The sequence below is a fragment of the Onychomys torridus genome, chromosome 16 (assembly GCF_903995425.1).
Source record: "Onychomys torridus chromosome 16, mOncTor1.1, whole genome shotgun sequence".
Lineage (NCBI taxonomy): Eukaryota > Metazoa > Chordata > Mammalia > Rodentia > Cricetidae > Onychomys > Onychomys torridus.
The window spans coordinates 16,664,502-16,736,590 of record NC_050458.1 but is presented as its reverse complement, the minus strand read 5'-3'; positions in this window follow the sequence as shown (position 1 = coordinate 16,736,590).

Genomic DNA, 72,089 nt, shown 5'->3' with positions numbered 1-72,089 from the left:
TTCTTTACTTCTTAATCTGTGGCTGTCTGTGTAGCTGGGTCGCTGGCCCCTTGTGTCCTCCACTACTACTTTTCTTGTTCCTTGATCTTTTCCTCCCAGATTTCTCATCCAATTTATTCTCTCTGCCTGCCATCCCTGCCTATCCTTTCTTCTGCCTTGCTATTGGCCATTCAGCTCTTCCTTAGACCAATCGGATGTTTTAGACAGGCAAAGTAATATAGCTTCACACAGTTAAACAAATGCATCATAAAATAATGCAACATATCTTTCCACCAATAAACAAATATTCCACAAAATAAACAAATGAAAAAAGATTTTAAAATAATATTCTACAATACAGCTCCAAAGGATCAGCTGAGTCTTCTTTTGGAACAGGGAGATGTAAGATCATAGAATGGCTAACGGCCTCTCCTACAAAGCAGGTACCATTCGCTTCCCCTTCAGCTCACAAGTACTACTGTTAAAGAGAATAAAAACCCAAGATCTCAGCTATACAAAGAAATCATAGCTCTCTCTCTCCCTACAATTGCAAGTTTATGGTTTCATCTAGTACCTGCTTTCATGCAAGCAATGCTTCATGGAGGATACACTAAAATAAGTAATGCTAAGAATCCCCTACTTCCCCTACTGACTTCCTAAAATATGGAATTCAAATTGTTCCCCTATTTCTGGGGGCATTATCCTGAAGTCTGTTATCTCTAGGGTCTCTATCATTCTACATGATGTCCCTGTAATGTTTCTCTAATGTTTTGCCACTTTAGATCCTGATCATGGTCCCTATGATTGCAAGTTTCTCTTTCCTAAAAGAGCTCATTCTATAGGTTAGTATTGTCTTAGCTCTTTCCCAAAACAACTCACAGCATCCCACTTGCTGCTTTTTATTATAACAAGAGGTTGAGTAATTTACCCTAAATCAAATACTGGTATAATATTCTAGGCTTATTGTTCTACTTGAGAGAACTTTATCAGTCATGCTATATTCTCATGTGTCATATAGTACCTACTCTTTTTTATTTCCTCCATTTGTAATTACTATGCCCACAAAATAAAGCCAATTAGATACTAGGTCAGTGGTTCTCAAACTTCCTTATGCTGTGAACCTTTAATACTTTTTCTCCCACTGTGGTGACCCCAACCATAAAATTATTTCTGTTGCTACTTCATACCTGTACTTTTGCTACCGTTATTGACTGTAATATAAATACCTGATATGCAGATGATCTAAGGTGACCCCTGCAAAAGGTTTGTTCAATTCCCAAAGGTTGAGAGCAACTGTATTGGAGGAGTGAAATCATTCAGGAGTAGACCCTACAGCAGTTTATAAAATCAAGGACTGAAATTGGAGGAATTTAATTTGTGCTCAGAAGCATTGTATCTGAATCATATCTCTGGCCCTGGGTAAACACAGAATATTCTAAACTACTCCAAAGTGCATGTGATGATTACTCTCTACCTAGAAGTTTTGTAATAAAGAAAACAGATATACCATTGTCCCTCCATGAAGAAATTATCCAAATGGAATATCAATCAACTGTACAAGAAACCATCTCTCAAGACACTATTTGTTTCACAAACATTAAGAAACAGAATAAATACTACCTAAAAAGGTTAATTGTTAAAATGGTCTCTCTATATATTCTGGATATCAGCCCTCTGTCAGATGTGGGGTTGGTGAAGACCTTTTCTCATTCTGTAGGCTGTCACTTTGTCTTGTTGACTGTGTCCTTTGCTCTACAAAAGTTTCTCAGTTTCAAGAGGTCCTATTGATTGATTGTTTCTCTCAGTGTCTGTGCTATTGGTGTTATGTTTAGAAAGTGATCTCTGGTGCCAATGCAATTCAAGAATACTTCCTACTTTCTCTTCTATCAGGTTCAGAGTCACTGGATTTATGTTGAGGTCTATGATCCACTTGAACTTAAATTTTGTGCATGGTGACAGATATGGATCTATTTGCAGCCTTCTACACATTGACATCCAGTTATGCCAGCACCATTTGTTGAAGATGCTTTCTTTTTTCCATTGTACATTTTTGGCTTCTTTGTCAAAAATTATATGTTCATAGGTGTGCGGGTTAATGTCAGGGTTTTCAATTCGATTCCATTGGCCCACATGTTGGTTTTTATGCCAGTACCAAGCTGTTTTTATTATGGTAGCTCTATAGTAGAGCTTGAAGTCAGGGATTGTGATGCCTCCAGAGGTTGTTTTATTGTACAGAATTCTTATGGCTATCCTGGGTTTTTTGAACTCAAGAAATTAGACATCAAAATGCTCAACAGTCCAATTAAGAAGTGGGCTATAGAACTAAACACAGCATTCTCAACAGAGGAAGTTCAAATGGCTGAAAGACATTTAAGGAATTCCTCAACATCCCTAATTATCTGGGAAATGCAAATCAAAATGACTCTGAGATACCACCTTACACCTGTCAGAGTGGCTAATATCAAAAACACAGAAGACAGCTTATGCTGGAGAGGATGTAGAGCAAGGGGAACTCTCCTCCACTGCTGGTGGGAATGCAAGCTTGTGCAGCCACTTTGGAAATCAATATGGTGCTTCCTTAGAAAATTGGGAATCAATATGCCCCAAGACCAAGCTGTACACTCTTGGGCATATACCCAAGGAATGCTCAATCATACCACAAGGGCATTTGCTCAGCTATGTTCATATAAGCATTGTAATAGCCAGAACCTGGAAACAACCTAAATGTCCTTCAACTGAAAAATGAATAAAGAAAATATGGTACATATACACAATGGAGTACTACTCAGCAGAGAAAAACAATGACATCATGAGGTTTGCAGGCAAATGGATGGATCTAGAAAAATCATCCTGAGTGAGGTAACCCAGACTCAGAAGGACAAACATGGTATGTACTCACTCATAGGAGGATACTAGATGTAAAACAAAGATGACTAGACTGCTACACAACTCCAGGGAGGCTACCTAGAAAATGGGACCCTAGGAAAGACCCAGGAATAAACAATGACAGAGAAATGGATGAGATCTACATGAACAACCTGGATGACAGTGGGAGTAATGAAGGGCAAGATTTGAGGCAAAGAAAGCTTAGGGGAGCAGGAGATCCCAGCTTGATCAAGAACAGAAAGGGAGAATGAGGAATAACAGACCATGATAAATGAAGACCACATGAGAACAGGAATAGGCAGAGTGCTCGAGAGGTCCCCAGAAATCCACAATGATATATCCTCTGTAGACTGCTGGCAATGGTCAAGAGAAAGCCTGATCTGACCTAGTCTGGTGATCAGATGACTAAACACCCTTACAGTCGTCTCGGAACTGATGGAGTGGATGCAGAGATCCTCAGCCAGGCCCCAGGTGGAGCTCCAGGTGTCCAACTGTCAAGAAAGAGGAGGGAGTGTAAGAGCATGAATTGTTGAATCCAAGATTGCAAAAAGCACAGGGACAAATAGCCAACTGAATGGAAGCACATGAATCATGAACCAAAGGCTGTGGAGCCCCCAGCTAGATCAGGCCCTCTGGATAAGTGAGACAATTGAATAGCTTGATCTGTTTGGGAGGCACCCAGGCTGTGGGACCAGGACCTGTCCTTGGTGCATGAGCTGACTGTTTGGAACCTTGGGCTTACACAGGGACACATACTCAGCCTGGAAGGAGGGGACAGGACCTGCCTGTACTGAATCCACCAAGTTTAAATGAATCCCCAGGGGCGTCTTGGTCCTGGAGGAATGGGAATGGAGGGGAGGGGCTAGGAGAAAGGTGGGGGTGGGAGCGGGAGGGGGGAGGACAGGGGAACCCATGGCTGATGTATAAAATTAAAACACATAATAATAATAATAATAATAATAATAATAATAATAATAATAAAAAAATGGTCTCTCTGGCCATCTTCTCCTCTTGTTCCAGTAGAATATTTTCCTCAGCAATGGTCTCTGACCTCTCACCATTCCCTTTCTTGAGGCTCCTCATACTATTCTGTGATAAAACACAAATCTTCCACGCTACTTTGCCTGTCTTATCGGAGCATTTTGATGAGGATCACAGGGCCATGAAAGCTGCAGGAAGTCACAGTGAGATCTTAGTAACTATCATTTTTGTCTACCTGATTAAGATCTGGAGACTTCCCATTGTTGAATATTTCAGTCAGTATTTCATACATAGGCTGGATATAGCAAAACACAACCAAAAAGACTGAAGATGCTACTGGAGACAGGGTTACACTGAAAGTTATAAACATTTATGAGATCCTTTATGTGCTGGAGATGAGAAAAAAGAGATAATGCTTTTCAAAGCCATTGTCTGAAATATCATTGTCTGCATTAAATGCAAGTTTCCTTCGTTGTTCTCTGTCTGGCATATGAGAACTACTACTAGCTTATCAGCTCTTTTTCATTTTGATTTTCTGAAAGTAAATATTGAGGAAGGAAAGCCTGTAAGGTACAATGTTCAGGCTTGCAATAAAAGCATGGGCAGATAGCTATTCTGATTTATGTTATTCGCAATTTTAAGAAAACTAATATTGATAAAGACTAAGATATCTGTGTAACAGATGCCTATCTTCTAGCAGCTCCATGTTACAGCAGTTTAAACTAAGTTTCCATGAAACAGAAATTCTGAGTACTGTTATTCTGTGTGTACATACTCTCATTTATCTACAGAAGTAAAAATGGGCTTCAGTACAAAAAAAGGGAGTGCCAAATGATTGCAATAATTGCATTGATTTAATGCTTTTTCTACATTCACAAATGTGCAGAGTTGCTCAGGCAGAACTTATAAGCAAAAAAGAGAATTGAATTGATACCAAATATTTTCCTTTCATGTAAGAAATATGCATGACCACTTCCCTTGCTTGACTCTAATTCAATTTTATAGGGTTAGCAAATATTTTTCTCTCCAAACTTTAATATCAAGAGGACTTTTCAATTTAGAAATGAATATATTGCATCTACCAAGGGCTTTACCTTGATTAACCTTTCTAACTAGCAAGGGAGATTGCTTGCTATGAATATGTTTACATGTGAACTTCAGGCTGGTATTATTGACATAAGAGGTCCCTCTGATGAGGTGCTAGCATCAAGGGAGATGAGCGGTGAAGATATACTAATTGTGGCCATGAAGAGCATGTAAGTGTTTTCATTAAAAGTCAATACTAATGCAGATTGAAAATTCACCATCTGCCCCTCTTTTCACTGATATTTGAAATGCAGAAAGCTGATTTAGTTACCAGATCTCTTCATCAATTTGCCATATATTTATAGACTACCATTTTGCCATTCCCAGGAAATGTATGTTAAAGCCAAGTAATATGGCCCTCATGGTTAATTCTATATTTATTTACATATTTTGAATCAAAATGATAGCATATTGCCAAACATAGTTTAATTTACTGTTTAGTAGGAATAGACTTGACTGTTCTTTCAAATATATATCTGAATACTAGACTTTGAAGAACATTTGGGATTTTATGTTAATACTGGGCTAAATTTATCTATAATAGTCCTGATATATGGATGGAGTATGTGAATTCCTGGGCTTGTTCTCACACATCTCTTTAGAAATCACAATGAATTTAGTAGGCAATCACCATCTAAACTCCTACATCATATCTAATTTTGCTATGCATTTCTAATTATTTTGTGAAATGTGGTGTAGTTTGCATTTGGAGATGGTGCTATTAACTCATATTACTTCCTTTTTCATTTTATTTTATTTTTTTTGAATAGAATTGATTGTTTGAGTCCTTTCTGCTTTTCTACTGGTTTAGAAAATAGCATCCTTAGTGAATATTGAATTGCAAAACCTGTGGAGATTGGAGAAACAATTCTTCATTCAATGACTAAAACCTTGTTGGGGCTTGGTATACAATAAATACTGTTCAAGAAATCCCTAAGTGGGATGTACTAAGAAGGGCTAGTTAAAGATGAATACATACAATTTCCATGGGTTTTTAAAATAATAATCAGATTACCTCATGAGTCTACTCTCCTCACTTTGATAATAAGATAATTGAGGTTTAAAAAAGGCAGATAGTAGTCTATTTTTACAGCCAAGAAGCAGTGGATGTGTGATCTAAAAGTCATATTTGGGGGCTGAAAAGCAAAAGCTCTATGGTGGAGTTCTTGTCTGGCATGTACAAGTCCCTGAATTCAATCCTAGCATGGAAAAACTTAAAAAGAACAGTTAATGTTTAATGTTGAAATATTAAAATATATCATTATTATGTGGCTTCACTAACAGAATTTTCCTATACTGACTCATGGAAAATGTTAATATATTTTGCATTTAATATTCTTCTTTTTAGTAAAATTTAGCCAAAGACTGTACTATATTTATTATTAAATCCCAACAGTATCAGGATCTGTTCCACTTTTGCATCTAATTACTCTATATAATGTATGTCTATGTGTTCCCATGAATGTACAGTCACACACACTTTGTTTTGTTGACACATAAACAATTGATCCTTGGACAAATCTCACATTCTGTATTCCTTTCTAGATCCAAGCTTTTCATCCCTTAAATTGTCTCTATTTTCTAGAAATATCTTTTTTGCTTTTTTTTTGTTTTGAGGTTCTTCAGCATCTGTTACAAGACCAAATTTGCTGTCAAATTATAAGTTGTGTTTTATTCCTATCACTTGCTGCAACCTCAATTTAACAATATAAAATTAAATAATTAAATAATTATTTATTTTGTTATTTCTACAAAACCATCACAAAAATCCTTGTATGGTTAATAAATGTTAGAAATTAAAAATAACAAATGAAGAATTATTGAGTAGATTTTACATTAAAATAATAAATCAATTATTAATACAGACCATAAATAATGTGGTAGGACTGCTACATTCCTTTCTGCTTGTCAGTGAGGAACAGAAACATCACATTGCAGGAGAGACCAAGCTTCACAAGGAGCAATACTGACAGCCATCAGGAAAGTGATAGTACCTCCCCATCTGGAAATCATGCTGTGTTCTCAGCTATCTGAACCATGACCTGTGTCACCCATGTCCCAGCTAAAATTATAAACACTTTATTGATAAGATCTTTTATAGATACCATAAGAGATTCAACATTCTTAAATTTTATTTATTTGATGTAATTTCAAAATGTGGCAATGGCAGCACATACTGGAAGTATTTCTAGGACTAAGTTTGTTGCTTAAATGACTTGGGCACATGTTGGTGCTTATCATAAACTGTAGAGAAATGAACACTAGTAAGATTCTATCAGTCTTCAACCATTCTGGCTTTAATGATGGTATGCCCTGAACATGGACACAAATGCACTGGCCTATAATGGAAAATGACTCACTAGGTTGCCATGGCATAATAAAAATATTATGTAACTCAGACTTTACTGAGCATAAAGTGATTAAACAGGAATGCTCTCAGCTACTGTTGCTTTGGGCAATTTTGATGATGTTACAGAGAAAGTGCCATGCTTGTTGCCCAAATGGAGGATCTGGGTCTAGTTATGTCTCCAGCAGAAACAAATTTACCTGGCAGAGATCCTTTAAAACTCCTTCCCTATTTAGAGTGGGGGAGCACATCATCAGAGCAGAAAATATCAGTTTTCCCCTTTAGAAAAACCCAAGGAGAGGTGAAAGACACAGAAGACTCAATTTAGAGCAACGTACTAATATGTTCTGCAGTTATTAGTGGGGTTAGTAAAAGTGTTAGTTATCAGCATAGGCACTGTGTGTTTAAGGAAGTAAAGAGTGTATTACTAAAGAACCAGAACTAAGAGGAGAAAATTATGCCAACACAAAAAATTGTCCAGATTTTAGCATTACATGGAATACTCTAGGCCATAATTTATTATTTTGTAATTATGGTTATTGCTGCTGTTATATAGTTTTGTGGTATAGCAAATTGAACCAATGATCTTGCACATGCTAGAAAAGCACTCTACCAGCCCTGCTAATCATATTCAATTAGAAAAATAATGTGTCAGACACATGCAAATTACAATAAAAGAAAATCTAGCAGGTATAGTTACTGATTATACATTTTATATTTAACACAAGAACCACATTGTAAAACAAGACTCACACAAACAAGCAGATTGACCGGAACAGTTTAAGTGCTAAGAAAATTCTATGACAGTGGGGCAAACACTATATAACACAGCACTTAAAGCCTTGGATGTTTAAGAAAGTGACTTAAAGCTGGGGAGATGGACCTTTGCCTGCAAATTGGAATTTTTCCCTATCATAGCATCATTTAAGATGAGTTTTGATGAACATATAGCAGGCATAGTGTCACTGGCAGGCAAGTGTGAAGTAAGCAATCAAGAGAGACCAAAGGTTATAGTGTGCCAAATTGTGCTGTTCTGTGAAGCTGGCCAGTGTAAGCAAAGGGGAGGAAAAATCTGGAGGCAAGAGTTTATATATGCCCTGTTGATCATTGAAGGTTTTAAATTACAGGTTAGCAAAAACAAAAGATATCTGTTCATAAATGGAAAATGCATTAATGGCAGATAAGTTTAATAGAATTAATTACAGAAAATGACACAAACCAACAAATACCCCAGAACCAGCTTCAACATGGGTCCTAATATAGAACCTCTCATAAAAGACTCTGTATCCATTGCTAGAATTCTTGAATGTTGGTCTACTGGTTTCCTTAAGATACTAAAGGATGCTATGATGCTGTGATATCACAAGGTAGACTTGCCTTTCTTACTAGTGCCTGCCAGCTTAAACAGGAACTTATCATAACTCTGGGTGATCAAAGCCAAATTATTTCTTAACTTTTTAAAGTAGATTGCAAGCAAAGCCCAAAACTTGGAATGATATCTGTTAATTAGTTAGAGAGCTATTAGGTAAAAGATAAAGTAATTATAAACTGCTAAGTTTACCATGAGAACAAATGACTGAGATATCTGAAATAGTTTCTTCATTCCCCACTTACTAGCACCATTGACTTCTATGATTAGTGACAAACTGACTTTTTCGGTTTTCTTCTCTTGCTTCTGTTTTCTTTCAGCATTATTTCTTTATTCTGCTTGGGGAGCAATCTTATTTCAGAAATGACCTTATGATGAGATATTGATTATTTTTACTTGAAATGAGGTTTTAATATGTTGCTCAGGCTAGCTTTGTTATGATTCTCTTGTTTCTGACTTGCAAGTAGTAGGAATCCCATACCTGCACTTACACAGAGTTTGGGTTGTTAAATTTTATTGAATGATTTTTTTTCTCTCGAAGTTAGGAGGACTCATTTCTTTTATCATGATTCTTCTGACACACTGCAGTACACTTAACAGTATGTATATGTTGTAGACTCTTAATCTAAGGTGTGTTACTTTTGTTTATGTTGAACTTGTTTAGCTCTGTGAAGCTGTGTTACTTCACCCGTCTAAAACACCTGATGGTCTAATAAAGAACTGAACGGCCAATGGCAAGGCAGGAGAAAGGATGGATGGGGCTGACAGGTAGAGAGGACATGTAGAAGAAGAGATCTGGGAGGAAAAAAGAAGGAGCAAGAGAAGGAGGAGGATGCAAGGGGCCAGCTACCCAGCTACACAACCAGCAATGGAGTAAGAAAGAAAGATGTGCAAAAATAGACAATGTAAAAGCCCAAAGGCAAAAGATAGACAGGAAATTCAAATTAAGGAAAGCAGGCAAGAAACAAGCCAAGCTAAGGCCAGGCATTTATAAGTAAGAATAAACTTACATGTGTGATTGATTTGGGAGCTGGGTGGAGGACCTCAGAAGAGTAAAATGAACAAAAATACCAACAACAACATGTGTATTATACAATGTCTGCATCCCTTGAATAAATTCCAGTTGATCATGGTAAAGAATCTTATTTGTAAGCTGTTGGATTTGATTTGCCAATATTTTTAATTCTTGAAAACTTATATTTATTTTTATCAAGGATATTGATCTATAATAATGAAAATCAATAGTCATTATAGAAAACCATAGTTTCTTTTAAAAACTAGAAATAGACTACCATATACTCCAGCTATTCCATCACTAAGTATAATCCAAGACAACTGGCAACCATATTTGAAGTGAGATGTGGACTATCATATTCTCTTCAGCCTTATACACAACAGGCATGATCTGGAATAATCTAGTTTACATTTTATAAAAGAATGGTGCCTTAGTTAGGGTTTCTAATGCTGTGAAAAGACATCATAACCACAGCAACTCTTATAAAGGAAAACATTCAATTGGGGTTGGCTTGCAGTTTCAGAAGTTTATTCCATTATCATCATGGTGGGAAGAATGACAGCATAGGCAGACATGGTGCTGGAGAAATAGCTGAGAGTTCTACATCTGGTTGGACAGGCAGCAGGAAGAGACTACTACACTGGGTGTGGCTTGAGCATCTGAGACCTCAAAACCCACCCCTGGTGACACACTCCAACAAGTCCACACCTCCTCTCACAAGCCCACACCTCCTCTCACAAGGCCACACCTCCTCCCACAAGGCCACACCCACTCCCACAAGGCCACACCCACTCCCACAAGGCCACACCTCCTCCCACAAGGCCACACCCACTCCCACAAGGCCACACCTCCTCCCACAAGGCCACACCTCCTAATAGTGCCACTCCTTATGGATTCGGCCATGGAGGAGGGCATTTTATTCAAACTTCTTCAAATAGGTAAAGAAAACATGGTTTATCTTTTCCTTCTCCCCACTTTTTAAATTAAAAATAGATTCTTTTCTCATACAATATGTCTGGATTAAAGTTTTCCCTTCCTCTACTCCTCCCAGTCCCTTCCTTTCTCTCCCCTTCCATCTGGATCTACCCTCTTTTTGTCTCTCAAAAAACAAACAAACCAACACTCCAGGCTTCTAACAATAATAACAAACCATAACAAAATAAAATAATCAAGTATGGAGAGGGATGACTGAAACAGGTGGACATTTAGGGGGTGATTTGAAAGCCTGGTACAGCAGAAACTTCCTGGAACCTGGGAAAGTGATCCTAGAGATGACTCCTAGTTATGGAGGCTATGGAGCCCGAACTGGCTATCTTCTGTAACCAGGCTAGGTACTTGGGACACACTCGGCCAAAAAACCTTCCACTTATAATCCGTTCTTCCTGCAAAATGTGCTGGGACCATGGCAGCTCAGAGCTTTGTGGAGTGTTCAACCAATGACCTGTCTAACGCGAGAGCCAAACCACTAGAGGGAGCCCATGCCCAACACTGCCTGGAAGGCCAGGAATTGGAAGTTGGATGGCTCAGAAAAGTAGGGTAGAAGAAAAGAGGACTGACTAATAATAATAATAATAATAATAATAATAATAATAATAATAATAATAAAGGCAATGAAATGATTCCAACAATAGTCTGCTGTACTTGTAGAATGGTGCAAAGCCCAGTCATAGTTAGAGAGGCTTCTGGAGCAGCTGATGGGAGCAGATACAGAGACCCACAGCCATAGGCATTGCTTTGGGCATCTGGCAGAAGAGGTAGGGGAAGGATTGTAGAAATCAGAGGGGTTAAGGACACCAAGAGGACACGGTCCACAGAACCAAATGATCAAGGCTCATAGGGACTCATAGAGAGTGAAGTAGAAATCACAGAACCTGCATGGGTCTCTGTCTGCTAGGCCCTGTGCATACATGCTGTGGTTGTTCAGCTTCTGTTTTTTGGGGGGTCTTCTAACAGTGGGAGTGGGGGTATCTATGACTCTTTTGCCTTCTCATGGGAACCTTTTCCTCCTACTAGGTTGCCTTGTCTAGCCTTGATATGAGGGTTTGTGCCTAGTCTTACTGCATCTTGTTACATTGTGTTCAATAGATATCACTGGGAGGCCTTGTCTTCTCAAAAGGGAAATGGAGGAGCAGTGGATCTGTGGGAGTAGGGAAGGGGTTGGAGGAGGGATGGAAGGGGAGGAAGAATAAATAAAAAGAGAAAAAAATAAGATAAAACAAAAACCTTCATAGCAAAGTTGGATAATGCAAACCAACAAGAGGAAAAGTGACCCTATTAGAAGGCACTAGAATCTGAGACCCATTCACTCACACACTCAGGAGTGTCATAAAAATACTAAATTGAAAGCTATAATATATATGCAGAGGACCTGGTACAAACCAACGTCAGCCAGGTGCTTGCTGCTTTTGTCTCTGTAAGTTCATATGAGCTTTGCTCAATTGATTTACAGGGTCTTGTTCTCCTGATACTCTCCAAAGTCTTTGGCTCTTAACACCCTTTCTGCCTCTGCTACTGCAACATCCCCTGAGCTTTGAGAGGAGGAATTTGATAGAGGCATCCTATTTAGAGCAATGAGCTCTGCAGTCTCTCTCTCTTTTTCTTTATTATTTAATGTCTCACTCTGGGTCTCTGATTCATAATATGCACTTTCCAGTCCTAAAACAAAACAGAATTCTCCCATTTGTGGTAGCCTAAGAGAAGTGGGGGGACTTTATGATAAGCAAAATTAACCATGCTCAGATTGTCAAAACACACACACACACACACACACACACACACACACACACACACACACATATATATATATATATATATATATATATATATATACTGAATTTGCTTCCTAATGTATAGAAACTAGACCAGTGGTGAAGACTGGGAAGCATATGGAGGAGGGGGAGATGGAGATAGAATGGTTAATAGGAGTGAAATTGAAAAAGAAAAATAACCCCAATTCTTCTACGGAAGGGAGTCTTTAACTTTTCCACATAGCCTTTTCTGCAGATAAATTTCAATGTAATGCTAGGATTATAAGATCAGTGTACAATCCAAACTTCTACAGATAGTAAAACCATTGTGGCTTTTAAAGTAATTGTGGTTTTAACCCGCATTGCACCTCATATTAATGAGTATGCTTATTTTTGTTCATATAGAATATTATTTATTGTTTAGGAAATTCATACATTTATAAAATGGATTTTGAACAAACTTACCCTCTCGTCCCTCCTTTGCACCTGTTCCCATTCCCTTCCCCCACCACTTTTCCCCCCAAATTTGTGTGCTGTTTGTGTTAATCATCTGTTGAAGTGATTTAGTGCGGTCAGCTTGTGTATTGCCCTAGTGACAGCTGCTGAAGAAAGAATTTTATCTTAGCTGAGTCCATGGAACTGCAGGAGCATGAGTACCTCCTATTATTTCCAATGTTCATTGTTACCTTGATTGTGAAATTTTTAATGCTCAGAACCCCAGTTTGTGTCTATGTGGTAAAAATGGCAAAAAGATATTTAAGTCTATTATTAGAAATAATTTCCCTATCTTAAACCAAAATTAATTTATGTCAACATTTTAATATTAATTTTAAAAATTGAATATTCCATGCAATCCTGTCAAAGATAGACTAGTTTAACATTTACATGCTGTAGAATAACAACAGGAAACCATAAAAAGCCTTTGTTTGCCGCAGTAAAATCCTTACACGTATATGAACACAGAAGCTGTTATATGTGTATGAAACACTGCAGCCCCTCATGAATATGAGCCAAGGTGTCTTGGGGGTGACTCCTGGCAGGGCAGCAAACACAGTGCAAAGTTTGTGTGCTCAGAACCAAGGCTGCAGTGTAGTCCTGTTATGTCATGGAGACAAGCGCTGATAGATACCTCGGATTCATTATGCATCTGATTTCAAATTAAATTTTGATTGTCATATGTTAAGAAACCTTTACCATTGCCAGTTTTGAGGTCCCCAAAATGCCACCTCACATAGAGTTAAACCAGGGTTGTATACAGCACAGGAGGATGATACAATTGGCAGAAAATTGAATTTGAAGTAACTTCAGAGAGACACTTAAATGTTTCAAACACATGATAAATATTTGAAGGGACAATATGCCAGTTACCCTGATATGATCATTATATATTGTACACATATTAAAATATTAATAACACACTTACTTTTATAAATATGTAAGTCATTCTTGGTTCATTAAAAATCGGCTTCCATTTAACTGAAAACAACTGCTGCAATTTTCAGGCTGTTTTTGCTGTGAATGTATTAGTACTATTGTACTTCTGTATATATGCCCTAGAAATGGTACTTGCTTGAAGACAAATTATGTACTTACTATTGGGATATTCTTTATCATAACATGCTTATTAGTTTATGTCTTAGTTTATGTATAGGTGGTTAATTTAAGACATTAGTGGACTAGTGTGCATGTGTAATATATTAATATTTTCTCACTAGAAATGAAACTAGGTTTGGTTTCTGTCTGTATCTATAGCCTCAGCACTTAGAAGAATGTGACAAGAGGATTACAAAAGTTAAACTTGATTACATAAAGAAGTTGAGTCCAGCCTGACCTACAGTGTCCCCTGGCTTCTTAACCCTAAGATCTGGGAATGTAAGGAATTAATGGAGTGTTTTGCTAGTTTGATCCTTAGCATGGGGCCTCCTAGTCTGGTCCTCGCTAATGATAAAGCAAAGGAAAGAAAATCCAATAGTAAAAAGAAGAGATTTGTAGAATGAATTACTGATAATTAGAGTGAGATCTCTTTACAAAATTTACATCTCCTACATGAGGGAATAGAGACAGAGAGATGGTTGTTCCTTTTTGTTGCCACAGAATCCTGGCTGGGAGTAATAGCTGCAAAAGCTTGCATTCATTTTGGTGATATTAATTGCCTGGTGCTTTTCACACTTAGAAGCTGAGCCATATAGGCCATTACTTAGTAAGAAAAAGGAAGAAAGGCACTCGGAAATGATCTTTTTTTATATAAAAAAAAAGCCCTAAAATTTCTTTAGAGTGAATTAGCTTTATTTGGATCAACAGATAAAATCTTGAGTGTTAAATATGAATGTACACTGGTCTACAAGGGCTATCCCAAAAATGGATGAGCCCATTCACTTCATGGGGATCTAACCTAATATTCAGTCCTTTGAAGCCAGTAATTGAATACAGATTGCTTCTGGTCATTGCAGTGATTTACAGAATCTTTCATTTTAACTTATATAATATGAACTACTCTGAGTGAGTTATATTTCATGTGGCCAGAGCAATCCACCCCAGCTCCTAAAGCACTTAAATGTCACTGTGTATATGAGAGAAATATAGCCACACAATTCTTTGAGGATTCCATATATGTACAAGTGAAATGCAAAGAGCATATGTTGAGCCATAAATATGTGCATGTGAAGCAGCCTAGTCCTCCTGTGAGTGATCACATGCCAAGATATTTGAAGAAATGCAAATAAAGTGCTTAAAAGTGTTCTTGGCACCTTGTAAGTGCTCAATAAATGTTAACTATAACAATAATATTATTGTTATTCTTTTCCTTCTGTTTCACCTTCTCTTCCTCCACCTTTGACTCTCTTTCTCCTCCTGTCTTTTGATTTTCTGGTAGTCACACCAAAACAACAGTGCATGTTTTCAGACATCCATTTTTAAAACCAGATTTGGTTACAGCGTCACTCTACTTTTCTCACCAATCCCTTCTTTAACCCACGTTTACTCCCATTATTTTTTGTTCTGTCTTCCACCCAAGCTCACATGTGCTGCTATCTTTATTGCTGTTTACCAATGAAGAAAACATAAAAATGGGCAAAGATTTTTCCAACTGTATATTCAATAGAGGGCTGTTATCTAAAAATGTATGAAGAGCTAAACAATCTGGACATCAAGAAAACAAACAACCCAATTTAAAAAATGGGGTACTGCTGATATAAGCAGAGAATGATCAAAAGAGGAAAGACAAATGGCTGAGAAATGCTTAAGGAAAATTTAAACATTCTTAGTCATCAGGGAAAAGCAAATTAAAGCAATTTTGAGATTTCATTTTATACCTGCCAAAAAGACCATAATCAATAAAAACAAGTGATGGCACATGTTGCCAAGGATGCAAAATAAGGGGAACACTTATCTATTGTGTGGGGTGGGGCAAGCTTGCACAGCTACTACGGAAATCATTGTGGTGGTTCCTCAGGAAGCTGGGAGTAGATTTATCTCAGTATGCTGCTATATCTCTCTTAGGCATATACCCAAGGGGCTTTATATCCTATATCATACATACTTGCTTATTATATTCGGTATTGTTCTATTCATAATAGCCAGAAATTAGAAGCTTACTAGATGCCTGTCAGCAGATAAATGGATAAAGAATGTGTTGCATAGTTACACAATGGAATAATATAAAGCCATTAAAAACATGAAATCATGAATTTTTCAGGTAAATTGATGGAGCAGAAAAAAAGAATCATTGCAGGTGAAGTAACCTAGACCCAGAAAGAAAAATATTGTATGCCTTCTCTGATATGTAGATGTTAGCTTTTAAGTCTTCCAAAAGCAGCTACAATTCATATATCCACAAGGCTAGGTATAGAGTATGGGGATGGAGTGAGGAATGGGTATTCCAAAGGAGGAAAAATAGAATAGAAAGCTATATGTGGAGGAGAACAGACACAGCAGGATTATATTGGAAGAGAGAGTGAAGATGGGTTCATGGGTGGGAATATGGGTGGGATGGCTAAACTAAGGGACATTTGAAGGACTATATGGAAATCTCATACTGGAGATGCTTCCTAAAATATGCTTTTGATCTAAATGGAATTGCCAAATAATGGGGTAGACAGAGCCCCAACTGGACAACTCTCATCACTAAATGAAGCTTCCAGTGCTGGGAACAGGTTATATCTATTAAGTTGTTGGTCAAAGGGGCCCCATAGGAGGCACCAAACAATCCAGCTTATTAACATGTCTATTGATTCATCGCCACAAACTCACAACAAGGCCCTGTTGCTGAAAATGACACCCATACAACTCACTGAACATGGAGAGGTTGAGCTTTCACCCCTATGGTCCAGTGTCCATGGTACTGGAAGGTATTTGTATACTTCCAAAGTAGAAAGGTAAACACAAACCCAGCTATACTCTTCAGTCTACAAAAATTACTGCATGCAATACACAGTGTTGCAATAGTGGCACAATATAGTCAGACTTTCTTTGGACTGCCAGTTCCCAAATAATGGCATGGAGACTTCTCATTGATTATGAATGCTTGGCCTTAGCTTAGACTTGTTTCCAGCTAGCTCTTAAAACTTAAATTAACCCATTTATACAAGCCTGCATTCTGCTGCATGGCTCATTACCTCTTCTCCATACTGTGTATTTGAATTGATCCATATCTCTCGGGTGAATCTTGTGTGCCTCAGCTTCTTCCTGGAGCTTTTCTTTATTCGCAGAAGTCCTGCCTATCCTCTCCTGCCTAGCTATTGGCCATTCTGCTCTTTATTAAACCATTCAAAAGGTACCTTGGCAGAGATACATCTTCACAGTGTACAGAAAGATTATCACACCCAGCATAAAACTCGGGAGAGTAACCTACCAATATCTGATTGGATATGAGACACACTCTGTGAGATGGAAACCATCCTCAATACTGCTTTGGTGGTCTAGAGCTTGAGCCAAGATAAGCCAAGGAATTAGGAGAAAACCAAATACTACTATTCTGCTAAAGGAACATAGACCTAAGATGACTCTTAAACAACATTTTGCTGTACTCATAGATGGGTGCCATGTTCAGCCATCATTAGAGAAGCTTCCTCCTGCAGCAGTTGTGAACAAATGCAAGGGTCCACACTTGGACAATACCCAGAGTGAAAGTTCTTGGATCTCTCAGTACTAAGTGAAATGTCTCCATCAAATCCCTCCCTACAGGGCTCAAGGAACCTGATGTAAAAGGACTCAGAAAGATTTTAAGAGCCAGGAGAATGGAAGACACCAATAAAAGAATGCCTTCAAAACACATCATGAATTCAAAAAGACTATAATAACATGCAGAGAGCCCATATAGGTCTGTGCCTGATGGGGTTCCAGCACTGAGAAAGGAAATAGACACAAGCTCCTATCCTTAAATTAGAAGCTATCTCTAATTGATAACTCCTTGCAAATGAAAAATTATTTCTCTCCAAAGAAGTCTCACTAGATATACAAACCACTCTTAAGGTCAGGCCCAAAGTGCAGCAGTAGAAGGCTACCATAAGAGGAACTCAATGGCATCTCTGCAGGTTCTTTGTCTCTTAATGTTTTATTGTCAAGTTTTTTGTTTTATTTTGTTTTGCTATGTTTTGATTTTCCTTGCAGGCCCTTTGTTTGCTTATATATTATGGCTTTGAGTTTTGTATTTTTATTAGATTCCTGTTTGTACCAGTGTATGTGTCTCATTGTCTACATGTGTTTCTCCTGCCTTTTCTTTGGCTTCCTTGACTTGTTTCTCTTCCATTTTTTCTTTATTTTATTGTTCTTTACATGCTTGTTTCTTTTCTGAGAAGAGTCAAAAAGGATGTAGAGTCTGTTGTGGAATATTAGTTTAAGATCAACATGTTGTAGAATACTTGTTTAATGATGCAAAGATCTGTTGTATTCTTTTATGTTGCATTTGTTTAGCTCTGTAAATCTGTGTTGCTTTGCCTGCCTAAAATACCTGATTGGTCTAATAAAGAGCTTAATGACCAATAGCTAGGCAGAAGAGAGATAGGCAGGCCTGCCAGGCAGAAAGAATAAACAGGAGAAGAAATCTAGCTTGAGAAAAGAGTACAAAGCAAGAAAAGGAGGAGAAGAGGACAAAAGGGGCCAGCCAATCAGCAACACAGCCAGCTATGGAATAAGAAGAAAAAAAGATATATATAATAAAGAAAGTAAAAATCCCAGAGGCAAAATATAGTTATAGAGACTTGGGATAATTTAAGTTAGAAAAGCTGGCTAGAAACAAGCCAAGCTAAGGTCAAGCATTAATAAGTAGAAATAAGTCTTTGTGTATATATTTTGTAACTGGGTGATAGGCCCCAAAAGAGTAAAAATAAAATAAAATAAAACCAACTACAAGAGTCTGATAGGAAGGGGAATGGGAAAGATCTCAGAGGATTTGGTGGAGAAAAACACATAATCAGAATATAGTTTATGAAAAGAGTCAGCAGACCTTCCCCTGTCTTTCTATTCTCTCAGATCCAATCACACAGGGTCCTCCATAGTACTGCAACGAAACACCAGATGTAGGTTTCCCTCTTCCCTGCCCACATCTCATATAGACCTCACAGACCATCTCTTCCTAACTTCCCTCCTCCCACTCATTGGTGTATCCCATATCCCAACTCCAGCAGGCACCACTGCTAACCAAAGGACCACCCCTCCCAGAGATACAAGTAAGTTGAAGACAGACACATATCTCTTCTACTGCTCCTGACATCAGATTCCCCCCAATTTTACCTCCTGCTCTGTAGCTGGAAACATGTTATGGTCTCCCTTTTCTCTATGTCCCCATCCCCAACACATCATAAAGACTTTCTCCTTGAACATTCATTCCCCTAACTCACCCCAATTACCTAGCTTCCAACACCAGGAGACATTCCTGTGAATACACCATCAGAACAGGTCAGGAAAACATGCAACACACAACCATCACACTCTCTGAAATTCCAGAGAGGAAGCAGAAACCAAGGAACAAAACACCCAACAAAGACAAATCCAGAAATCAGCACTTAGAACTATAATCATCCCAAATCCAGATGCTAAAATGCCACCATAAAAAAAAAACCCACAATCAGCAATAGCCAGTGCATTTTGTAGTATAACCCAGAAATCCTACCACAGCAGGCCCTGAATATTCCAACATAGCAAAAATGAGAAAAGGGCTTTAAAATAGCACTTATGCTTTGCATCTAGTATTCACTTATGAGTGGGTACATACCATGTTTGTCCTTCTGAGTTTGGGTTACCTCACTCAGGATGATATTTTTTAGTTTCACCCACTTGCCTGCAAATTTGCTGAGCAGTACTCCATATCTCTAAATATCAATGGTCTAAATTCCCCAATACAAATACACACAATAACAGAAAAGATGGTAAAAAGAATCCATCCTTTTGGATCATCCAAGTAACATACCTCAACTTCAAGGATAGGAATTACCTCAGGATAAAGGGTTGGAAAAAAATATTTCAAGCAAATGAACCTAAGAAGCAAGCTGGCATTGCCATTTAAATATCTAACAAAATAGACATCCAACCAAAACTAATCAAAGAGATAGTGAAGTGCACTATAACCTCATCAAAGGGAAAAATCCACAAAGATGACATTTTAGTTCTTAGCATCTATATCCTAAGCACAAGGGCATCCTGGTTTGTAAAAGTAACACTACTATAATTAAATCACATATTGTCCCTCATACATTGATATTGGGAGACTTCAATAGCCCTTGCTCGCTAACCAACAGATCATTCAAACAAAATCTAAATGAAGGAATACTAGAGATAAAGACATTATAAACCAAATAGATCTAATAGATATTACATGACATTTCACCCAAACACAAAAGAATATACCTTCCATACTATACCTCATGGAACTTTCTCCAAATTGATGACATACTTGGCCACAAAGCAAGTCTCCACAGATACAAGAACATTGAAATAACTCCCTGCTTCCTATCAGACTACCATGGATTAAAGCTGGATATCAACAATAGAAAGAATGAAAGTTTATACACTGATGGAAACTGAACAGCTCTCTACTGAATGACTACCAAGTCAAGACAGAATAAAGAAATTATGACTGTTAGCTTGGTATTTTTGTGAAACTCCTAAGGGTAGGAGCAGATGTTTCTACCACTCATTTGCCTGCTCTTGAGACTCTTTTCCTTTTATTGGTTTGCATTGTTCAGCCTCGATACGAGGGCTTTCACCTTGTTTTATTGTCTCTTATTTTGCCTGGTTTGGCTGTTATATCATGGGGGTCTGCTATTTGCTGAAGAGGAAATGGAGCAGGGGTAGATCTGAGAAAGGAGGACTGCAGGGAGATGGGAAGAGTGCTGGGAGGGAAAACTGGTTGAGATGTATTATATGAAACAAGAAACTACTCTCAATAAAAGTAAAAATAAATAAATAAAAGAAAAAACTTTAATATTTTCTATAATTCAATGAAAATGAAGACACAGCATAGCTAAACTTATGGGACACTATGAAAATGATGCTAAGAGGAAAATCCATAGCATTAATTGCCTCCATTTAAAAAAAAAAAAAAAGGAAAGATCTCATACTAGCAGCTTAACATCTAAAAGCTCTAGAACAAAAGGAAATAATTACACCAAAGAGTAGTAGAAAACAAGAAATAATCAAACTGAGAACTGAAATAAATAAAATATAAATAGAGAACAATGCAAAGAATCAGTGAAACAATGAGTTGGTTCTTCGATAAAATCAACAAGATAGAGAAACAGTTACTCAAACTAAATAACTGAATTAACAAAACCACAATGAAAAGGGGTACATAGGGATGCCAAGGAAATCCAAATAACCATTAGGTCATACTTTAGAGGCCTATACTCCACAAAATTGGAAAATCTAAAAGAAATGGACAGATTCTTTGATAGGTTCCAGCAATGAAAGTAAAATCAATTCAGATTAAACACTTAATTAGACCTATAACCCATAGTGGAATAGAAGCAGTCATTAAGTCTCCAAAGCAAAGAAAGTCCAGGGCCAGATGGATTTAGCATGGAATTCTAACAGATTTTTAAAGGTAATTTAAGAAATCGGGTGTTATTCTGATGGGTCTGCCTTTATAAGTCACTTGGCCTTTTCCCTTTGCTACCCTTAATATTCTTTCTTTATTCTGTACATTTAGTTGTTTAATTATTATGTGGCAAGGAGACTTTTTTGGGGGGGGTCTAGTCTGTTTGGTGTTCTATAGGCTTCTTGTATCTTCATAGGCATTTCATTCTTTAAGGTGGGAAAATTTTCTTCTATGATCTTGTTAAATATATTTTCTGTGCCTTTGAGTTGGTATTCTATGCCAATACTTCTCAAATTATTCACAAAATAAAAACAGAAGGAACACTGCCAAATTATTTCCATGAGGTCATAATCACACTGATATCCAAACCACACAAAGACTCACCAAAGAAAGGGACCTACCTAAATATAATAAAAGCAATATACAGCTAGCTGATTGCCAACATCAAATTAAATGTAAAGCAACTCAAAGCAATGGAATTGAATTGAAGACCCAGACAAATCAACAAACCTATGGACACCTGATTTTTGAAAGCCAGAATTACACAATGGATAAAAGACAGCATCATCAACTAATTGTGTTCTTCATCAAACTGGATATCTGCATGTAGGAGAATGAAAATACATCCACATTCATCACCTGGAACAAAACTCAAGTCCAAGTGAATCAAAGACCTCAACATAAAATCAGACACACTGAATCTGATAGAAGAGAAAATGGGAAATAGCCTTGAATGTATTTACACAGGAAATGACTTTCTGAGTCATCTGGTAGCACAGGCACTATAAACAACAATTAATAAATGGGACCTGATGAAACTGAACAGCTTCTGTAAGGCAAAGGATACTGAAACTAAATAGCTTCTGTAAGGCAAAGGATTCAAATAATTGGCCTACAGAATGGGAAAATATTTTTACCAACTCCACATCTCGCAGAGGTCTAATATCATCTGTCTAATATATATATAAATTTGATCCATAAAAACAAATAATACAATTAAAAAAGGGATACAAATCTATACAGAGAATTCTCAATAGAGAAATCTTAAATGGATGGGAAACACTTAAAGAAAAATTCACTATCCTTAGCTATCAGGGAAATGCAAATAAAAACTACTTGGAGATTCCATCTTAAACCTTTCAGAATGAGTAGGCTCTAAAACAAGTGACAGTTCATGCTGGTGAAGATGGGGAGCTAGGGGAACACTCCTCTATTCCTAATGGGAGTGCATGTTTGCATAGCCAGCATGGAAATCAATATTGCAGTTTCTCAGATAATTGGGGATCAGTCTCCCTTAAAACTCAGCTATACCACTCCCTGGCTCAACTATTGTCATCCCAGATTTATTCATAATGGTCAGAAACTGGAAACAATCTAAATGTCTTACCCCAAAAATAATGAGTAAAGAAAATATGCTACATTTAAACAATGGAGACTTTTTTTTTAAGTGATTTCCTATTTTCAGGCAAATGGATGCAAGTAGAAAAAAATTGTTCTGAGTGAGAAAATCCAGAAAAAGACAGACAAATATGGCGTGTACTCATTTTAAGTGGATATTAGCTGTTAAATAAGTGATAATTGAGCTACAATCCATAGAACTAGGGAGGCAAGGTAAAGAGGAGGGCTCTAGGGGTGTCACATTGATCTCCCTTGGAAGGGGAAATAGACTGACTGAGGACAGGAACAGGGTGGGGGTATCAGGTGGGGAAAGTTGGGGTTGAGGGAAAGATAGCTGTACTTGGGGGAACATTTAGGGAGTGTTATGGAAACCCAGGGCAATGGGAACTTCCTGGAATCTAAGAAGGTGATCCTAATGAGGACTCCTAGAAATGGGGGTTACAGATTCTCAGCTGTTCAGCTCTTGTATTCAGGCAAGAAGACTTCCAGTGGTAGAACTAGTTTACCTTAAATTGAGTAGTTGGCCAAGGGTAGCTCTGTGGAAATCCCCAAAAAGCTTAGGATATAGCTAACACAAAAGGCTGCTCTCTGCAAATTGTCAGTGGGCTCCCATTTCTGAGGACAACACCCACACAACCCGTTGAATATTCAGAAGTTGAGCTGGTGCCTACTTGGAGCCTTCACCCCTACATTCTATTCTCTTTGATGTGAGAAGGTACTTTGCAGGCTACTGAAAGAGAAAAGTGAACATCAGTCCAGCCATAAAATCTTTGCCCTACTATAAATGAGTTTCTAAATGGTCTGATTAAATAAAAAACATGGAGCCAGAAATTTGGGTTAAACCCTTAGAGCAATCAGGGAAATATGGAAAACCACCAGATAACCTCACCTCACCCACTGTAGCTTCCAAAGAGAGCAACTTCCTGTCTACCCATGCTTATATGCCTTGCTTTTCTGCCCTCTCATTGGCTTTTAGCCAAGTTACCTCACTTCCTCTTCCTACATAGCTCTGTCACTGTCTGTCTGTCTGTACAGACCTCTAGGTCTCTGTGGTTGATACTGGGATTAAAAGTATGTGCCATCACACTTGGCTCTATTCGCTAGTGTGGCCTTGAACACAGAGATCCTGCCTGCTAAGGGATTAAGGGCATGTGCTGCCTGACTTCTTTGTTTACTTAAAATGGCTGGCCTTTCTTCCTTGATCTCCTGGCAAGCTTTATTTATTGACACACAAATAAAACAACATCACATTTCAGCACAAATAAAATATCACCACACCCTACAATCTGTTTTGCCTAAAAAATATGCTAGGACAATGGTGGCACAGAACTTGTGGGAGTAGCTAACCAATATCTGATTTGACTAAAGGCCCACTCCTTGAGAAGGAACTCATATCTGATGCGGCTTGGCTCACCAAGTACCAGAGACTACATAGCCCAGATAGATATCTGGGGTAAAACCAAACACTACTGGTCTAAATAAATAAATAAAAAGATTCCTAATGATATTCTGCTGTACTCATAGAGCAGTACCTTATCAGTCATTATCAGAGAGGCTTCTTCCTGCAGCAGGTAGGTATAGATGAAGAGACAGCTAGACATTATGTGGAAAGAGTCTATACTGGATGGATGTCTCAAACAAATCCCTCCCCTCTGAACTCAGGGAATTCTGAGGAAGAGAAGGTAGAAAGATTTTAAGAGCCCAATTTAAGTTCATTTTTCAAGCCCTGAGCTCAATATTTAGAGCCAAAACTGTGGGAGCCCATAGTGACTCCATCTTGTGTCTTGATTCCATCTTGACTCAAGAACAGAAGGGTCAAGCTTGTCTTTGCTCTTTAAGGCTGGATAACAGGATGTTTTGCCAAAGGTGTAGTTACCAGTTGACTTGAGAATTAAAGGGGTGTTTACACTTCTTTGTACCTTGAACCATGGTGTCCTTGAGAGGGGGAGGTCTTTCCCCACTTGCTTTGGCTACAAAAGGGCTGTGAAAAATAAACTCAGAGTTGTTGTAGTATTATTGACTCAGTGCCCTCCAAAAGCTACCCTTTGTCTCTGTCTTTTCTTCCTTGCCACTCAATCCCTTATTCATGACTGTTCGGCTGGTTTGGTGGAACCTAAAACAAAACTAATCAGCCAAGCACACAAAACACCTATGATAAAACTACAGGGATCAAAAATCAGCAACTACACGAAATTGGCTTAAGGAGAATTCCAAGAAACACTGGGTTATGGGCACTGATAATAGGTATCAATGGGGAGGCTGATAGCAAAGCTCAGTAGGAGAGAGTGGTGGTCTCCCAGGGTATCATTATGCCCCTTCTCCCCCCTCCCCCCGAGATTCTCTGAGGATAGGAAACTCCCAAATACTTTGTTTGTAGTCTAGAAAGGGACACTGCCTCTCATCAATGCTATCTATGATATGCATTGGGACAGTATTTTCAGGTGAGACAATGGTCAAAGTTTAATGAGTGGACATGCCAGTTGTTCCTATAACTGTCAGAAAACGCCAGCTGCGTGGAGAAATGAGTACATTCCAATTGATAAACTGTGGTCAGGTGCAGCCCCCTGCCCCGACCCAGTACAGGGCAAATGCTTGGTCTTTGTTAATTCATTCCAAGGCACTCTAAGCAGCAAGAGTGACTCCATAGACAATTCAGCAAGTCTTTCTCCTCCAAAGTTTAACTTAGATGTGTCTTTTACTATTTCCTGTGATTTCTAGATCCATGTTTCAAAGGGTTACTTGAATATTTCATTAGTTACGTATCTTTACAAATCTTCCCATGCCTGCCAACTGTAGGAGCTACTCACATTCACATTCCTGATTATCTCCTATATGACTTAGAAGCACATCAAAGGTGTTTCTTTGCTGGAGCCTTCCTTTCTCCCATCTCCTAAGCAGTACCAAAAAAGACCAAAGTTCAGTGTTCCTTCTGTTCACATTGGTCCTCATATGTGAGCACATGGAATGAGTGTTTTGCAGAAGTGTGCACTTCTGACAGCTCAGGAAGCATCCTTCCTTTTGCAATGTGATATCTCACTGCAACCAGACTCTCCAAACTATGGTATATTAAGAAAAGGAAAACACTAATCTTTATTAATATTAATACAAAAGAGGATTTAGAAAATGTGCTGAAATCAGTCTTCTTGTGCTGTCTTTAATAACTTCTTAAAGATGGTTATTACTGCATGACTTTTGTTTTTAAGTTAAACTCTGATGTTATAACTGAACGGCACCTGATATCCATTCAAAGTGTTTCCTGTGTGGGGATTACATAAAGAACATGAATGTTTTCTCATTGTTTCTTTGTATTAGACATTTATATAGACTCACTAAGAGATTTTACAACTGCCAACTTGTCAGGCAATAATTAGAACTGAAAAAATAAATTTGAGTTGTGTAGACTTACTTACATTCATTTTATTTCTTCTTATATTTTATTACTTACAACATTTTTAAAATTTAAATATATTTTGATCATATTCTTCCCCTCCTACCAGATCTTTCAGATCCTTTCCCCGTTCTTACCTTCCCAACTTTAAGTTATTTCTCAAAAGCAAACAAAAACCTAATACAACAAAACCTCTCAAAGTAAAGAAAGCAAAATCAAACACCACCCCAAAACCCCACAAACATAAACAAACAAACAAAACAAAAAAACCCAAGCTGTAACCAAATAAAAGCACACAAAATAACTTTGCAGTTCATTATGTGTTGGTTGATTTATGTTCCGGACTACACCTGAGTAATCCTGGGGTGGCTAATATACTCAGTGTCAGACCATTGGAAAAAGTAGCTTTTCCCTCTCCCAGCAAATATAGATAACAATTAAGTTGTTATCCTCTATGATAGTGACTAGATTTACATTCATTCATTCTACAAAATTTAACAAAATAAAGTATAATAAGATAAAACAAAAATGATCAAATTGGTTGGACAAGACAAATCAACAGAAGAAAAAGAGCCCACAGAAAGGCACAAGAGTAAATGTACACTCTTTCACAAACTTAGGAATCCCATAAAAACACTAAACTGTAAACTGTATATATGCAGAGGACCTGGACAGACCAGCACTGTGCCTGTGCATACTGCTTCAGTCTCTGTGAGTTTATCTGAGCTTGCTTGTGTTGATACACAGGTCTTGTTTTCTTGCTTCCTCTATCTGGCTCTTATATATATTTTTTGCCTCATCTTTTGTGGGCTCTCTCAGTTCTTAGAGGAGAGATTTGATGAATATATCTCATTTAGGGATGAATGTTCCAAGGTCTCTCAATCTCTGCATAATGTCTGCTATAGGTCACTGTATTTTTCCTATCTACTGCAAAAGGAAGCTTCTCTGGTGAAGGCTGATCAAGGCAGTCATCTAGGAGTATGGTTGAATATCATTAGGAATCATTTATCACTACTTTTCCACCCTTATTTTGAAGTAGTATTATTTGGTTTTTAACCTAGGTCTCTGTGCCATCTAGTTTCAGGTTCTTGTTCACCCAATCAGTGTCAGGTATGGGGTCCAACTTGGGGAGTTGGCTGTAAGTCCAATCAAATGTTAGTTGCTTATTCCCACAAGCTTTGTGTGACCATAGCCCTAACACATTTTCCAGTTAGGACACCATTGTGGATCAAAGGGTTTGTAGTTGACTTGGTGTTTATATTTCTCTTTTGATAATGTGCAGAGTGCCTTCTTGTACCAAGACAATAGCTTTTAGGAAGGAATGTTCTATGTAGGCACCAGCTTGACCTCTCTGTATTCAATGAGTTGTATAGCTGTGATCTTCAGCAATGGGGCCTCTCTGTCAGTCTATGGAGAGCAATGTATAATCTTGGCAACAATATGGGTTGTTGGGGGATTCTCATAGGATACTATTGGCCAACAACTCAATTATATGTAACCCAATCCCAATACTGGAAGCTTTGTTTGGTGACAATAGATGGCCAGCTGGGACTCTATCTCTCCCATTATTTGACCATTTCATTTACATCACTTTCATATATGTACACATTTTCAGGAATTTCTATTGTATTAAACTTCTATATTTCCCCTCAAATGCTTCTTCTTTTCTTTTCTTTTTTGTTTATTTGAGACAGGGTTTCTCTGTGTAGTTTTGATGCCTGTCCTGGGTCTCGATCTGTAGATCAGATTGGCCTTGAACTCACAGAGAACCGCCTGGCTCTGCCTCCCAAGTGCTGGGATTAAAGGCATGCACCACTGCTGCTGGACCTCAAATGATTCATAATTTTAACTGTCTCTCCCTGTATTTCCTCCCACAATCTCCTCTCTCTCCCCCTTTCCATTTGATTCTCCCATTCTGGGACACCTCCCCTTCCATTCATACTTATCTAGCTTCTTAGAAAAGAAAGATAAAATTTAAATTCATTTTCATATAGTTATTCAATTATATATATATATATACATATATATATATGTATATATATATGTGTGTGTGTGTGTGTGTGTGTGTGTGTGTGTGTGTATGTGTGTGTTCAACCTGATTTAGACAGCCTTTTAAACTCATATGAATACTTAGCAATTCTGATTTTTAACCTATATATTGCTATGTGAAAGAGTGGAAATAATTTACCAGGTAAAAATAATACTGACCTTCACAATCATATTACAATAGTTTGTTCTTATTTTACTCCTTTTCCAGGCTAAAAAAGTTTTATAATATTTCTAGTCTACAGTTAAACCCAGTCAGTAATTACAAAAGTTATTCCTTGTGATGGATAATATTTTCAACTTGACAGGTTCTGAAGGCAGGAAAAGGGATAAGCCTCAGGGCCAACCTATGTGTGCTTGTCTTCCTTAGCTTAATTGGGCTGACAAGATCGACCCTAAGTGTGGGAGACATCATCTTTTGAGTTGAGATCCTGGACTTCACTATCAGGAGGAAGGTAGCGGAGAACCTTTGTGCATTATTCTCTTCTTCATGACTGAAGATGCATTATGACCAGTACCCTCAAGCTCCACCCTGCAAACCTTCCCTGCCATCCCTTCAAACTTTCATTCAAAATAAGCCCTCCCTTAAGTTGTTCTGGTTGCAGATTTTGTTTCAGTACCTAGAAAAAGAAAACTAAGTTATTCACCTTACATTTCCTGGTATGAGAGAAGAAAATGCTTGTGCTTTCCTAAATAAAAGGTAAAGTGCTCCCAGATCCCAATTGATGGAAAATCCAGCCCTGTTTGATGCTTTCTTACACCCGTTATCTCTAAGAGTTTCTTCTTCTTCAGTCCAGGAGAATAAGGATGGGCCAAAGGAAACTCCACACCACAAATCCTGGGGCCCATTCTTCCCTACCAAAGGGGCTGGTTTTCCATCATCATTGTTAGAAGGGACAAATGGCTATCTCTGGTGACTATTAGCACACTGAAGCACTTGCTGGCTTCCAGGCTCACTCAGTACTGTGGCTCTTCTCAGTTTACCATACCCTGTTCACCTACCCTAAACTTGTTAAGCTAGTGGGCTTCCTCAGTCCCTTATAACTCTGGTATTTCTGCTATGTTCTTTCTTTTTGTCTTCTCTTGGTTCTCTCTCTCTCCCTCTCTGTCTCTCTCTCTGTCTCTCTCTCTCTCTCTCTGTCTCTCTCTCTCTCTCTCTCTCTCTCTCTCTCTCTCTCTCTCTCTCTCTCTCTCTCTCTGTCATTTGTCATTGTTTTCCTCTCTTACTCCCCACTTCTCTCTCTCCTCTCATGACCTGGTCCAGTCTGCCAGTCATGTTCAATTGATTACCTTCTCTCCTTGCTCTGGACTCTTCCAGATACCACTGACTATCCTCTTCCCCATATCTATAATAAAAACCTTTTCCTCAATCATACCTTGGAGGTTAAGTCCTCAGTTTACTCATCTGATGCTGAAAGTATTCATTTATACATCTGCTGCCTAAACCCTCAGTTTGAACATATAGATCTTCTTTAAATTAGGAACTTTGCAAAGTGTCCCTGTGTAAGCCCAAGGTTTCAAACAGCCAGCTCATGCACTAAGGACAGATCCTGATCCCACAGACTGGGTGTCTCCCAAACAGATCAAGCTATTCAATTGTCTCACTTATCCCGGGGGCCTGATCCAGCTGGGGGCTCCACAGCCTTTGATTCATAGTTCATGTGCTTCCATTCGTTTGGCTATTTGTCCCTGTGCTTTTTGCAATCTTGGATTCAACAATTCACGCTCTTACAGTCCTTCCTCTTTCTCAATAGTTGGACACCTGGAGCTCCACCTGGGGCCTGGCTGAGGATCTCTGCATCCACTTCCATCAGTTATTGGATGAGAGTTCCAAGACGACTGTTAGAGTGTTTGGCCATCTGATCACCAGACTAGGTCAGATCAGGCTTTCTCTTGACCATTGCCAGCAGACTATAGATGATATATCATTGTGGATTTCTGGGGACCTCTGAAGCACTCTGCCTATTCCTGTTCTCATGTGGTCTTCATTTATCATGGTCTGTTATTCCTCATTCTCCCTTTCTGTTCTTGATCCAACTGGGATCTCCTGCTCCCCTAAGCTTTCTTTGCCTCAAATCTTGCCCTTCATTACTCCCACTGTCATCCAGGTTGTTCATGTAGATCTCATCCATTTCTCTGTCATTGGGTAATCCCTGAGTCTTTCCTAGGGTCCCATTTTCTAGGTAGCCTCCCTGGAGTTGTGTAGCAGTCTAGTCTTCTTTGTTTTACATCTAGTATCCTCCTATGAGTGAGTACATACCATGTTTGTCCTTCTGAGTCTGGGTTACCTCACTCAGGATGATTTTTTCTAGATCCATCCATTTGCCTACAAACCTCATGATGTCATTGTTTTTCTCTGCTGAGTAGTACTCCATTGTGTATATGTCCCATATTTTCTTTATCCATTCTTCAGTTGAAGGGCATCTAGGTTGTTTCCAGGTTCTGGCTATTACAAACAAATCTGATATGAACATAGCTGAGCAAATGCCCTTGTGGTATGATTGAGCATTCCTTGGGTATATGCCCAAGAGTGCTATAGCTGGGTCTTGGGGGAGATGGATTCCCAATTTTCTAAAGGGAGGGAGGAGGACAGGGGAACCCATGGCTTATGTATAAAATTTAAAACACATAATAATAAAGAAAAAAATTAGGAATTTTGATGCAGATCTTAGAGGCATGGAGTTTTTGTGTCTTTGCTTCCTGTTAAGTTTTTATTAATTAGACTCTAATCCATGATAACTATTCAATTAATATTTTATTGTATAAATAATTGAGTTGTTTAGGAAATAGGAATAACTGAACATATTCCTGAACACAGATTACAATATAATATCTGTGTAATTCTATTGCCATATACTACTTGTTTTAAAATAATAAACTCTAATGTATTTTTATTTTAAAAATCTGCTGTTTATTTAATTATAAACATAAGTACAAGTTTCAGAGAACTTGAATTCCAGTACGGATAAGGCAGAATAATTACAATATCCTTATAGTATCTGATCTTAGCATTGTAGCAATATTTATTTTTATTTTATTTTTTTGTTTTTGTTTTTTTGAGACAGAGTTTCTCTGTAGCTTTAGAGTCTGTCTTGGACTAGCTCTGTAGACCAGGCTGTTCTCAAACTCACAGAGATCCACCTGCCGCTACCTCCCAAGTGCTGGGATGACAGACGTTGGCCACCACCCCCGGCCGCAATACTTATTTTCAATGCTTCTGATTGAACAAAGGGCCTCGTGCTTGCTTGGCAAGTACCATATCATTTATGCTAGCTATCTAACCCTGAGTAGCAGTTCTTTAATAATGTGAATATTCTCAAAGCTACACATCCACATATTTGTATATCCACTTGTTTTCTTAGCTTTCTGGATTTTGGTATAATGGAATATTTGAAGTGTTCACTAGGGCTGCTGATTTCTAACCTGGTATATTGATACTCTATGCTACAAGCTTAAAAACTGTCATTCTGTCCTAACAAAGGCTGAACATACTAGAAAGAAAAAAAATAAAGCTTAGACATTTAAACATGTGTGTGACAGCAAAAGAAAATGTTTCCACTCAGATTAAACAGACAAACACAACCATAATTTACCAAAATAGGAAGCCAACAGTGACCAGCAGATCTTTGGTAGGACATCTGTAATGTCACTGTTGAGTTGCCAGAGGGTTAATTGGATAACTCTGTGTGTGAGGTTTTTGTTTGCTTGTTCCTCTCTCTCTCTCTCTCTCTCTCTCTCTCTCTCTCTCTCTCTCTCTCTTCTCTCTCTGTGTGTGTGTGTGTGTGTGTGTGTGTGTGCGCGTGTATTTGTGTGTGTCTGTGTCTGTGTAGCATGTGTGTGTTTCACCTTTATGTGTTTTACATACAGAAGCTCCATTGCATACTCCCAAGTGAACCTGAAAACATATTTCTGGGAGAAGAATTAAAACAGCCAGTTATAAATGTTCACATGACTTTTCTTAATAAGGCATACCCACAGGAGAAAATAATCAGAATCTAAATCACTGGGATTTTGGCTTGGAAAAGGAAAATCCCTAACTATGTACCACCTACAGGACCGGCAGAACAGAGCTGTGGGTGACAAAAATCACAGTCTCTCCATACAGCCTCACTCGAATGCATATGGAGCCCCAAGAAGCTGAACGCAGTGTATTTCTTTTCCACCATCATTTTCACACTTTTCCAGGGTCCAAATGAAGCCGTTCAACATTCATGTAACATATTATTAACTCCAAGGGAGAAAAACAAACAAACAAAACCAAAACACCACATTCTAAAATGAAAAAAAAAAAGTTTGTAAACACCAGGCAAGCATCAAAATTGGACTCATATATTGAAGGCATGTTTGAATTACCAGCCTGGGTGTTTAAAACGACTGTGATTAATGTACTGTAGACACTAATGGATAAGGCACACAGCGTGCATGAAGGAATGAGCAACATAAGAAAGGTGTTAAAAATAAAATCTAAGGGAGAAACAAAAGGAAATGCTCAGTGGAAAGTAAAATCACAAAAATAAAGAGAGCAGTTGCTGTGTTTATGAGTGACGTTGGTGGGAGGGAAGGAAAAATATGTTTGCTTATGAACCTTTCACCACATACCTACAAATTGCTAATATCAGAAACGAAAGAGTGGAAGACATTAAATATCTTATATTATAAAAATAACAAATGATTATTCAAAAACTTCATTGCCAATTGTTTAAAAGACAGACATTGCAAAACACTCAAATAAAAAGAAAAAGACAATTTGAACGGGCTTATTTTCTTTATAGAATTTGAGCTGATAGCTAATCGCCTTACAAAATTGAAGGCAAGAGGCCCTAATGTATTCACTGCTAAATTCCCTCAAATGTTTAAGGATAGCTTTGCATTACAGCAATATTCTGTAGTCTGTTTCATCACAAACAGGCTCAGGAATACTTCCTAATTCTAATTGCAAACTCAAGTGTAAGCATAATAAGAAATTTTTAAAGTAGTATTTCTCATGCGCATGAATGAAAAGAAAAAAATCCATAACAAGATAATAGTAAAGCAACAGAACGTAAAACCAATACATGAAACCTAAGTGGTATCTGTGCCATATATAAGAGATTGGTTTAGAGACTGGAAATCAATTTTAAAATCATGCTAATATCTTACATTAATAGACAAAATAAATTACATTCCTAAATACAGACAGTGCATTTGACAAAAATCCCAAAGGTATACATGGTAGGATTCATAGCACACTAGCAATAGGAATGTTTACTGATTTTCAACTTTTTCATTTAATCAAAAAGCAAATCAGCAACTAAAAAAATAAAGGATATACTGTTAGTAACAAAATAAGTAAAATATCTCTGTTTCAAAGGACATGATTCTCTATGTAAAAAGTCTTAAATAATTAACACTGAAATAATAGAAGCCCTCCTACAACAGATAAGCATTTATGATAACTTTGTAGGTTATAAGGCAATATTGTTATATATCAATAATGAACAAGTACAATTTGAATTAAAAACAGAATATCATTAATACTGGCAACTGTAACATGGAATATAGAATATATATATATATATATATATATATATATATATATATATATCATCTCTCAGCAAAACGGAAAAACTGGTAACATACAATAAATTCCTACTTTTAAAATAGAAAGTAGTAAAATGGCCCATGTTCATTGATACACATCCTAAGATTCTCAAGATTTCAGTTTTCCATCTCTTTCCATAGATTTAATGCTAGTGCACCTATATTCCTGAAAGTTTCTTTGAAATACTGACAAACTTGCAGAATAATATAAAAGTGCCTGCATTTAAGACAGTTAAGATATTATAAAACCTAATTAAATAAGCCACTGTGAGGATGTTGAAGAATAATCAATAAATCAATGAAATGGATTAAGGATGCCATAATAATCCTCATAAACATAGCTAACTAATCTTTGTTAAGACAATGAAAACAGAATGATATCTCAACAAATAGTTGCTAGAACAACTCTCATGTTGTAAGCCAAAATACAAAATGGGGACTCCAACACTTTCCCACACTAAAAACACTTAAAAATAATGAACCATAGACATAAATGTTAAGTATAAAACCAAAAATATTAGATGATAACAGAAGAAATGATCCTAAGGATGATGGTGGCTTTTCAAATTGAACACAGCAGAGACAAGCCATGAAATAAATTATAATGCATTCTTCATTAAAACGCCTATGCTATGGACAACAGTGTTAAGAGACTAAGAAGCCAAGCCACATATCAGGATATTAACTGCATAAAGACTACCTGTTAAAAGATCACTACCCAAAACATACATACAGCTCTTAAAGCTCAACAACAAGATTTTAAAATAGAACAAATACAATAACAGACATCTCACCACAGAAGGAATAAGAATGGTGAATAATCATGGGGGGAAAAATCTACAATCCATGACACAAATATCAGCAAAATATGAATTAATGCAACAAGGTAATCAGATACACCTTTCAGAGTGGCTGAAATTCGGAACACTGAGTGCTGTGGATATCACTATGTGTAAATAAAGTTCTGATTGGCCAGTGGCCAGGCAGGAAGTATAGGCGGGACAAGAGAGAAGAGAATTCTGGGAGGTGGAAGGCTGGGTGGAGGAGACACCACCAGCAGCCACCATGAAAAGCAACATGTAAAGATACTGGTAAGCCACAAGCCATGTGGCAAAGTATAGACTAACAGAAATGGGTTAATTTAAGATAGAAGAAGTAGATAACAAGCAGCCTGCCACGGCCATACAGTTTGTAAGCAATACAAGTTTCTGTGTGCTTTCTTGGTTGGGTCTGAGCGACTGTGGGACTGGCGGGTGAGAGAGATTTGTCCTGACTATGGGCCAGGCAGGAAAAATCTAACTACAAATGGCACCCAACGTGTTGGCAAGAATTTCCACCTAAAACCTGAGAAAAAAGATTCTAAAACGGAGCTAAAAACAGCTTCCTAGTTGTCTTTCTCAAGGTAGCGGCAGCCTGCCGGTTTGAGCTACTATGGCGGGTTTCTGGCGTGTGTGTTTGACCTGCAGTGTGGCGGGGATGAGGAGTATCTGGTTTATGTTGTCTTTGGGATTTTTAACTATAGAAAAAGATTTGATCATAAAAGCTGTTGAGTTAAACAAATATGTAAATTTTAAAGGTACCTTGACTTCAAAATTTGGATATAAGGATATGTTGCTTTGGAAAGGAGTCTCTGCTTTTGTTTCCACAGAAAGCCAGAGGCTGTGGATTTGTTCCAGGTTAAGATATATCAGGTTTGATCAGCCAAGACCACCTAAAAGGTCTCCAATGACACCATGGCCCAGATGATCCAACATCCAAAATGGTTTCAAGGCAACTGGCTCAAAGGTTCACCCTAATGGACTACTCTATAATCCTAAAATTTTCTTTGTATCCCCATAAGATACAGCGCCCCCCTCCAGCAGGAAGTAGTAAGAAAAACTACACCCACATTCCCAAAATTATCAGGCTGGCTTTAGAGATGGAATTGGCTCACTCCTTCTCTAAACCCAGACATATTACTAAAAGAAAAGGTTAAAAGATTCTTGTGTCCCAAATCAGAAGAGCCCTCTGGTGTGGAACAGAGAAAAACCACTATTTTACTTAAAACAGGTTGATTATAAATGCAATCTCTTTCTAAAGATAAAAAGGGGATATGATATATATATAATAGGATAAAAGGGTAGATTAATGAACTTACTTCTAAAGAACAACAACTCATTTAAAATGTTTTACATTGGTATAGATTTTAGTCTTGATACAAACTTAAAGTTAATTTTGTTATACTATATGTATATTTCTACTCTTGTTTAAGGTATTATGTTTGTACAGCTCACTTTAAATTGAAATGGATAATTAAAAATAGATTAATAATTAGTCATCTATGATAATCATACTTGTAGCCATGTTAGTTAAGTCTTCTAGATATACAGAAAGATATTTCAGATAGACAGGTAATCCTCAAACACTTCAAAGGTCTACAGAATATGGCATTTAAAATATTTTTAAAATTTAGACTTTCTGGAAAGTGAGACATGTCTGCTCCTGGCAACACCGACTTACTTCAGAGAGGAGGATGGGCATTAAAGACACTTCATATGGAGTTTATCTTCACCTTGGCAAAAATAGCCATTTGGGCAAGAAACTGTTCTTGCCTGGACTGCTCGATCAACTGGACATGCAGGACCCATAGAAAGGTGACCACTGAACTTTGCTTGACAAAATGGTCCTTCAGGTTCCTGCTTCGCAGAGGAAACTGCCAGACATTCTACAGGACACTGAAAGAAGTGACCAAGAGACTCTAGCCCTGTGGGCTGAAGACAGTTGCCCCAACTTTACAAAGGAACATTAGGTGATTGTCCAGGCTGCCAGCTGTCTCTGTCTACCCTGCAAGACTCCTAAAAAATGCTTGCATCCTTCTCCCAGTTCTCAGGTAATATTATATCCTTCTGAGGTCTTTGATGTGGTTGAAGACTAGATAGTTATAATTTCCTCAGTTATGATACAAGATAAGTTAGATATAAAACTTTAGACTCACAAATATAAGATAGATAGGATATCTTCTTTAATATTGTAACTATAATTCTTGCTTGATAATTGTTTTGTTATATGTAATTGTACTATGTAAAAGTTAAAACCTTCCTTTAAAAAAAAAAGAAAAGGAGAAGTGCTGTGGATATCGCTCTGTGTAAATAAAGTTCTGATTGGCCAGTGGCCAGGCAGGAAGTATAGGCGGGACAAGAGAGAAGAGAATTCTGGGAGGTGGAAGGCTGGGGAGACACTGCCAGCCGCCGCCATGAGAAACAACATGTAAAGACACTGGTAAGCCACAAGCCATGTGGCAAAGTATAGACTAACAGAAATGGGTTAATTTAAGATAGAAGAAGTAGATAACAAGCAGCCTACCACGGCCATACAGTTTGTAAGCAATACAAGTTTCTGTGTGCTTTCTTGGTTGGGTCTGAGCGACTGTGGGACTGGCGGGTGAGAGAGATTTGTCCTGACTATGGGCCAGGCAGGAAAACTATAACTACACACTGACAACACCAAATAATGGTGGAGTTATAGAAAATCTACTTTATAGCTAATGAGAATTCAAAAATTACAAAACCAGTCCCGAATACTGTTGGCTATTTTCTCAAAGAACTAAACAGTGTCTTAGGATTCTATCTTGCAACTGTGCTCTTTGGTATTTAGGCAAATGAGATGAAACCTAAGTTGATCAAACTTGCATATTATTTTATTCATAATTTTTAAAGATCGGAAGAAGAAGAGATGTCTGTCCATGGGTGAATGAGAAAATAAATTGGTGTTTTTGGGGAACGGAACATTCACTACAGTAGAGAAATGAACTACTAAGCCATGAGATCAACCTAACTTCTTTTTACTAGGAAATGCCTATTACTAATGAAGGACACCAGTCTAAGGATACCTATCACATAATTCCAATGCAAATGTTGTCAGCATTTGAAAAGGCAAAGTTTTAGAGACACTAAAATGCTTGGTGGTTTTCAGGAAATGGGGAGATAATAAAGCAGCTGGAATAGAGGACTTTTAGCCACTTCTGTGGCTGTCATGTTTGATTCTATATTTGTTTAAGCCCATAGAATACACAACATTAAATTGAGCTGTCACATGAACAGTTCTGATATGTCAATTTAGGTTCAGTAATTTCAGGAGAAGTGCTAGATTGAACTCTGTTTAAAAGGCAGAGATCATCTATTTGTGGAACAGGTAGTAGATGGAAAGCCTAGGTGTATCCATTGAATTTCTCTGTGAAACTGAAACAATTCTAAAATCATTCCATTGAAAACTAAAGCCAAGGAGTTGGAAGTGGCTCTGTGTCACTCTTTCAGAGTATTCTGGTTTGGTTCCAAACAGTCATATGCTACGTAAAAAGTTTTCAACTCCCTTTCCCGGGGATTTGACACCCTTTTCTGTCTTTTAAAAGCACTACACACATGTATGCACAGATATATATGCAAGCAAAAAGACATATACATGACATCAAAATAAAGAAATCACATGCTTTTGTTCAAAAATCCTATTGAATTAACTATAAAAATGCAAGCGATCAAAATCAACTCAGAAATGTTACGGTATTTGGAAGGAACTTGGTTATTGAGTCATAGAAAAGTAGTCCATGATAATCAGCATTAAAATTTCTGAAATTGGTGTTGGGTGATTTCTCAGTGGTTCAGACAACTGGCTGCTCTTGCCAAACATCTGGGTTTGGTTACCAGCACGCACATGGTGTTTCACAAGTGTCTGTAGCTCCAGTTCCAGGCAATCTGGTACCAAACACTCATTTGTTGGACATATATACATGCAGTCAAAATGCTCATTCATGTAAAAGATTTTTAAAAAAAATCTTTAAAATAAAAATATTTGGTAAAATTTATTACAAATTAGGAAACCACAATTCTTCATTGATCAGATGACAAGATGTGATCTTTTAAAAGAAGCCTGTAAACTTACATTACTCATAAGTTTGAACATTCCAGATGCTCAAATGAAATGCTGTTTGATATAAAATACAAATGTAAAAAAAACAGACATGAAAAGAATTTTGAGTAGTTAACATTTCTTTTTTTTTTTACCATCATACACCATTTCTTTTTATTATTATTATTATTATTATTATTATTATATTTGCATGTTAATTTTACACATCAGCCATGTGTTCCCCTGTCCTCCCCCTCCCCACCCCTGCCCCCGTATAAAACACATTTTTAACTAATTGTATCCTGAAGAGGAAAGCGGCAGGCAGGGTCATGGTATATAAGTGACATTTCATGGGGATTTATTTGTTATCACAGAGGATAGAAGACAGAGAAAATAGGAATTATTTGTAATTCACATAAATAAATGAATGTTGAGGGTGGGAAAGTTAAATACTTTAGATTAAATGATTGCTTAGAGAGATTAAGTAGATGAATCAGCCAGAAAAAGCCTCAACTACATTCCTTGGCTGATAGGCCCTTTCTGTATCTTTGAAGTTGGCAGTACAGCATCTCTAATCTCTGTCTGTCTCTTTGTCTTGAATTTAACCTCTGCTTTCATCCTTATAACCTCTTCTGATCGTGACTGAGACTCTTTGAAGAGGACCATGGCATCATTCCCTCCTTCCCTTTCCTTTCGCCAAACTCTCGAATACACACCTCCTAGATTTCTTCCAAATCCAAGGCCTCTTTTCTCATTGTTATTACATGCTTGTGTATATGCATATATATTCCTAAATATAACACACTCAGTCTGCATGATGTTACTTGGGTATACATATTATTGCCTGATCGTTTAGTGATAGATTATCGATTGGTGTGCTCTTCCTTGGAAAAGAATGTTTCTCCCACTCTCGGCGTTCTTTAGTTAGCCACGGTTTTTGTTTTTCCTTTTTTTATTTTTTGTCTAGGCAGTCATGTTGGTGAAGCTTACTGGTGTCACTTCTAACATTACCAGGGGGCACAATCTCACAGAAAACTCCCTGGTCCTCTGGCTCTTATATTTTGTCCACCTCTCTGCAGCGTTCCTTCAGCCTCAAGCACAACAGTGTTTTGTAGATGTATGGTGGGACTGGGCTCTAAAAGTCTACTTTTGTTTTTCTGTAATGGCTTCTGCCTGCTGCAAATAAAAGTTTACTTAATTCCCAAACTAAAAGACAAATGTAGTTTTGTGTGTGTGTGTGTGTGTGTGTGTATACACAAATGTATATATATATAAAGTGTTTACAGTACTTAGAAATTAGTGAAATGCAGAATGAAACCATCATGAAATTCCACTTTGCTCTCATCGGAATGGCTAAGATCAAGAAAACAACTGACAAGGAATACTTACTTAGGTTAGGATGTGCAAAGGTGAACCCACATTCACTGTTGCTGTGACTGAAACCTGATACCTCAACTCTGCAAACCAATGTGAAGGATTCTCAAGAAGCTCAAAATAAACGTCCATTATGAGCCAGCCACACCACTTCTCTCCATTTGTCCTCACAGATACTTGCTCTGCTGTGCTCACTGCTGCTCTCTACTCAACAGCTAGGAAATGGAAATGATCTCAATGTCCCTCAACTGATGAATGGATAGGAAAAATACACACACTCATGCAAACATGCACACACACACACACACACACACACACACACACACACACATACAGGGCAATAGAATTCAGATATAAACATTTAAACCATGGAAATTATAGGAAAGTACATGGAGATGGAATACATGATAATGAGTGACACAACATGAACTTCAAAAGACAAACACCATGTTCTCTCCAATCTGTGATTCCTAGCTCAAAATCTTCAAATATAAGTGAGTTCTTGCCACTCATCAAAGACGCTTCTATTTTTCCGTAGACAGGGGCTATTACAGAATGCCGCAAGGTTCAAAATGCAGAGAATTACAGAGAGGAAGGCCTGAATAATGACATCAAGTGACATGTCAATGTACATGGGGGATCTCTCATGAGTACCCAACTCTATATTAAGAGATGTGGGCAATTAGTGTCTGCTGAGAGTGGGAAAAATAGCCTTGACAAGTGATGAGCCCTTAATTAATTATATAACCACAAATCATCAGTTCTAAATGCATATACATACTAGCAACACTCAAAGGATTCAACCTGTTGTGTTATATATTTATTTATATATAGTATTCTGGATGTTCCCATGATGATACATTTTTATGAAGTGACCCCCTTTTTTATTTTCTTGATAGACAGCATGAAGCAGATAGTCTCCATAAGTTGGGCAAGGCTTATTCAATTCATTGAAGGTCTGAATAGAAAAGTGGTTGGACCTTTCTTTAGATAGAGAAATTTTGTTTCTGGTAATCCAGAGGAACTAAGAGGTCAGGTCTTCCTGGCTCTCGCATTCTACCTGATTTGGATCCACAATAGGACACCCACTTTTCAGAGTTTATATTAACCAGCTCCTATAACCACTTAAGCCCTGTCCTTAAAATAAGCATATTCTATTTGTTTTCTTCCTCTAGAGAATGTTGACTAACACAGGATTTCCCTCAGCAGATTAGAAAATTAAACTCACCTAAATGCTTTCCTACTGTTTAGTGTTCTTTTTTGCTCATTCATAATGAAAAGTAGACTTTTGAATCCAGAAGCCTAAATATATATTTACACAAAAGCAAGTTTTGTGTCTAGGATGCATTATTTCACTAACTTGCTGTTTTAGATCACACACACACACACACACACACACACACGCACACACTAAGCAACCCAAAATGTGAGACTTTTATTCCCTTTCTTGCCTTTGTAGATTTTCACTAGCCTTAAAAATTTTAATTATAACTCATTAATAGTTTATACAATTATGATATATGTATATATATATATATATTAGTTATACAATTTATAACTAACATTGATTTTACATTGTTAGTCTCAGGTCACAAGTATAAGAAAAAGTCGAGTCTTAGATTACTTTATTGTTTATCATAAAATATTGTGTAATATTTAGTGCTACACACTGTTACAGTAACTGCATTATTAAGACTATCAAATCAAGGTCAGGTCTCAGAATACTGGCTTTACCAGCTGGCCCATAAATATGGTTTAGAAACAGACTAATTAACTTATGCCATTCAAATAATAATAGCAATGAAATCGATGTTAACACTGAGCTTTCAAACAGTCTGCTGTGGTCAGTTTCCAGAGAGAAGAAAGATTTAATTACATGTGTGTATTTTTCAAAGTTCACATGTTAATTTGAGAGCTGAGTAAGTTGCAGACGTGTCTCAGGATCAATGACTCAAAATGTGAGGACAGAAAGCATGGTCCTTGGCAAAATCAAGTCTGGAATCATTAATCATTTTAAAGTAAATGTTTCTCTATCTGAATGTCTGCCAAGAGCCTGGACAGAGAGCAGACTCCCAGAAGATCCACTCCTGCTGATGACAACAGTGTTTGTTATACGGGGCTCAGCATTACAAAAGATCCTTTCAGTGCCTGAGATCTTGAAATGATGCCTGTTTCTGGGCTTTCCGATAAAGCTCACCACTGCTCTGCATTGCTATGAGTGATATTCAGATTTTAATAGATGGCTCTTCATGCTATATTACATGCATCACTTTCATCCTTCATGCTGCATTGGAAACTCAGCCAACCCAACTGCAGCCAGTGCTGGAAGCTTCCATGCCAATGATGACATTGCTTCCCTTTCGGAGCCTCTGGAGGATTCACACATACCCTGACTTGTAAGAGAGCTATTGGCAATTCACTTAACGTGGGAGCCACACCTTAGCTTTTTTTCTCTGATTATCATTAGAACTGGATAGAAGCGAATGGATGCTGGGAGCTACTTGGTGCTTATATTGCTTCATTCATAATGTGGTTGTCGCATAAAATTATCCGCCTACACTTTACCAGGAGGCATCCGACTCTGCCCCTTCCTTCATCTATCAGGAGAAAGCTACTCTCAGGATAAATTTGGCTGTAGTTCAGGTCACTGCCTAGTTTGATCAAGAAAGTAAGATGACAAAGGCATTCATGTAATGAAGGTTCCCATAAAAAGCCATTTTACCTTGAAATGTTATGATTAAGCATTTTAATATGGAGTCTTTTAGAGGTCAACATTTAAATAACAGTTTTTTCTTTTTTTCATTACAGAGTGAGCAGCAAGCCATGTGTATGTTACATAATTACAGAGTTTCCAAAGTACCAGTTTTTTCATGCTGAAGAATCAATTTTCAACTCTCTTGGTCTAAACCAAAGACAAAATAAAAACAAAGACACAAATAAACATGTTTTATAAATATATTTCTTTATTTAAGTTTTGTTTTGGAGGGAAGTAATTCTAGCTCAGTAGCACTTAGAAAAATGGAAGTGTTTTTAGTTGCCATGGGTATCTAGATTGTATTCAGATACATTGTTTCACTCTGGAAGCTATTATAGAATCTAAAAGCAGAGGTTTAAAAAAAAAAAAACAGAGAAGAAGAAGAAGCAAAGAAAGTAAGGGCAATGAAAAAAAAAATCTATGCCAAAACACAGAAAGAGTTCCACCAGCATTGAGCTATGACTGGTATAGAGTAAAGCCCCAATGTTCACTGTCAGGTCTTTGATGAGAAGATTGTTAAGACTTGCGGTGGGAGAGTCAAGCTTGGGGTAGGCCTGGTTCCTGTTCTCCACTGTCTCTGTTATTAGCAGTGCTTCTTCTTCTTCTTCTTCTTACTTCGCTCTGTTCTAACAGCATTTCAAATCTAGGCTATTACTGCTTCAAAGAACATTTTTGATATCATTTGGTATCATTTGTTATTTTCCTGGTACTGATGAAGTCACTCTTCTATGGTCTTTTAAATTCAACTGCACTTTGTTTCTCTAAAAGGAACACACAAAGATCTTGCAAATATATCCTTGCTATGAAATACGGATGTCACTGTTCCTGAAATCTTGGGCTGGGTACCTGCATTTTCTTTCTGGCCACATTTATTTTCTTAAATGTTTCGAGTTTAATTAGATTTAAATTAAAGTTCAGTTAACCAAATTTCTTAGAAAATGATTCATGTTTCATTCTGACTCAGGAGTTTTAACCCTTTACATTATTCACAACAGTTCTCCCACTAATGCTAACATCAAATATTGATAATTAAAAAATATATACTTAAAAACAAAACTTTGAAATTTAAGGGAAACCTGGAGCTCAAAGGATTCAGAGAACAAGTGTTTCACCTCAAAAGACACTTAGACTTTATGACAAGATCTCCAAGGAGCTGGAAGTGAAACCCATTCATAACAACCATGTATGCAGTGTGATGAATCTTCCTACACTAAATCAGGCCATCTCAGAGAAACTTCACTGAGATACTCACTTCTCTATCCTTTGACATAAATGCCATGGGGTCAGTCAGACCAGAGGAAAAACACAAACAGATTTTTAATCAGAACTAGGTTTGATAGCCAATCAATAGCTAAATTATCATTATATGTTAGATGTGAAAAGACAAGATCAAAGGGAAACAAACAAACAAACTCAAGCAACTCATCAACCAAGCAGAAACTCTGAGCTGTAAATAAATTTCAAAGCAATTATATAGAGAGCCTGAGGTTCTTTCAAGAAGTCTATGCAAATGCTAAAAAAATCTTTTATGCTAAACTTCAAAATATTCAGATAGATTATTCTTAAAATTGTGAGCAGCTGAAAATTAAAAAATAATTAAGCATATGAAGTTTCAGGGCACAGTAAGCTAAAATCAGCAGAAACACTAGATAACAAACATGCTCAAGAGAGTTATTGATATTGAAATATTCAGATAGGCAAAAAGAAAAAAAATACTTAATCAAGTCAAAGAAATACATAGCTTTAAAACCTTCATCTGAAGAAAAATGCAAAATTTGGCAAAATTAACAGAACAATGGAGTGAGTTCTGAGGAAATAATTTCTTTTTTAAGCTGAGGATCGAACCCAGGGCCTTGCACTTGCAAGCGCTCTACCACGGAGCTAAATCCCCAACCCAGGAAATAAAATTTTAACAAATAAAAATTTAATTTCAGTGGAACATTTTCAAAGAAAAAGTTGACAGGAAGGAAGAGGAAGTGGATCTAGTCAGAAGGAGTTTTCTAGATGTTGGCATATAGAAACTGAAACAGGAGAAAAAAATATGTGGTGCAGGTTCAGAGACAAAGAAAATAAAGCTATAAATTCTGAACATGTTTAATTCATGTTCCAGAAAAAGTTGTAGTGAAAAGGGAAGAGATGATCCGTGGGTATTTTATTAGTTGCTTTTCACATCAAGTCTGAATTGATGAAAGAAACAGACTCAAGAATCCCAATGGAACTCAAGGAAGATTAGAATAAAAATGACTCCAACTTTAAGTGTATTGAGAGGAATTTTCAGGCTATCAAAGACAAAGCGAATATTCTTATACACCAACTAGCGCAGGAAATGAAATAGCTTTGAATCATTCTATGTAGCTGTCTGTGGAAACTAGGAAGCATTGTTTCATTTGCTTTAACATTGAGTATTATTCCTATTGTTGTTATGTTCCTCAAACTCAACACTATCAACTTCAACTCCTTAATTATAATCATATGTTTGAAAAATATCTAGCACAATAACAATTGAAAAGATAAGCAATGCACTTAATTTGTTTAACAAAGAAGAATTATCTTTAAATACATTTAGACATTTATATTTACTGTGCAATTCCATTTACTGGAGGAGTGAATTCTAAACATTACTTTGCTTGCCCTTTTTATTTAGTTCATGCATTAATTATATATATATATATATTATTCTGTAATATATTTGTGAACATTAAAAATGATATTTGTATAGTACTTTATATTACATAAAGTAGATACATATTCATTGATTTCATGAGTAAATAGACATATAGAGCAGCTATGTGGCTGGCCACAGCCATATGATCACAGTGCCATGTGCCAAGTACGATATAACTAACAGGGAACGGCCTAAAAAACACTGAGAAAAGGACCGTTGGGTTAACATATATTTTTTATCATGAAGGACTTCTAGACACCCAGTTTGTAGTCATTAGAAATACAAAAAAGAACAATCATGGACATGTTCACTGAAATATTTGTACTGCAACAGGGTCTTTAGTTACAAAGAAGAGGGCACACTGAAGCTCTGAGAAGCATCAGAAAGAGAAGTGAAAATAAAGTCATGTGCACTTACTAAAAACCAAGACATTGATAATATCAATGCTGACAGGGACATAGACCTCAAGAAACTCACATTCACTGCTGCTAGAATGAAAATTTGAATGTTTCTAATGAAGCTAAATGCTGTCTTCACACAATTCAGTAATCATTCTTTTAGATATTTATCCAAATAAATAAAAATCTGTTTCCAAACAAAAGCATGCCATGTATTTCTATTTCATTTTTACTTGCTCCCTATCTGGAAGCAACTCAGAGACCTCCTATTCCCATAGGCAGGTTATAAAAAAGGAATAAAACCTCCATACAGTATAATATTTACTCAAGGAGTTTTTAAATGAGCTATTAAGTTAGAAAAATAAAATAGAAACTTATATGCATACTATCCTATGGAAAATCATTCTGAAAAGTTCCATAGTATATGCTTCAAATTATCTCGTATTCTGGAAGGCTAAAAATGAGAAAATGATAATCTCTGTGATCACTGTTTAGGGCATGGTGGTAGGGCTGTATGGTGCTATGGTAGAGAATGAAAAGACAGCACAGAAGGGACTCTTGGGACACTGCAACTTTTCTGTATGACAGAGTTGTGATAGTGATATGGTGATATGTTTTTGTCAAAGTCTACAAAAATGTGAAAAACACGAGTGTTCTTTAGTGAACCATGGAATAGTTAATAGTGAGGCAACACCAATGCATTACCTGTAACCAATATCTACAAGAAGTACTTGTGCTTTTCATTTCTAGTCATGTTCTAAAAACCTAAGGCTAACAATGGAATCTACTAAAACTAGAAATAAAAATTTCACAGGCAAATTCAAGAGGAAATTTGGAAAAAAGGGGTGAAGGTCAGAATGGACAAGCTGGGTCTGAAGTTTGTAACAATACAGATGTAGGCTTCCCTTGGAGGCTGCTAAGTATTGGTTTGAGGATTTGCTATCCATCTCCCCACAGGGACACAAATTTTCAAATGTGCAGATCCTTCACAGAGGGTTGTTTGCAAAGAACCTATGTACATCAAATCATCTTTGAACTAAATATCAAATAAACACTGTAGATGTTTAACCAGTTGTTATGCTGCATTGTTTTAGTTCAAGTTCCTTAATCTAGAGATTATGACATTGTATGGGTCATGTAATTTAAGACGTGGATAGTGAAAATATTGCAATGGTAACTATTTTTATGAATGTACAATTAGCAAAAATTAACTGAAAGCCAAGGCTTACTGTATTAGTAATATTTCTGGCAGCACTCAACCATATTGCATTGGGTAACTCTGCTGCAGGTTTAGTTTTAAACAAAAAATATGCATGCACTGCACTGGACATGTCATCGAACCTGCAATACTAATGATCTGTGCTTTAAACACCCCAGTTAGGATAGGAAATTATTGTATAAGGTTAATGGAGGTGCTTCTACCATACATACAATAATTGTTGCTTTCAATAAAACATAATAGTTACTTACAGAACATAAAGACTTTTAATAGTTTCCTATTTTAATTCCTCAATATCTATCATAATATTGCATCTTTGGATTTCATTGTGTTAGAATGCTTGATTTTAAAATTTGATGATTAGGTTGTGAACTATAATATCTTAAAAATATTTGTAATGAATTTTGGCTTGGGATAGGACAGCTTCCCCAAGTTTCTGAAATTCCCTAAATATAATTCTGTTATTTGGTAATATGTATTTATATGGAGCAGAGCTACTGACATTGTTTATCTAATCAAATATTAATCCACTCACCATCAAAAAACATCGAAGTTGTCCTGGCAACTCAACTTGGTTGCTTTACAAAAGTCTGTTGCAGTCCTGGTTCTGAACACACAGTTAGCACATGTTGCTCTGGGCATGCCATTACACAGGCAATGCTGATGAGCTACACCTGAAATAAAATATTTAGCCAAGATTTCACAAACAAGCACATCCATCAGAATATATGCAAATTTTCTTTGTTCCTTAATAAATGGCAATCTCATATGAATACAAAAGAATTATTTTAAAGTAAATTTCTTTATGATCCTTTCCAGTAATCATTTAGTTTGTGTTTCTATTTTACACACCTATGTACCTGAAGTGATGTTGACATTTCCTGGAGAAAAAAAAAAAGGAATTGTGAATTAAGAAGTCCTGTTTATGGAATAATGAACAGAAAAAAAATTGTACCTATCCAATAGTACAAGCATAATTTTCTGTTCAAAAAGTTTCGGAATATACTTGGATCTATGATTTTCATGAGTAACATAAGGAAATAAATGCCCAGTCAGCAAGCAGGATTCAAGATATGTGGTATTTGGAGGAAAGTTTGTAAAAAGTTGAATTTTTTGTTTGTTTGTTTGTTTTATTTTTCGAGACAGGGTTTCTCCATGTAGCTTTGCTCCATTCCTGGAACTCGCTTTATAGACCAGGCTGGCCTGGAACTCACAGAGATCCACCTGCCTCTGCCTCCCAAGTGCTGGGATTAAAGGTTTGAGCCACCACCACCTGGCTTTTGAATTTTTTTAAATATGAAAGAATTAAGCACTTAATCTGTATACGTCAAAATACTGGGAAAATTTCTATGAAAGCAGCCATCCTTTTTCCCATTGCCAATTACCTCAGTCTTTTGTTATGATAAAGTTTTAAAGAAAATCCCTTAGGGTCTTCTCCAGTCATTTTGTTTCTTTACTTGCCTTTAGTTTTCTGAGATAGGGTCATTTTGTGCAGCCCTGGGTGTCTTGGCACACTCTCTGTAGACCAGGCTGGCCAGGATCTGGTGGCACCCCTCATATTCTTTGTTTGTTTGTTTGTTTTGTTTTCAATACACTGTTTCTCTGTGTAGCTTTAGAACCTGTCCTGGATCTCACTTTGTAGACCAGGCTTGACTCGAACTCATAGAGATCCGCCTAGCTCTGCCTCCCGGGTGCTGGGATTAAAAGTGTTCGCCACCACAACTGGTATTCTTTAGTGATGGGATTACATACAAGTGCCAGCGTGCTTGGCTTCAGCAAGAAGGCATTTTGAGAATACTGCCAAATCTCTCATATTAACAAATACAACTTACGGTTGACTTCTAATCTAGTATCTTCAAACCAAATACAAGTGACTGAGAATAATCATCGACATTACAAGGCCAAGGCAGAAAAAGAGTAACACTTTGGGGGAAAAAAAAGCAGTTAAAACATAAATTTTGAGGATGAGAATTTAAAAGTGCATGCAGTGTTCACAATGGAATTTGATTTGTATTTATCTCCATTTATCTATGTTTTCATAAAAATATTTTGGAAAAAAATTTGAATTGCCCAACTCTCAGACAAAAGCAGACCTAAAAAGGTGTGTGTCTGTGTGTGTGTGTGTGTGGGGGGGTGTTCTCTACCTGGAATATAATTTCCCAAGCTGTTTAAAGTCAGTCAGTGTTTTGAGTCAAGCCCAGTAGATGGCGCCAGAGAGAAGGGAGCTGCATCCTTTGAATGCGGCAGTTTGAAATAGCAGCAGTTGGATTTTCAACAGCTCCCAGCCTGGGATTCCTGGAGAGACACTGAGCAGAGAGAACAGACAGTTTTATAGCCTCTGTCACTATTCTTGGCGGAGCCAGAGACCCTCTGGTCTATTGAACTGGAGGATTCCTTTCCTGCAGAAACATTTGACAGCAGCCAAGTGACTTCATGTCCCAAGACCCTTGAAAAGGACGCCCGCGTCACTCAGATGGTCTTCTGAGCTGGAAGGCCTTTGCAGATTTGTGACTGACGGCAGGCAGGCAGCTAGATAAAAATCAGTACAGCTACTCTGCATTTGCCAGAGAACGCTGCTACAGCATTTCTTAAAGACCACCCAAACAAACAAACACACAAAAACTATGGTTCATATCTAGACCTTGCAACACTATTTTTATTCATAAATATTAGCACAGCCTGTAGGAACAACACAGTTTAGAGGTTTTCACCCTTTTCGAGTTTAACCACTTTCTGGAATTAGAAAGAGGTGATGAGGAATTGTGTAACAGGAGTGGCGAAAATGACCAAGTAAATAAATTGTAAGTTTATGTCAGCTGTCTGTACAGTGGTGGATTAAAAATGCCAGAAAGCTGTTTCTTCTGCTGGTATCACTTCTCACAGCTTCTTGAATGTTCTAACTTCTGACCACTGTCAATGAGAGTCAAGAACTGCAGAATTATATATAAAAAAGTAAAAGTTTGCCTACACACACACACTCAGAGACAGACATGTATATTTTATAATACATATTTATATCTAATATATATTTCACAATATCAGGTTTATAAAAGCAAATCATTTAAAATGCCTAGAACACGAGTCAAATATGACAGAATGACCTTAGATTAAAAATCATAAAATTATTACAATTAGTAAAGTCTTTAATAAAATACTTGAGAATCTGTACTAATTCATCATTGTCCAATGGGACATCCTGCAATGCTGGACTACTCTATAATCTAGAGCCGTATATAGTAACTGAGCATTTGAAATGCAGATAGTAGGACTGGGGCAGTTAATATTTGCCTTGCTCAATTTAAGCTTAGATTTAAATATGTGCTGAGTCATTGCTCTATTGGCAAGTGCTGTTTGAATGATGGAAAATACTGAAATAGAACCAGCAAAGGAAGCAAATGATTAGATTTAAAATAAGTGGAACCAACAAGAACTGAAATGGTAAAAAAAAAAAAAAAAAAACAAGAAAAGAAAAGAAAAGAAAAACTTATTAAACAGGGATCTAGAATCGATCTACTTAAAACTGAAGATCTTTCAATATCATCATATATTTACTTGGAGTCATGTTTAGGTGTATGACTAAACTGATTGCCTTTGGCCAAATGAAAGTGTAAGAACACATTTCTAGTCTATTTTAGCACGAGAGATAAATTACCAGATGCATGTAACTTAACTCTGCCATTTGCTCAAGATTAGTCATTCGTATTTGGAACTGAAAGACAATATTGAGAAGCAAGGCTTCCCATTCAAGCAAAGGAATTCCTGGAAATAAGAAATGTTTTCCAGTAAGAACACTTATTCGCCCACATTCTTTCAAGACCATTGCCTTATTGAATTCTGAAATTTGTCTCATGGCAGTGAAAGAGTTGAAGTCTGGTTAGGACGTGGGCTCAAGTGTCAGAGAAGTAAGCCTGTGGTAATGCTCAGATCTGGCTTGCACCTCCCTTCCCCTAGTGGATTTCACTTCAGCAGAGACTCCCTATTTCTTTTGTGAAGGAGCTGCCCTCCTATTTATATGGCAGGTATGCTTAACAGCACAGTTCTTTTGGAGAAAGACAGAAAGGGTTTAACAATAGGGTGGTAGTCTGGGAGTCAAAGGAGAAACCTCTGAACAGATTCAGTTATCTTAGAATGAAGCACCAGTGAACACATCTTGAATTACTTACTTTCCCTTTGCAAGGTGTACATTAATTTCCCTTGCAACATTGCAAATCATAACACATTTAGATACTTCATGAAGTTTTTTTTTTAATAATTCATGTACAGTGGCAGCTCAGAAATACTGTAGCTAAATTTTATGTTCTGTGTCAAAGAGTCTGTGTCAATGTTGAAGTGTGAGCGGAGTTTCTTTCCAATTTGCTGCTTGTGTTCTCTGAGTTCATTTACATTTTTTGGCAGACTTCAGTTCTCTATGGTTGTGGAACCAAAGTCTTCAGCTTCCAAATACTGATACTCTGATGGACTCTGAATCCCCTGCTCTCTTTTTGGATCAACACTGACTCAATTGGTTTGGAAATTTAATTAATCTGCAGAACTCCATCAACTTTGTAATGAAACGTTATCACTAAAGTCACATCTCATCTTATTTACAATTATGCTAAGACTTAAGAGGAAGGCTAGCACTGGGTATATGCAGCAGAAGATGGGAAATGTGGATGTAGTTATAAAGCTTTGCCTACTGTATTCAGCCCCAACTCTATATTTGTATATCTGATCTAATATTCAATTTTCCTCATTTAACTACATATGTTTATACATTTATCTATCTCAACAATGACAATCTGAGTGTTGAAGTATGGTTACTTTTCATGAAGATACTGTATGGTTTCACAGATGCAAGTTCACTTACTTTTCTATAATAAAGTCGTTATAGTATCATGTCTTTAATTTTATATGGGTGTAAAATTATTATTATAGTATGTATATGAGCTTGGATCACACACACACACACAGAGAGAGAGACAGAGACAGAGACAGAGAGAGACAGAGAGAGACCTAATTAATAATATAGTAAGATGAAGTTGTGAAAACAAAACACCAAAAAGTACATGTTGAAATCATTTGTCAGATCCTTATAAATCAAAGACCAAAGTATTGTGAAAAGGGTGATGGTTTTAGAGAGAGAAGGGAAAATGAACCCCTGACATGGATACAGAAATAGCAACTAAAATTTAAGGAGGAAAAATGAACAACATGACATACTATTGTGTAGCTGAAGTTTCTGTGGTCCTACCTGGATCCCATGGTGCTGCAGTCCCCCAGATGCTCAGACCCAAATGAACACACAGAGGCTTAATATTAGTGAAAACTGGCCATTAACTCAGGCTTTCCACTGACTAGTTCTTACATTTAAACTCAGACCATTTCTGTCAATCTATATGTTGCCATGTGTTTCATGGCTTTACCTGGGTGGCATTATATTACCTGGGCTGCTCCCTGGACAATGGGCTGACGCCTTCCCATGCCTTCTTCCTGTCTCTCCCTTTTAATTTCCTGCCTGCCTCTAGCTGCATTGCCATAGGCCAAATGGCTTTATTTATCAACCAATCTGAGAAACACATATTTGCAGCATACAGAAATACATTTCCCCATCACTACTGCATATGCTCTGCTTGGTGTAGACTCCTATGTAAAGTAAGTTTCTTAATCTCCATCTGATCCTCTTATTTTTCTTTCTCCTTTATTGACTTTTAGTAATACATGACAATTTGCTTTGTGAAAAACTTACAGAAATTGCTTAACAATTGCCCATGAAAATATCCCACTATCCACTTCATTTTGGAGTATGTCATGGTGTAGTTGGAAGTTTTCCTGTATCCCACCCAGTCCTGCAACTGCTCAGACCCAATTAAACACACAGAGGCTTATATTAATTACTAACTGAATGGCCTATGACTCGAGCTTCTTGATAGCTAGCTCTTAGAACTTAACCCATTTCTATTAATCTATAAGTTGCCATGTGCCCGTGGCATTACCGGTCTGCTGTCATGTTGCTCCTTGGACAGTGGCTGGCATCTCCCCTTCCTCTCCTTTCTCCTTTCACTGTCTCTCTTGGATCTTCCCACCTGGCTCTATCCTGCCCTGCCATAGGCCAATGCAGCTGTATATATCAACCAATCAGAGCAACACATGTTCACAGCATACAGAAAGACATCCCACAACAGCATGTATTAGCCAGAAATATATGGAAGATACTGCATTATGAGATTAAAATGTGAGCAAGGCATCCCACCATAGGTAATGCCTGGCACTGTGAAGTAATGGGCCAGAGAGCCTGCTCATGCACCAGGGACAGATTCTGACCCCATTGCCAGGGACCCCTCAAAAAGATCAACCTATTTTCAATTAAAAAGTTAAATGTATATTGATCTTAATGCTATATAATGAATGCAAATATCAAAACATCATCTGAGACTTCACAAATGTGTGCCATTTTTATGTATTATAATTAAAAATATACTGTAAATAAAAGATCTGCTATTTGGATGAAGGTAATATATTTATATCTATTTAAAATTAAATTCTTACAATTAAACATATCAAACATTTCCACCTTTGAAACAAAAAGATAAAGTGTGTATGTGTGTAGTGCTGAAAATGGAAGTAAAAAGTTTCCATATCAGAAAGTTATCCTTGATTTCCAGGAAGCTTCCTTCAGAAGCCATTGCTTAGAGAACATACTGCTGATTATCCCCAGGATCACTATGGCTGTTCCTTTTAATGTCTAGACCATGGTTAAACTGAAGTCCTAGCAAGCTGTAAGAGGTAAGATACTATGTTAGACAAGCAAGGAGATGCATAGTATACTGGTGAAGAGACATAAAATTGTATACTGGTTTGCTTTGTATTGCTGTGAAATATACCAGAACCCAAAGCAACTTGATGAGAAAGAGTATTTGGCTTACATATCCTGATCACAATCCCTACTGAAGAAAGATAAGGAAGGGACTCAAGAAGACCAGGAACCCAGAGACAGGAACTGAAACAGGGGACATAGATGGATGCTGCTTACAGTCTTGTTTTCCATGGCTTGCTCAGCATTGGGTTTTGTTGTTGTTGTTTGTTTGTTTGTTTTTTTATGTAGCCCAAATCTACCTGCCTAGGGAAGGTATCACTCATAATGGATTTGGACCTTCCATATAAATCGTTGATAGTTATAATAAATAATTCTACAGCCTTGCCTATAGACTAATCAGTTGCAAGTATTTTCTCAATTGAGATTCCCTCTTCCTAGATGACCTTAGCATTTATGAAGTTGACAAGAAATAACTAGTAAAAATTGACATATTTATTGGAATGAGCTGTATTATGATTATCTAGGGCAGTGGTTCTTAACCTATGCATTCCAACCCCTTTGGGAGGTCACATATCAAATAGCCTGCAAAGCAAGTGCTTATATTACAATTCATAACAGTAACAAAATTATAGTTATGAAGTAGCAATGAAAACAATTTTACAGTTGGGGTCAACATAAGATGAAAAACCATATTAAAGGCTCACAGCATTAGCATGATTGAGAACCACTGTTCTAGGAAAATAACAAACAATTGAAAAAGTATAAGTACACATATATAATTATCTATAAACAAATATATATATATATATATATATATATATATATATATATATATATATATATATATATATATATATAAAATGAGAAAAATACAATTGAACATACGCATGTATAGAAATACAGAGAGAATGATTTTCTTTGGATTGTGTTGCCACACTTCTCAGCTCACATCGTCACAGGATGTGGTGATATTAGGACACTCCCTAAAACATCTCCTGATTACAGATATACACTTCATAATATAGTAGTGGGTAGATCTCTTCTTGACTTTCTAAAAAATGTAGCATTGTTCAAACTTGCTTGTTGATCCAGAGGTCTTAAGACCCAGTCAGCTGGGTATCTGTCAGAAACTCCAGGACAGTAGATTATTTCCACCACCAGAACATTTTTTCTTTGGAACTAAAACTTCTAGTATGCCGCAACCACCTCGACCAACAAGGAAGATGCAACACCAGGCTCTTCTTTCAGCAGTTTATTCAGGAACCTTGAACAATCTTCTGACCCCGGGGAAACCCACTCACAGCCTTAAGTAATCACTGGGTAGCCAACCCTGATACGCCACGTGGGCACTACCAATAGGTCCAGGTACGCGGAAGTAAGCCAGATTCTCAGCCTTAGCCAAATAAGGAGTTGTTTATCACAGAGAGCGCTCACCATCAGGAAGGCGGAGGGCGGAAGCCGGCTGCATCTTTGAGGTGCGGCTGTACACAGCTCTCTACACTAGCACAACACCCATACTATAATAGTTATAAGATATAAAAGTTCTTTTCCTGGATTTCTGGGCGTGGTGGTTTGAATGAGAGAGGCCTCCATAGGTTCATATATTTAAATGTGTGGGACCCAACTGGGAAATGGTTTGGGAAGGATTAAACGATATAGTGGTTGATTTCTTCATCATGGAATCTCTTTACAGCAATAGAATAGGATCTAAGACAGGGTAATGGTATTCACTTCCACTCATTTCTACCCCTTGACCCTGCAATCTGAATCCTCGATACAAAAAAAAAGTTGATGAGCTGATGAGCTACATGCTGATTCACAGGCTAAAGAGCCTTGCTTCAGACCTATAATATTGTAGCCTAGATGGTTTTACCATGGTCTTTTTAGAAGGTATTTTCCATATGCTATTAAGCCAGTCACTTCAGCAAGTAGAAAGTATGGAAGACTAGATATTTCATTCACATGGACTCAGAGTATTCCATCCGTATGCCCTTATATGCATTCCTGGACTTCATTAACTGTGAAGACCCTTGATCACAGGCAATGATATTTATGCACAACAATCAGATCATTATACCTCATAAATACATAGACATGTAAGTCAATTAAAAAATAAACAACAATGCTGTGGGATGTTCTGTATGTCAAATGTGTTGCTCTGATTGGGTAAAATAAAGTGCTGATTGGCCAGTAGCCAGGCAGGAAGGATAGGGTAGGCGGGATAAGGAGGAGGAGAATTATGGGAAGTGGAAGGCTGGAGAGGAGACTGCAGCCTCCGCCATGACAAGAAAGAGAAAAGGTATCAGTAAGCCACGAGCCATGTGGCAAAGTATAGATTAATAGAAATGGGCTGAATGTAAGAGCAAGAGCTAGACAATGGTAGGCCTGAACTAATGCCCAAGCAGTTTAAATAATATGAATGTCTGTGTGTTTATTTTATAAATGGGTTATGGGACCGCAGGGGCTTGGTGGCACCTGTAGAGAAGCTCTCCAACTACACAACATCACATGGAACACTGTGTAGTGGGTACTATAGTCTGTACTTTTATGGATGCACAGGTATTGTTGCAATGAAAATATATGTGTACCCAGAGCATCTAATCCCTTAGACTAAAATACTGCTTCTTCTACAACTTTTCAGGTGCAAGGGAGCTTTCTCAGGAGCTGCCATTTTAGCTGTCACGAGGACAACAATAATACATTTGGTGTCAGCCATCATGACTATTTGCTTTCATTGAAAAATTCTCCGCCACCTACAATTTGATTCTGGCTCTATTTTACTTTGTTTACTTGTTTCTATAGCTTCTCTTCCAATTAATATGTTATCATTAAATAATAAATTATTATAACCTGTCATATTTCTTAGATATGGTTTATAATGTAACATATATGTCATATATTTCTTCCAACTAAATTATGAGTTCCTTGAACACAGGTCACAAATCATTTCAGGTTTATATTTTTATAATAAACAACATGTTGATTTTCATAAAGAAGTATCACATTTAATACAGCTAACTTCCAATTATGGAAAATAGTCTTCTTAATATTGTGAACTGAAAGAATATGAAATGAATGAATGTATTTCCCATTATTTTCTGTGGGAAAATAAATACTAGTTTCATGGCAACAATAAATGCCTAATTTCCTAAAACACAGAAAAATATTTATATAGGAATATAAAAAGTTGATGAGCTTTATTTAAGCATTTAGAACAGTTAAGTATTTAGAACAGTTATTACAGATCATGGAGTATAATTTATATATCTGTTGAACAATATATTTGCTTTGTGCAAACAACACCAAAGGCAAATAACCTCTTTTTCATTACTGATATGCCGCTGAAATACTCACATAATCCTGAGCTTAGAAGCATTGGAGACAGTGTAGTAATCATTTTAGTCATGAGGTTGAGATTTCCTGTGAAGACATTTAAATTTGTAGGACAAACTATGATGTAATCCTATTATTCTGCCTCTCCATAGATTTTTTTTTGCTTATGGAGAATGTCTGTTTTAACATTCCACAAAAGATATGTGTCCATCTGTCCATCTGTCTGGATCTCTATAAATATATTTCTGTAACCTTAAATTTTTATGTAAAAATAAATGAACACACTAATAGCAAAATTCTCCACACACAGCTGAAGAGAACTAGTTCTTCAAATTGTACTCAATTTTGAATAATCATTGTATTTGGAATCAGATAAATAAGGGTTTACTAAACATAGCACTTGCAAGAGTTCCTCAAAATAAGAAAGACATGTTTGTATAAGACTTGGCAATCAAAACATGTTGACAGAATATTTAAAGCATATTTGTAGAGAGCTGAAAATTTTTAGCTATTGGAACTGTTTTCTGGACATTTAATGCATTTTACATTTTTTATCAGTTTTTTTTTCCAATACAACAATTTTTAAAACATTTGTAGCAGACATAGATAATCCTTTTTTTTTTTCTTTATTGAATCCTGGCAAGCCTACACTTGGCATAAAATCAAGAGACACAATTTTCTGTTTTGTTCTTCTCTGCATTTCACATGGCTGGAAGGAAATCTGAACGATATTCTCTGGCACCTAAAGTGAGTCATCATAAACTCAGAAGTTTTGAAGTTAATAGTTTTCCTCTCTGTGGCTGAGAAATACAATGACATACAAATACACACATTATTAATAAATGTTTAATAAGCTTAGGTTTGTGAGTAATTGAGGATTCAGCATTACTGTAAAAGCTTTACATTCTATCATTATTAATTTGTGTGTGTGTGTCTGCGTGATATGAACACGTGATGGCCAGATCACATATTTTGAGGACAAAGGACAACTTGCAGCAATGGGATTTCTCCTTCCATCATGTGGGTTATAGGGACTGAACTCAAGTCTTAAGGCTTGGCAGCAGGTGTGTTAGCCCACCAGTTATCTCACTGGCCCTCAATATCTTAACATAAAAATTTAGTTACTAGTACTCTTTTGGGTTTTGATCAATTCATCTTTTTGTTATAGTAAGTTAAGTTATACAAAACTCAAAAATAATTGAAACACTTCATATTTGTTTATGAAATAATTCACCATATTTCTTTCATAATTTTTATTTTCCTTTCTGAAGTAGTCTAAAAAGCAACTTATTAGATACCTCATAAGAGATATAAAATGACTTGGAAGCCTCAAAATGCACACATAATAATAATGGTTTTAGGAGAGGGAGTGTTTACTTCCCTGGTTGATTATGATAAACTGTATCATATGGCCCTTAGCAAACTGCACCCAATTAATATAAACAGTTAAGCATTGAATTTTAACTTAAAAATATTTTTCAGTTTAAAGGCAACTTTTTTTTCTCAAAAAATAGAGACAATTATATAAAACCACAACCAGTCAAAATGCATGGCAAACAATCCCACAGGTAAGGCCCAGGGCCCACTGTGGAAGAAGGAACAGAAAGATTGCAAAGAGACAGAAGATAAGGGAGTTTTGCATCATATTGTGTCTTCTAGTCATTTCAGAAGCCATACTTTTAAATTCTCACAAATGTGACTACTCACATGTGAACTGGATAAGGGTGACACCAAGACATATGTCAAACTGTATGAGGAAAACCATGTGAGACTTCAATCCAACATTAAAAAAAAAAAATACAGGAAGATGAGAAAGACTGGGAGCTGGATGGATGGTCTTCCCTGGGGAAGAGGTTGTCAGTTGGTGATACAACGCCAAGCAGTGAGCCATGAAAACCAACATACAAGTAACATTATATGGACTGAACAGGTTATATTTAGGAAATACACATATAAACATATACATATGTGCATGCAATAACAAAGAGTGAAAAAGAGATCCTGAATAGGATGGAGAGTGTTGGGGTATATGAAAGGGTTTGTAGGGAAGAAATGGAAGGGAGACGTGTCATGATTGTATTGTAATTCCTCCCCAAATAAGAATAGTGATGATCAGATCACTTCTTTCACTACCTCAATCTTGCTACCCACTTGTGATTTACCCTGAGTAAAATTTATTTGTGAGATTTTCCTCTAATCTCTTGTACACATGTAATAGTTACAAAGCTTCTGCTTCTTTCTTTATTCTACGTAGAAACCCATTCCACAGTAATGAAAACATAAAGAAGCAACATTGAGGCATCTGATTTGCCATAGGCTAGTGGTTTTATGTAACTCTGCAGTAAGTAACTTTTAAATCTAAAGAATTCCATCAGGGATGTAATTTGAGGTATCTTAGTAGAAAAGGTAAGACAAGGAAGCTGTGGTAGACATGTTATGCATACATTTTCCATGCTGGGTGGCTCCATTTCATCTACTGTATCATTCACTCACTGTATTTCCCACATAACAGTGACAGAATATTCATGAAAAAATTATGATGCCTATTCTCAGAAGACTTAAGACAGCTAAAATGAAATAGCAGAATAAAGGAGAATGACAGAGTCCTCCATGACACATTAAACAGAATCAAAGGATCTATTTTCTAGCCTCATTTTTTTTCCAGATGTGTGATCATAGGCTAAAATAATGTCAAAGGAGACAGTTTTTTCATGTGTCTTATGAGTGCAGTGACTACACAGTTTCCAAAGCCCTCACAAACATATTATTTTGTAACTCTATGAATAAAAGAAGCTAATGAATCCATAATGGACAGCAGTCTGATGTGAAACTGTCTCTGGCCTAGAGGAGCTGCCTTTGTGCTGTGGTTTTGACTTTTTCTATTCCTGGACCAGTGCTGAAGTACCTTCTTTATTCCCTTCTGCTTGAAAATCTGTGCCAAACTCCACTCAGTGTAAAGACATGGTCCACTCATCATAAGGACTTTTGTAGTGTGTGTGGCCTCTTCTACCTGGGAAGTATTACTTTCTCTGCCACTGTATGTCCTGTTTAACTTGGCAAAGCTTGTTTTTAGAGCAGGCTTGAAAATGGCTCTTAGACCTTTGTGGCTTCTTCCCAGTATGCCTGTATAGTCTCCAATGGAGAAAATTGACATTATCCTTGTATATGCTCTCAAACTGGAATATAAATCCTTCATATATATATATATATATGATAGAAAATGTTGGAATTTTGAAAATTCCTCCTGTTGTTTTTATCTCTCGTTTTATGCCCCTAATTCCCAAATCAAGACTTGAATGCCTGTGATACTGGTTTTCTTCCAGGGAAGGATTTGAACTTTGTGTTATTGATTTACAACTAATTGTGTCTGTCCAGGTGTGTGTGTGTGTGTGTGTGTGTGTGTGTGTGTGTGTGTGTGTGTGTGTGTGAGCGCGCGCGCGCATTTACTTGTTGTAGAGCTGAGAACCTCCCCCTAAGTTATTATTTTTTACTATTTAGTCATTTTATCTGTGTTTCTTATCTTTCCCCTTCTAGGAAGTTATACTTTCCCCCCCATTTTTCTCTTCTTCTTCCTCTTCCTCTTGCTCTCTCTTTATCTTTCACTCCAGGTCTCCTCTTCCTCTTCCTCCAATTCTCCCTTTTCCTTTGGCAAGAAGAAAGTGCTTAAGATCTATGACCTTATGAGCCACAGGAAATTTGATAGATGTCAGTACCAGGCATGATTTCCCTCAAGTTGAGCAGGCCTTAAATCCAACAGAAAGATATTGGTTAACACCAAAATATGAGTTCTACTGTTGTGCCCTTAGACATGTCTTGACATGCTAGACATCATTATAGATCCTAGGCATCATCACTGCTGAATGGAAATATTGGTTGCCTTCTTTGCTTGGAAGCATTCACATCACTTTTAGATACTATTAAAGCTAGTTCAGATGGAGGAAACTTACAAGGGGAAGAATGAGAGGTTTTGGAAGTAGGAAAAGAAAGGGGATAAGAGATGTGATTACATTTTATTTTCAAAAAAGATACAAAACTGAAAAAAATCACAACTGAAAAGTCATTATCATAATGCTTACACGAATTCATATATATGAACATACTTGGGCTTGTATATAACTCAGTTGTTTATGTTTTACAAAACCCATGTAAGTATTGGGTGAAGTGGTTTACTCTGGGATTTGTTGGTGTGCTCCATTTTAATCCACAGATTGATATTCTCATCACTTTATTGAAGAACAATTGGTAGAAATTTTGAGCAAAGAGAGGGAGCTTAAAATCAAACTGTTATTCATTATGGATTCATGAGCCTCCTTTATTCATAGAGTTTCTAAAAAATCTTGTTTGTTTGGACTTTGGAAACTTTGCAGTCACTACACTCATCAGACTTATGAGTAAGTGTTCTCTAAGAGAAAATTTTAGCCCAAGATTACAAAGCTGGCAAAGATAAGGTTAGCACCCAAATCCTTTCATTTTGTTTAATGTAGCATAGAGTACTCTCTCACTGTCCTTAATTCTTCTATTTCTTCTAAGCTTTCTTAAACCTTCTAAGAATGGATCCACAAATTCTTGCATGAATATTCTGTCACTGGTATGTAGGAAAGACAGTGAGTTGGTCTGGAGAGATGGCTCAGAGTTTAAGAGCCCTGGCTGCTCTTCCAAAAGTCCTGAGTTCAATTCCTAGCAACCACGTGGTGGCTCACAACCATCTGTAATGAGATCTGGTGCCCTCTTCTGATGTGCAGGCATACATGCAGACAGAACACTGTATACATAATAAGTAAATAAATAAATTTTTTAAAAAAGATTGTGAATGGATGATGCAGCAGCTGATGAAATGGAACAAGGAACCCAGCATGGAAGATGTATGCATAACATGTTCAATACAAATTCCCTGTCTTCTCTTCCCTATTAAGATAACTCAAATTACATGCCTGATGGAATTCTCTAAATTGAAATGATAGTGCAGACTTAAATAGAACCATTCCACAATGACAAATCAGATGGCCCCAATGTTCCCCTACCGTGTTCTCATCACCGAGGGCTTGGTGTCTACATGCAATAAAGAGCAAGCCACATATTATGCATGTGGTGCAGAGGTTGGAGCATTTCACTCATTATAATGAGAGCAATAATGTTTAAGGCAGGGAAAAGTGATCTGGTTTCTCTTATCTAAAAGGAAATATTTTTCTTATTTTATTCATTTACTCATATATTTTAAAATAAATTCAACATATAATTGTGTATATTATTAGTGAGCTGTATGTTACAGGTCATATCAGCATGTATCATAATTAACTTGGGTTAATACACATTTCCCCTGCTCAAACAATTACTGTTGTAGATTTAGAGGCTTTCAAGTCTTAAAGTGTTGCCAGTCTGAGTTTATGCTGGAATTTATCACTCCAAGTTCAATATCTGTTACCCATCCTGCTCTTCCTCTCCTCTCTCATGTTCCTGCACTCTAATCACCATAAGATTTTTTTTTTTTTCTTAAAAGATAAGTCAAACTACTGAGGGGAAGGGAGGTCAACTTAGTGATGTGTTAAATAGGGGTGAGGGAAAGCAATGAGAACAGAACTAGCACAGGAAGGTGTTATGTCTAAATTGCAGGGACCCCCAACAGACCACCACAGAGACCAAATCCCACATATAAAAACAAAGAGCCTTTATTCAAGCTGGAGCTTGGTCTCTCTGTCTGTCTGATGCAGCAGTGAGAGCAGAGGGCCCTGAGCCTGGGCAGGGTGGGTTTTTATCACAGCAGAGGTTGGGGTGAGGGGATTTCCAGTGTCCTGGACCCTGATTAGCTGACATTTGTAAAAAGGGGAAATACGTCCGTACTGGGCTAGGGGACTTCTGGTGATCTTATCTAATCTTAATGGTTGGGATGTTTGGGATGTCAGGTACATCACCTTAGATGCTGGCCATCCCTGGGTGGATCCTTGGGTGGTGTCAGTTTATGGCTTTTCTTAAATCCGGGTGTTGCAGGCCAGTAAGCCTGTCAGAGCAGCTATATCTGGGCCCCTAAACCTGTCATGACAGCTATGTGGTCAAGGTGTTTTGGGCTACCCACAGAAAGTGGGAGCATAGACTCTGAAGACAGTTTCTTCCATCTGATCTAGAGTGCTAGGAAAGGGAAGTGGGAGAGTGACAAGATATATGTTGGAGATAGAATGAGCTGGATTGGCTGCCTATGCTCCTTACTCTGTATCCAAGAATCAGCTGCTTACTAGGATACATTTATGTGAGGAGATAGCTTGGACAGAGATTCTCTGTGCTCTGAGCCTGACAGAAGGAAAATGTGACTCAGTGTTTGATAACTGAAGATAGAAATACTTTCTTAGTCTTAGCTGTCCCTGCCGTTTCAATAAGACTCAGCATTTTTAGAAAAGGTATCTCCCAGAGGCTGACACACTAAAACACAAAGTTAATTTATTCTTATTATCATCATTCACTTTAGGATTGTTTTAAGACCTGAGACATTGGTCATTTCTTTTGTTCCTCATCCAAGAAGCATTTATTTTTGTTGCTCTTATTGGCCTGGTATAAAATACATCTCCTGAGACTGGCATTCCCCTGTGACTAAGCAGTAAATTATGCTGTCTGGAAAGTTACTGTGAGTTCCACTGTGGTTTTTGGTTCAGTGGGTTTTTATGTATTTTTACAAATTTTGTACATACACCCAGAGGCTCTTTGGCACTGGCCACATTTTAAAATTCAAGAGAGTAAATATGAACCAGTGACTGGTTTCCAATTCTAGATTCAATGTTTTAAGTACATTGAAATATGTATGAGTCTCTAAGTTTGAGAGGAAGATGACTTGGCAAAGATGTTATCAATATTATATAAAATGTACTTTTTCTGTCACCAATTTCATTATACATCCTGAGAGGTCAGGAAAGGCACATATTGAGACTGAATCCTGGAACCTGGAAGAAGTGTATTTGATGTTCTAGAAATTTGTTTTGTGTATCTAGAGGCTGGATAAGATCAACTCTAATTGGTTTTACCTATTTCTGGGACAACTCACAGCCTTTACTCAACATAAATTTAGCAAAAGTTGATGAAATAAAGAAAAATATTTGGAAATGAAGACAAAATTAATTTTAAAAAATGGAGAACAGCTCTTTCAAGAATATAAAACAAACTGCATTTGCTAATTTTTTCCCTCCCATGTGACAGACTTAAATAAGTCAGTAGTAAAGTCAAGCCAAATGACATGTTTTATTGAAAATAAAATTTACAGTGAGACAAAAACTTTGTAATTCTCATATGCATAATTAGTCCCCCAAATTTACTATAAATCACTCGAACTGTCAGCTAAAGTATTTTATGATCATTAGTGAAAAACTTAAATCATCAGAATTATGAGTCATACGTCATGGAATTTGCCTTTGACCCTGAAAATGTGGCCGTTATGCAGGAAGTTATGAAACCTACTTACACATAGGGAATGGTAGGATTTTAATGAAGAAGTCTTGTGGAACATCATGGTAATCTGTTTTGACAGAAGTGGTTAAGGCTCCAGAGGTAGCATGGCATATGAGGCTTGAAGTTCCTGCTTTAACTGTCCTTTTTATTCATGGTAGCTTCTCGTTGACCACTGATTTTTTCATGTGCTAATAGATGTCAGCAAGTCTTGTCTGCTACCACGTTGAAATGCTATTAGGAGTCTCATGTTTTGCTTGGTAATCCCTTGAAATCTTTAGACCAAGAGAGCTGTAAAAGTCTGAAATGTTTGTCTAGATGAGGGTTTCCAGAATTGGTCCTTTTGAGGGAGCCACCCCCTCAGATATTGAATGCTCTCTTCGTGTAATGTGGAAAAAGTGGTCGGAGAGATTTGGCTCTTCCAGCAAACACACCCCGCTTCCAAGAAAGGATGAACAAACAGACATCGTTATTGTACACAGAGTGAAACACACCCATTGGAGATCACGTCATCAGTTTTTTAAGTGAATGAAAACATCTCAAGTGAACTGATGAAATGCGAAAGTGTAAACACGTCACGCCCTTCCTCTTTCAGTCACAAGGCCGCTGGGCTGTCAGTTCTCCACTGTGCTCCCTCCCTGTCTAGAGAAGGACCCTACTTGGCTTGCAAACCATGTCCTGGCCTGAGCTGCAACTAATCAGGCCCCTCTTGAGTCACCACCAGAAAACCCCACAGACTGGCTGCCTTCCTGTTTGTGGCACAGGCCTGTTATTTGAAGAGAATCAATTCCTCGTCATTTTTTCCCTTTTCATCTGTGTCGTTTTCCCGACTTCCTTGATTTTCTTTACTTCGGTTTTTAATTATCATGCTCCTCTTAGCCTATCCTCTTTAAATCTCAAGGGCTATTTTAAAAGGCCGCTTGCTCACCAGTTGCAACTCTCCAAGGTCTCATTTGGAAAATCTAACCATGCCTCTCTGTCCTAGCAGCTGCCAAAAGCCATTATGAGTCATGTTTTTGACCCATTGACAGAAATACTTAACATGAATAGTTAGCCTTTCTCAGAGTTGTTCAGTAACTGCCTTCTAATCCTGTTGATTTCAGCTGCCTGATGGGATACAGCATTTGACTAGAGTAGCCTATCTCACCTACACCTCCTTCAAATTTCTGGTGTATCAGTTATACCTGGCTAAAGCCATCAGATTGAATGGTTGATATGAAACTAGTATGAGTGGCTGTCAGATCATTCTAGCCATGAAGTATTGTGGTTGCAATATTTTAAAAGTTACTGCCTCTAAATTTAATGGATTACATACAGTAGATATGGAATAAGAAAAGCCATATTTAAGTAATGGTAATGTTAATACTATAATTATTTAAGGCAATTCCTTAATAGTATCACTATTAAGATTTTGGTTAAACAGAAAGAAAATTATTCCTGCTGTTCATTAATTCCTTTATCCAAGATTTTAAGGGTCACAAAGTTGCCTTAAACAAGGATAAATGAAATGTCAATGACCAACATACTACATTGAGGCAGGACCAAGCCCACCCTCCTCCTGTCTAGGCTGAACAAGGTATCCCACCCTAGGGAATGTGTTCCAAAAGGCCGTTTCAGGCACCTGAGATAGATCCTGGTCCCACTGCAAGGGGCTCCCCAAACAGATCTAGCCATATAACTGTCACCCACATTCAGAAGGCCTAGTTCAGTCCCATGCATGTTCCCCAGATGACAGACAGGAGTCCATGAGCTCCCAGCAGATTGGGTCAGCTGTCTCTGTGGTTTTCTCCATCATGATCTTTGCCTCACCTGCTCCTATGGTCCCTCCTCCCTCTCTCCAGCTGAAGTCTAGGAGCTCAGCCCAGTGCTTGGTTGTAGATTACTGCATCTGCTTCCACCAGTTCCTAGATGTAGGTTCTATGATGACAATTAGGGTAGTCATCCATCTGATTACAGGAGAAGGTAAGTTTCAGGTACCCTCTCCACTATTGCTATGAGTCTTAGCTGGTGTCATCTGTATGGATTCGTGGGGATTTCCCTAGCACCAGGTTTCTCCATAATGCCATAATGGTTCCCTCTACCAAGATATCTCTTTCACTGTTCTCCCTCTCTGCCCCTCCCTCCACTCAGCCATCTCAGTTCCTCCTGTTCCCATCCCCGAACCTTTCCCTTCTTGCCCCCACTCCCTGCCTCAGTTTACTCAGGAGATCTTAACTAATGAGGGAGATGGAAACAGTAGGAGGGAATATAGAATGAAAGGTAAAGGATATTTACTATTTTTAATTTGAATTCCAATGCTTAAAACAGCATGACATCAATGTCTTAAAAGGTTGTTCAAGTACCATCCCACATCCTAGCACCATATAGACTGAGAATGGAGGCAATAGATTCAGGAGTTTAATATCACCCTCACCTTTGTAAGGACTTTGAGGCTAGTCTCGCCTATTTGTCTCAATAAATAAATAAATACATAAGTAAATGATTGTATGATATAGAGCACAGATACAATGTTGTATTGCAGATTGCTAGACACTCTTCATTTTCCATAACTAGCATTTTATACCTGCTAGTTACATCTTCATTTGCTGGCATTTCCAGACCCTGACAATAATAATTCCATCATTTGGTTCTGTGGGTTTATTGTTTGAAAATCACATGTAAGTGGAATCATGTAATAACTGCCTTGGTATATATTTCACTTACCCAAAATATTCTCAAAGTTATTTGTTTCTTCAAATGTACATGATTTCCCCATCACTATGGCTGGATTATATTCTATTATATGAATATACTCATCACTTGTATGTATTTCAAATATCAATCCCTATCAATATTTGCTTTCATTATATTTCTCCTATTTTCAAAGTTGTATTTTCCCTCTCAATTATAAATTTTTTTCTGAATCATTAATGTTTTAAGATCATTTACCTAGTTTTTGTTGTTGTTTACTGTGCTTTGGGTATCCTAGCTATAACATCATTAACATGGCTATTGCTAATTAAGTTTCTTTACAGCTTTCTCTAGAAAACTTTCCATTTGAGGACTTATATTTATATTTTAAAACCATACAGTTAATTTCTGTGAAGGTTGGGAGATATAAGTCCAATTAATTTTAATCTTTCTAATATCACTTATTTAAAAATAATATTTCTTGAAATTATACTTATATCATTTCTCCCTCCTCTTCCCCTCTCCTACCCATCCCATGAGCTCCCTTTCCTCTCTCAATTCTATTGCCTTTTTTCTTTAAATGCTCATATTAATAAAACTATAAATAAAACCTGTTTATTCCTTATAACATTATCTGTTTGTATATGTGTTCAGGCATGACCAGTAGCATTAGATAATCGACTGGGAGACCCTTCCCTGGGGAGGACCATTTCTTCTGATCTCAGCCTTCCTTAGTTGCCTATAGATTTTTGTTTTTTGTCTAGGTTTGAGGCCCAGCAAGCTATTCCCCTTCCATATTAGCATGCCCATTGGCTTTGTCATTATTTAAGTCTTCTTTAGGCAGCCATGCTGATGACACTTCATGGATGTAGCATCTCCAACATTTCTCAAAGACATAATTATTAGATCAGGATAGATCAATGTGACATGGATATAAAAGAAAAAGAGGACCAACCTCCACACAGAAGCAGATGTCTTTGATCCAAAAAATGACAGACAGCAGTTGCCTCCACAGGAGTGAAGACTTGGTGCAGAGGACCTTGTTCTACATAACAAAAAAGGGGAACTTCAGGGATGTTCCCAGAAGTGTCCTGTATCCTAACATCTTGCAGAAACTGACAACATGCCAATGTTCCTGTCTGGAGTTTCTCAGCCCACCTAAAAGCTTTTAGACCATGCACCCCTTCACTCATTACAAACTTTCTATTCCTCTGCCTCTTACAGTTTTGGTACACATCTTCTCCAATGATTCCCGAGCCTTATGTGCTGGAATTATGTGGTAGATTTATCAGTTGGGAGGTGGCACCACTTGAGCTCATTTCTTATTCTCTGCATTTTGATCTGTTGTAGGTTTTGGCAATGATCTTCATCTGTTGTAAAGAGAATCATCTTTGATGAAGGTGAAATCTCCACTTTTCTGTGGGCATAGGCTAAATATTGAGAATATGGTTAGGGATTATTTTGGTTTAGTAAAGTGACAGTTGTGGGTTCATCTTCAAGATCTGTGATTTCATTGGCCCTGGGCAATTGGATAAGGTTCAGTAACAGTCATGATTTTCTTTATATTGAGTGGTCCTTTGGTCCAATTGATAAACCATTCATTTTCATCAAGGTATGCAGACAACTATTGCATCCTTAGGCTTATTGTGTCATGCTGGTCATTGTTGTGGTTCATAGACATCTTAGATGGGTAGGACCTGCTTTGTTTGTTTTTTCTTCCCTCCTTTGAAGCTTGTATGACCCCATCTGGTACCATGAAAGGTTGTCTTCAGAAAGGATATTTTTCAGGTCTGATATAGTCCAAGTATTCCTGTGTATCAAATATCAAGATATTTTCTATATTAGGGACTTATCTTCCACCTTGAAGGTCCAACCAAGGCCAAACTCAATAGTCTATAATGTTTTTGGATAACACTGGCCATCAACTAAAAAAAAAGTGTTTCTCATACCTAGTGTTTTTGGTTTTAGAAATTACGTAATTCTTAGGGGAACATTGTCAGCCCAGATCAGAAATTATCATTTAAACTCTAAATATATATGTATTCACTGACTTACATAGATTATGTGCAATTGGAGGTGGATAGAAAATACTATGATGATTGATGACTTTTTCAGACATCCTTTACTCTTTACTTTCACTTTGCTTTCTTCCCTCTGTAGTTACTTCCTTTCTCCTTTTTAACTAACGTCTCCCTCCATTTTTTCCATTCTCCCTATACTTCCTTGCCACCCGCTGTTCTCCTCCCCTTTGTACCTCCCTCTCCCATGGTATCCTCTTATTTTTCTGGTTTCTAACATTACTCCAGGTAATATTTTCATATCTGAAGCCCTGATAATAGGAATCACACTTCAGAGAGAACATAAATGTTTGTCCAACTGGCTACCATCATTTCCCTAAAAGTCTGTCTTTTCACTATGGTGTATACTTGGTAACCACTATGAATAAATAAATTCACCATATTTCAATAGATTTATTTATCATCTTTCTGTTTCATTTGCCTATATTTCTATGTTTTAATAGATGTAACTTTGTGGTATGCGTTCAATCAGAAGATATGGCTTCAGCTTTGCTTTTTACTTTAAATCAGTGGTTCTCAATCTTCCTAATGCTTCAACCTTTTAATACAGTTCCTCATGGTGTGGCGATTCCCAACCATAAAATTATTTTCATTGCTGCTGCATTACTGTAATCTTGCTACTATATGAATTGTAAGGTAAATATCTCTTTGGTAAACCTGTGAAAGGACCAGTCAACTGCTCAACGGGGTTGTGACTCACAAGTTGGGAACCACTGTTAAAAAGGTTTTTTTAGGCAATTTGGGAGACTTTGTTGTTTAATATGAATTTTAAGGTTTTCATTTTGTGTATATAAAAACCGAATGAGGTTTTGGTATGAATCACATTGATTCTAAAGAGAGTTTTGGCACAGAATGTGTGATAATATTCTGTTTTACATAATTGAAAAAAATTAGATATTCATTTTATTATATAATTATATAATATATATCCATTTCTTTCTATGTTTCATAACTTTCAAAATGAAAAATATTTTCTCCCTTAGAGATTTTCCTCATTGCTTTACTCCTTCTTATGGTGTTGTAAATATTATTTTTTGCTGAAATTTGTCTTCTAAATTTTATTTATTAATGGTAAGCATAATATATTATTTTATGATTGTCTTGTATCTTGCAGTTTCATTCAGTATTTTAGTCTATTTATTATAGTCTTCAGTTTGTTGATTTTTGGCTGTTTAAATTAAAATATTTTGTTTTAAAAGTTCCTCAACCAGTCACGTCACTTAGTATGTAAAAGCACTTGCTGCCAAGCCTGACTGATGATCTGAGTTTGATACATCGATCCCAGATTTTAGAAGTGCAATTTTGTGTATATGTGCCTCCCGCATTGTGCTGACATGATGATAAAAATAACTAATAGTAATAATAATAAATGACAATAATAAAACTATTTGTCAAACATTGATTTCCTCAGCTCATTGAGCATTTCCATGGTCATCATTTGGAACACTTCATCATGTAATTAGTACATTTCTACATCACTGAAGTTATCTTCTTGATTCCTGTTGTGTTATCTTGTGGCTTGTGTTTTTCTCTTTCTTCTTCTTCCTTTTCCATGATGCTATCTATATATTAGAAAATTTTTTAAATTCTCCTTATTCATAAATAAGTCTTATATTGAAGAACTTACCCAAAATAACATGGACTACAGTTTTATGAACCTCTTAAACTATTTTATTAAAACTGCTACCTTAGAATCATCAGCCAACTACACATGAAAATCAATCCTTTAAGCAACACCTGGTTGGATTGTTGTATATTCCATTTTTTTTTTTTGTTCCCCAATAAGTGCTAGGAGAGAAAGAGGGCCATGATGAATGTCTACATATTAATTAACTGAACCACTTTCTCCTCCTTGTTTGCCCTGTAAAACTATCTTATATTTGACAATAGAGGAGAGAAAAAAGCTAGACTACTGAACAGCATCCAAAAAATTGGGATGCTTCATGTGCAATTCAATATCTTTGTGATTATGAGAATTTTGAATGTTGAATGATCCTTCCAGTTGTGTGATGCTGCTGTGTACATGGGAGATACTTTGGTGAGAAGATGCCTTGCTTTTTTTGTAACTGAGTCCAGGGTTGTTAATACAAAAGTAATCACGTACAAGAACTATTTAGCTGATGAATGGTTTTCTCAGAAAGAGAACAGGTCATCATGTTACTATTGACTTGTATGTATGGGAAGAAAGACCATGTAAACATTTCTTCTGATTTCTTGTCAGAAGAATTCATCTCAGGAATAGTATCTCTTACTTGTAATTTTTCTGTAAAGAACTTAAACATAATTTATATTTAAAATAATTACTAGCTCTTCATGATCAAAACAACAACAGCAACAGATAAAACAAACATCAACAACAAGGAAAAAAACCAATGGATGTATCTGTCTTTAATATGTCTTTGATGCTATTCTATTAAGGATATACTATTCTATTGAATTTACCTGTTTTATTTTCATCTATTCTAAACTAATGATCCTATGCATTTTATTTGCATACAAATTCTTCATCAACTGTCCCTTTTCAGCAACAGTATAAATAACATATTTGAAGATAAATGGAAAATAAAGTATTTATTTTGCTTCACTTCCATGAAAACATTAAGACTTAGTAACAGACTTCTTGCACTCTTTCCTGAAAACTTTGA